The following is a 72089-nucleotide window of genomic DNA, read 5'->3' as shown; positions in this document are numbered from 1 at the left end:
CCTGAGGCAGAAGAGAATCCAAATGGGAGCTGGAAAGAATCCACTGATTGTTCTTCAAATGGGAACAAATGATGCAGCTAGATTGTCATGGAAAAGTATCAAGCAAGACTATGCCAGGCTGGGAAAGACACTTTAAAAAGTGGAGATGCAGGTGATATTCAGTGGGATTCTACCTGTCCCTAGAGGAGGAGAGTGAAGGTGAGACAAGATTATGATGATCAACAGGTGGCTCAAACAGTAGTGCTATAAGAAGGGCTTTGGTATGTTCAACCACTAGGAGGCATTCATGGACTGTTCCTCATGGGATGGACTCTACCTGAATAGAGAGGGAAATAGACTTCTGGAATGGAGGTTGATACAACTAGGAATTTAGGGGAGACAGGAGATGTTCATATAATCTCCATGCCCAATTTTCCTCCTGCTCAATGTATGAGAGGATACAGCAATGGAGAAAGGAACAACAGAGGATAGGAGAATGGACATCAAGAGAAAGATGGAGCCAATACCAATGACACTAACACTTTGGTAGGTGATACTTTCAGTACAATGACTATACCTAATTAAGCGAGGAATCTGGGAGAAGCAGAACAAAAACAACTAAGATGTCTGTGCACCAATGCAAGGAGTCTGGGTAGCAAAATTGTGGAACTAGAACTACTAGTGCAAAAAGTGAAACCAGATATTATAGGGATAACAGAAACATGGTGGAATAGTAGTCATGAGCATAGCACAGGTATTGAAGGGTATGTGTTCAGGTAAGAAAGAAATAAAGGGAAAGGTGGTGGAGTGGCACTGTATATTAATGATAAGGTAGACTGTAAAAAATGAGAAGTGATTAAATGGATAAAATGGAATCTGTGTCAAAATCACTTTGGAGAAGAAAGTTAACAGAGGCTCCACTGGGACAGTGCTTGGGGTCTTCTACAGACCATCAGGATCTAATTTGGTAATGGAAAGAAACCTCTAATATTTTTAGTGAAATAAATACTATTGGGAATTGTTTGATTATGGAAGACTTTAATTTCCTAGATACAGATTGGAGGACAAGTGCTACTATTAATGGTATTCCTGGATGTGATAGCTGAGACATTTCTTGACCAATAGTCACCAAACCAACAAGCAAGAGGTGATGCCATTTTAGATTTGGTATTGGTGAGTAGTGAGGACAACACTGAAGAACTGGCTGTAGGGGACAGTCTTGGTTCGAGTGTTCATGAGCTATTTCAGTATAAACTAAATGGAAGGATAAACAAAAATAGGTCTGCAACTAGAGTCTTTGAGTTCAAAAGGGCAAACTGAAAAATTAAGGGAGTTAGGGAAGTGGACTGGATTGAAGAACTCAAGGATCTGAATGTGGAGGAGGCTTGGAATTACTTTACTTTAAGTCAAAGTTGCAGAAGATATCTGAAGCCTGCATCTCAAGCAAGGTGGAAAAAGTCATAGGGAAAGGTTGCAGATCAAACTGGTTGAGCAAGCATTGCAGGTTATTGAGAGAAAGCAGAAGGCCTACTAGGAATGGAAGATGGGAAGGAAAGCTACCTCTTGGAGGTCAGAAAGTATAGGGATAAAGTGAGAAAGGGCAAAAACCAACCGGACTGGGACCTTGCAAAGGAAATTAAAACCAATAGTAAAAGGTTCTATAGCCATATAAATAAAAAGAAAACAAGGAAAGAAGAAGTGAGGCCACTAAGCAATGAGGATGCGGTGGAGATTAAAGATAATCTAGGCCTGGCCCAACACCTAAACATATACTTTTCTTCGTGTTTTAATAAGGGTAATGAGAAGCTAAGGGAGCGCTGCTTAGTTAATGAAAACAAGGCTATGGAAGTAGAAATTACCACATCTGAGGTGGAAGTCAATCTCAAATAGTTCAATGGGACCAAACTGGGGATGGGAAGGGTGGATAATCTCCATCCAAGAATGTTAAAGGAATTGGCATATAAAATTGCAAGCCCAATGACAAAGATTATTAATGAATCTGTAAACTCAGGGGTTGTACCTTATGACTGGAGAATTGCTAATACAGCACCTATTTCTAAGAGAAAAAATGTGATCTGGGAAACTACATGCCCATTAGTTTGACTTCAGTTGTATGCAAAGTGTTGGAACAAATTTTGAAAGAGCAAGTAGTTAAGGACATAGAGGTAAATGATAATTGGGATAAAATACAACTTGATTTTACAAAAGGTAGATTGTGCCAGAGCTACCTGATCTTTGCAAAGATAAGTGATTTTTAGATCTAACATACCTGCATTTCAGTAAGGCAGTAGATACTGTTCCACATGGGAAATTCTTAGTGAAATTTAGAGATGATGGGGATTAATATGAGAACTAAAAGGTGCATAGGAATCTGGTTAAAGGGGAGACTACAATGGGTCATAATGAAAGACAAACACCTACAAGATCTTTATCAAGCACTCTTAAAACTACAATACCCACCTGGGGAAGTGCGGAAACAGCTTGACAGGGCTGGGTACAGAGAGTACCCAGAAGTCACCTACTACAGGACAGGCCCAACAAGGAAAATAACAGAATACCACTGGCCATCATGTACAGCTCCCAGCTAAAACCTCTCCAGCACATCATCAACCTATGAAAATGATCCCACATTCTCATAGACCTTGGGAGGCAGTCCTCACTTAGCCCCTCAACCTGAAGCAAATATTTACCAGCAACTACACACCACAGAAACACTAACCCAGGAACCAATCCCTTTAGCCTACTCTGTCCCATATCTAAATATGGAGATATACCTATCTCACAGAGCTGGAAGGGACCTTGAAAGGTCATCAAGTCCAGTCCCCTACCAAGTACCATCCCTGACAGATTTTTGCCCCCAGATCCCTAAATGGCCCCCTTAAGGATTGAATTCACAACTCTGGGTTTAGCAGGCCAATGCTCAAACCACTGAGCTATCCCTCCTTGCTTCTGTAGCAAGCCTATCATGGGACCCAACCACAGCAGCCACACCATCTGGGCTCATTCCCCTGCACATCTACTAATGTTATAAATGCCATCATGTGCCAGCAATGCCCCTCTACCATGTACATTGGCCAAACGGTATAGTCTCTATGTAAAAGAATAAATGGACAAAAATCAGATATCAGAAATGGTGGCCATCCTTCAACAAAAAAAAAACTTCAAAAACAGACTCCAGAGAGAAACTGCAGAGCTGCAATTCATTTGCAAACTTAACACTGTTAATTTGGGTTTGAATAGGAACTGGGAGTGGCTGGCTCACTACAAAAGCAATTTTCCCTCTTTTAGTATTGACACCGCCTCATCAGTTATTGGGAGTGAAACACATCCACCTTGACTGAATTGGCCCTGTCTACACTGGTTCTCCACTTGTGAGGTAACTCCCTTCTCTTCATGTGACAATATATTTATGCCTGTATCTGTAATTTTCACTCCATGCATCTGAAGAAGTGTTTATTGGGGGGGCAGTTTGGCAGTTTGACTGTGTGCTTGATTGTTTGATTGCTCGTTTGACCAGTTTGACTTGGGAGTGCTTTGTTCCAGCTGGGCCTGACTGTTATAAAAAGGCAGTCAGCTGCGAACCAGCTGAGCAGGGAACAGCAGAGAGGCAAACAGAAGGAGTTTGCCTGGGAGTTCGCCTGGAGAGAGCTCTTAGAAGGAAGAGACCATGGATGCTGAGCAATCTGCCGTTGTGACCTGCACAGGATGCACCATGTTTGTCTTCCTTCCACAGGATAGAAGCGACTTTGTCTGTACAAAGTGCAAGCTGATCTCCATCTTGGAAGAGAAGATTCAAGGTCTGGAGAAACGAATAACAACCCTGCGTTCCATAAAAGAAAATGAGGATTTCCTGGATAGACATCAGGATCAGCTTCAGTGGGCACAATGTTCTGAAGATTCAGAGCAGGCTACACAGCGGGGACAGAAGGCCAGTGAGGATAACTGGCGGCATGTGACATCCAGAAGAGGAAAGAGTACCAGAAACGTCCATGTACCAGAAACACAGATACAGGTGAGCAACCGTTTTCGTGTTCTCTCCGCAGGTACTAGTGCAGAGAGTGGAGTGGATGATACATCTGAGGGAACAGAGCAGAAGGAGACTCCACTGATTGGAAGGCATGAGATGCGCCGTCCTAGGGATGGGGGTTCCACGACCACCACTCCCAGGAGGAGGAGGAGGGTGGTGGTGGTCGGGACTCTCCTCAGGGGGACTGAGTCATCTATCTGCCGCCCTGACCGGGAAAACCGAGAGGTGTGCTGCTTGCCAGGGGCTAGGATTCACGATGTGACGGAGAGACTGCCGAGACTCATCAAGCCCTCGGATCGCTACCCCTTCCTGCTTCTCCATGTGGGCACCAATGATACTGCCAAGAATGACCTTGAGCGTATCACTGCAGACTACGTGGCTCTGGGAAGAAGGATAAAGGAGTTTGAGGCGCAAGTGGTGTTCTCATCTATCCTCCCTGTGGCAGGAAAAGGCCAGGGTAGAGACCGTCGAATCGTGGAAATCAACGAATGGCTACGCAGATGGTGTCGGAGAGAAGGGTTTGGATTCTTTGACAATGGGATGGTCTTCCAAGAAGAAGGATTGCTAGGCAGAGACGGGCTCCACCTCATGAAGAGAGGGAAGAGCATCTTTGCAAGCAGGCTGGCTAGCCTAGTGAGGAGGGCTTTAAACTAGGTTCACCGGGGGAAGGAGACCAAAGCCCCGAGGTAAGTGGGGAAGTGGGATACCGAGAGGAAGCACAAGCAGGAGACTGCAAGAGGGGAGGACTCCTGTCTCAGACCGAGAAAGCGGGACAATCAGCGAGTTATCTTAAGTGCCTATACACAAATGCAAGAAGCCTGGGGAACAAGCAGGGAGAACTAGAAGTCCTGGCACAGTCAGGGAATTATGATGTAATTGGAATAATAGAGACTTGGTGGGATAACTCACATGATTGGAGTACTCTCATGGATGGATATAAACTGTTCAGGAAGGACAGGCAGGGCAGAAAAGGTGGGGGAGTTGCGTTGTATGTAAGAGAGCAGTATGACTGCTCAGAGCTCCGGTATGAAACTGCAGAAAAACCTGAGAGTCTCTGGATTAAATTTAGAAGTATGAACAACAAGGGTGATGTTGTGGTGGGAGTCTGCTACAGACCACCAGACCAGGGGGATGAGGTGGACAAGGCTTTCTTCCAGCAACTAACAGAAGTTGTTAGATCACAGGCCCTGGTTCTCATGGGTGACTTTAATCACCCTGATATCTGCTGGGAGAGCAATACAGCGGTGCACAGACAATCCAGGAAGTTTCTGGAAAATGTAGGGGACAATTTCCTGGTGCAAGTGCTGGAGGAACCAACTAGGGGAAAAGCTCTTCTTGACCTGCTGCTCACAAACAGGGAAGAAATAGTAGAGGAAGCAATAGTGGATGGGAACCTGGGAGGCAGTGACCATGAGATGGTCGAGTTCAGGATCCTAACACAAGGAAAAAAGGAAAGCAGTAGAACAGAGACCCTGGACTTCAGAAAAGCAGACTTTGACTCCCTCAGGGAACTGATGGGCAAGGTCCCCTGGGAGAATAACATGACGGGGAAAGGAGTCGAGGAAAGCTGGCTGTATTTTAAAGAAACCTTATTGAGGTTGCAGGAACAAACCATCCCGATGTGTAGGAAGAAAAGTAAATATGGCAGACGACCAGCTTGGCTTAACAGTGAAATCCTTGCTCGTCTTAAACACAAAAAAACAGCTTACAAGAAGTGGAAGATTGGACAAATAACCAGGGAGTATAAAAGTATTGCTCAGGCATGCAGGTGTGAAATTAGGAAGGCCAAATCACACTTGGAGTTGCAGCTAGCCGGAGATGTTAGGAGTAACAAGAAGGGTTTCTTTAGGTATGTTAGCAACAGGAAGAAAGTAAAGGAAAGTGTGGGCCCCTTGCTGAATGAGGGAGGGAACCTAGTGACGGAGGATGTGGAGAAAGCTAGTGTACTCAATGCTTTTTTTGCCTCTGTCTTCACAGACAAGGTCAGCTCCCAGACAGCTGCACTCTGCAGCACGGTATGGGGAGGAGGTGACCAGCTCTCTGTGGAGAAAGAAGTAGTTCAGGACTATTTAGGAAAGCTGGACAAGCACAAGTCCATGGGGCCAAATGCGCTGCATCCGAGGGTGCTAAAGGAGTTGGCCGATGAGATTGCAGAGACATTGGCCATTATCTTTGAAAAATCATGGCGATCAGGGGAGGTTCCGGACGACTGGAAAAAAGTTAATGTAGTGCCCATCTTTAAAAAAGGGAAGAAGGAAGATCCAGGGAACTACAGGCCAGTCAGTCTCACCTCAGTCCCTGGAAAAATCATGGAACAGGTCCTCAAGGAATCAATCCTGAACCACTTAAAGGAGGGGAAAGTGATCAGGAACAGTCAGCATGGATTCACCAAGGGCAAGTCATGCCTGACTAACCTAATTGCCTTCTATGATGAGATAACTGGCTCTGTGGATGAGGGGAAAGCAATGGATGTGCTATTTCTGGACTTTAGCAAAGCTTTTGATACAGTCTCCCACAGTATTCTTGCCAGCAAGTTAAAGAAGTATGGGCTGGATGAATGGACGGTAAGGTGGATAGAAAACTGGCTAGATGGTCGGGCTCAACGGGTAGTGATCAATGGTTCCATGTCTAGTTGGCAGCCGGTATCAAGTGGAATGCCCCAAGGGTCAGTGCTGGGGCCGGTTTTATTCAATATCTTCATTAACGATCTGGAGGATGGTGTGGACTGCACCCTTAGCAAGTTTGCAGATGACACTAAACTGGGAGGAGTGGTTGATACGCTGGAGGGTAGGGATAGGATACAGAGGGACCTAGACAAATTAGAGGATTGGGCCAAAAGAAATATGATGAGGTTCAACAAGGACAAGTGCAGAGTCCTGCACTTAGGACGGAAGAATCCCATGCACTGTTACAGACTAGGGACCGAATGGCTGGGCAGCAGTTCTGCAGAAAAGGACCTAGGGGTTACGGTGGACGAAAAGCTGAATATGAGTCGACAGTGTGCCCTTGTTGCCAAGAAGGCTAATGGCATTTTGGGTTGTATAAGTAGGGGCATTTCCAGCAGATCGAGGGATGTGATCATTCCCCTCTACTCAGCAGTGGTGAGGCCTCATTTGGAGTACTGTGTCCAGTTTTGGGCCCCACACTACAAGAAGGATGTGGATAAATTGGAGAGAGTCCAGCAGAGGGCAACAAAAATGATTATGAGGACATGGACATGGAGCACATGACTTATGAGGAGAGGCTGAGGGAACTGGGATTGTTTAGTCTGCAGAAGAGAAGAATGAGGGGGGATTTGATAGCTGCTTTCAACTACCTGAAAGGGGGTTCCAAAGAGGATGGATCTAGACTGTTCTCAGTGGTAGAAGATGACAGAACAAGGAGCAATGGTCTCAAGTTGCAGAGGGGGAGGTTTAGGTTGGACATTAGGAAAAACTTTTTCACTAGTAGGGTGGTGAAGCAGTGGAATGGGTTACCTAGGGAGGTGATGGAATCTCCTTCCTTAGAGGTTTTTAAGGTCAGGCTTGACAAAGCCCTGGCTGGGATGATTTAGTTGGGTTTGGTCCTGCTTTGAGCAGGGGGTTGGACTAGATGGCCTCCTGAGGTCCCTTCCAACCCTGAGATTCTATGATTCTATGATTTACCCATGAAAGCTTATGCCAAAATTAATCTGTTAGTCTTTAAGGTGCCACCAGACTCCTCGGGTTTTTTTGGAGTAAACGGTGGATTCTCTGTAGCTTGAAGTCTTTCAATAATAATTTGAGGATTTCAGTAACTCAGCCAGAGGTTAGGGTCTATTACAGGAGTGGGTGGTGAGGTAATGTGGCATACAATGTGCAGGAGGTCAGACTAGATTATCACAATGGTCCCTTCAAGTTTATGAGGAGAAAAAACTGCCCTTCTGTGACTTTCAAATCTCACATTAATCCCCATCTTCTCCAAATTTACCTAATAATTTTCCATGTGGAACTGTATCAGCTGCCTTACTGAAACCCAGGTAGATTACATCTACTGCATTTCCTTTGGCTAAAAAGAGTCGGTTGTTGCGGGGGAGGAAGGATGAAGAGCCCTCTTGTGTGTTTCCCAAATAAGGCAGGATTTTGCTGTATGTCTGTAGCATTAGAAGTAAAGGACCGAATCCTGCAGTCCCTATTCAGTTTTCTTAAGGAAAAAAATCTACTGAAAGCCAAGGAGACTTCTCCCAGATGAAAGACGTAGAATTGCAGGACTTAGCCTGAGATTAAACATCCTTATTTGACAGAAGAGAAAAATGGAGTGTAATAGTCTGCTGTTGGGGCCGTGCCCTCTCAGGGGCCGTCGGGAGCCAGGCCGCCTCACTACACAGCCCAAATCAGTCTTCGGGTTCTGAAGGTCTCGGGGTTCCGCCCCCCAGGCAGGGGCTGAACAGAAGGCACACGGTCACTGCAATGAGTCCCAGCCCTCAGTCAGGGCGGGGCAGCAAACACTAGGTCTAGGCTCAGATCCTTCCTGCAGGCTGAGCACCAATAAAGTCAATAAGCCCCGGCCCTCATTCAGGGCGGGGCAGCCACAAGAGTCCAGGGAGCTCAGATCCTTCCTGCAGGCTGAGCAGTAACAAAGTTAACAAGCTAAGCCCAGGCCCTCAGTCAGGGCGGGGCACCAAACACTTAGTACTAGGTTTAGGGCTCCGGTCCTTGCCTCAGGAGCTGAGCAGGAGCAACAGTCTCAGGGCTCAGGTCCTTGCCTCAGGAGCTGAGCAGTAAGGATAGTCTCAGGGCTCAGGTCCTTGTAGCAGGAGCTGAGCTACAGCAATAGTTCAGGAAGCCCAGGCCCTTAGTCAGGGCGGGGCAATAAACAATAGTTCAAGGCTCAGGTCCTTGTAGCAGGAGCTGAGCTACAGCAATAGTTCAGGAAGCCCAGGCCCTTAGTCAGGGCGGGGCAATAAACAATAGTTCAAGGCTCAGGTCCTTGTAGCAGGAGCTGAGCTACAGCAATAGTTCAGGCAAGGCTCAGGTCCTTGTAGCAGGAGCTGAGCTACAGCAATAGTTCAGGAAGCCCAGGTAAGTGCAGGCTTCTCTGCCTGAACGCTGGTAGGAGGGGGAGTCTGCCACCCGTGAGTGGGGTGGCAGGGGGGACACAGGCCCACCCACTCCACTGTGTCCCAGCCTGGGGCCCTAACAGCGGCGTGGACCCGCTGCAGTCAGTGGGGAACCTGGCCGCAACACACTGACCTTGGCACGTCGGTGCCCTCAGCCGGACAGGGGTCGGCTACCCCCGGGCTACATTCCATCTCCCCCTCCTCGGGTACCTGCTCATCGCTGGGCTCGGCAGCGGGCTCCCACACCATGGGCTCCTCGGCATGCTGAGGGCTGTCTCGGTCGGGCTGCTCCTCCGGACTCGGGTCAGGGGGACGCTCGGGCCGCTCCTCGGGGTACCGGGCTCGGGGCAGGCTCGGCCAGTCCACCTCGGGGTACCTGGCTCGAGGGAGGCTCGGTCCGTCCACGTCAGGGTACCTGGCTCGGGGCAGGCTCAGTCCGTCCACGTCAGGGTACCTGGCTCGGGGCAGGCTCGGTGCAGCAGGAGCCCGATCAGGAGCGTCTGTCCTCTCCAGCCGCTGGGCTCCAACTGAGCGCTGGGCCGGGCTTTTATACTTCCTGTCCTGCCCCTTGACTTCCGGGGGGCGGGAACAGGTGGCGGTGGCTCCGCCCACTGAGGTGGCTGTTCCGGTTCCTCTCTCTCAGGGGCCGTCGGGAGCCAGGCCGCCTCACTACATGGAGGCAGAAATGTTAGCTGTGTTGATCATTCTTGATATTCTATTGTAAGTCATGCAATATTTCGTTTGTTTCTTAAGGTTGTGGGTGAGAATTGAAGCTTGCTTTTCTCTTCTTTTTTTTAGAGTACATTTCTAGCCCTCATGGCTGTGGAGAAAAAACTAAAATGTGTGTAATCTAAATGTTCAGAAACCAGTAGCAAAATAGAAAGAACCCAATAGTATTATAACTTTTGGCTCAAAAATCACATGATATTTTTAACTTTCGTGCTTTTTGGAAACTGACTCAAATTTTTTAAATGCTTGGGTCAGCAATATTGGGTTACTTATTTGTAGTGTTCCACAACTCAAATTGAAGTCAATGGGAGGTACAAGTAAAAAGCTCCTATGGAAATTGTCTCCTAAGTGACTCACCAAAGACCACAGGGAAAGTCGATAATAAGTGAAAGATGGTCTTTGTTAAAATAAGACACTTGCATTTTTCATTTGTGCTGTTGATCAAATCCTTTTTCCCCCTCTAACCAAGAGTAAAAAGTGATAGTGAGCAGCTCAATCTTTTTTCCTACAGCGGAGTAATGTGTTTAGTTCTTAGAGGTAGACCAATAATTTTTCAAGGGACAGAAAGCCAAAAGAATTTAATCTTGTAAAATGACACTGTAGTAAATTTTAAAAAAATCACACCTCCTATATCAGGAAGAATATCAGAATGTCTCCCTTCATCCATTTTCTTATAAATTTCTTAGAATCTTAATATATATCTTGAAATTTCTCTCAGCCTGATGCAAAATAATCAAAAAACTTCAGACCCACTTCAGTCTATCTGATGATCTGTGTCTTTCCCAACAGAGAGAAGGACATCAGTATGCAGCAAGGAAGGAACAAATCAATAGATTTCTGTTGGCAGAGAGAATTGGATTATCTGATGGAGTGGTCTGGAAGCATATTAATATTTTATCGGGGGGTAAATAATTTCAAAAGTTAGATAAGCAGCTGTGGAGCTCATTAGACTAATGTACTCACCTTACTCACTGGAGTAGTCCAGCTGAATTCAGTGGGATGTCGTGGGTGAGTAAGACAGTAAGGACAGACTTGGGCCTGCACTAGTTGAGACATCAGTTCTGACATGCACTATTCAGTTAGTTGTTACCTTTTACTGACTTCTTTTAAAGTTGCCTGAGGAAGAGCTGGCCTACACCATGAAAAATTAAGAGCATAACTTTCAGAGATTGGGGTGTCTAATTTATGCATGCAACTACCATGACTAAGGGCATAATCTGTGCCCGCTGCATCTGGTGTCCAAAATAAGTTAGGGGGCTGGAGCTGGTGATTAGAGACCACCCCAAAAAACTTATTTCTGACTATATGCACGCATACTCATTTGTGTTCTCCCAATAAAATTGACCAGCCAATTTAACAATTGGGGGGAGAGGTCCAACAGCAGATATAGTCTGCCTCCAACAGCTATTCTCTGACTCCTCCCCACTGCTCCCTTACGCCTTCCCAGTCCCCCTTCACTCAGCTTTTTATCCCTACACACTTACCAGTCACAATCTCCTCCTTGCAGTCACACACCCAACAGTCCCGTATTATAAGGGATGTCCCTTATTTAAATAAAATATTGCCTGTCCCATTCTAAATCAGCACCGCTCATTTTCTTGGGTGAGGAAGTTGCCAAGGGATGCAGAGCCAGCATATCTGGATCCTACGCCTCCCTCCCTGCAGTCCCTGGAGAAGGGCACTTGCAGAGTCCGGAGTGGCTGGCACATGCTAGCCTATGGCCTTGTGGTTGTGGGGGAGGCCTAAGGACAGCTGGTGCAAGACAAAGCAGCCCCAAGACTGCTTTAACCTGTGTTGCAGAAGATAATCAGCAAATCATAGCTGGTTCTCAGCATCTCCTCCTTTTTCCCCTCTCCTGAGTGGCCAGGCTGGGGAACAGAGCCATTGTTTGCTAGGAGCTACCCTAGACTCAGACAAAGCCAGCTAAGCACCTATCCTGCTCTCACTGGAGAATCATAGAATATCAGGGTTGGAAGGGACCTCAGGAGGTCATCTAGTCCAACCCCCTGCCCAAAGCAGGGCCAGTCCCCAGACAGATTTTTACCCCAGTTCCCTAAATGGCCCCCTCATGGATTGAACTCACAACCCTGGGTTTAGCAGGCCAATGCTCAAACCACTGAACTATCCCTCCCCCATAGGTCAAGAAGGAAGTAGGTAATGGGAGCAATTAAAACTACTTGTTCTTCCCAGCAGGTGCCCAAGGAAGGGTCAGCAGCTGCTCCGAGCATTCCTGGCCCACACCAGGAGCCACTTCTGTGTGCCCAACTAAAACCAGGGGAGGCAGTTGAGGAAGCAGTTTTGGGTAAGTCACATTGGATGTGTCTACACCTCCAGCTCTAACGTTAGTCAAGCTAGTGTACTAAAAATAGCAGTGTAGCCACAGCTGCATGGGCAGAGGGATGGACTAGCTGCTCCAAGTACAATCCCGTCTGAAACTACACCTCAGTGCTAGTGCAGACATACCCTTAGTCTCTGTTTGACTCGGTTTTCTATCTGTAAAACAGGGACAACAGCACTTCTGTACCTCATGGGGGGTTCTGAGGCTAAATACATTAAAGATCACGAGGAATTCAGACACTGTATTAATGCCTAGATTGTAACTAGGGCCACTCACATACCTTGCATGATATTAATGTACTACTCTATATTCCTGATGTGGTTTGGGATAGTTTACTATTAAAAAAAATATGACCCTTACAAAGTCAGGGCCAACTTTTACAATGTGCTGAGTAAGTGTAGTCATCCAAGCTAAAAGTGCAGGTTGGGCAGAAATTACTGTTTAATTATAATTCAAGAGTCATATTTTTCCTATTATTTAAAAAAATGGAACTACTATTAGTATAAGAACAAAAGAGAGCCTTTATAGGTCTCTGGTCATGATTCCAGCCGTTGTTCTAGGATATTTTTCAGCGTGCTGAGTTATGTTTTTAATTTTGTTAATGGGCTGCCCTTTCCTCAGTTTACTTTTTAATATTGTTCAAATAATTATTGAAAAAGTATGAGTTCAAGTGTATTTTCTAATTAAAATTTTCTTTTGTGTGAGCTTACGTGAACTCTGTTTATCACATACTTATTGTAGTTTAGTTTGTTTCTGTATATGAAAACCTCTAAAAACAACCTACCCACTTCCTTCCTGTTTCATTCAGATTGGAAAAGAGCAATTATATCTATAATTATTACTGTGGATTAAATATAAATCTGTATCTTGTAAATCTACTTTACATCTGTGGATTTTGCAAGACAGTTTAATTCAATTCATATTTTCTGCCATCTGTTAATAACCTTTTCTTGTTCTTATTACCCCATTAGAAGGAAAATGCTCTTAACTGTATGCAGAATGTAGGAATGCAACAGTCTCCTCACACAGCTAGCATACAGACATTCTCTTTCCACTGAGAATGGTGCTTCAGGAGCCATCCTGGTCTCACCAGCAGATCCAAAGCATATTGTGGTTTCCCAAGACTTACATGTTCCTCAAGTTCATCAAAGTTGTGTGGAAGAATCCTAGGTTGGTAGCCTTGGATTTGCAAGAAGAATTAATCTGATTCTGCAGCTGATCCAAGCTCAATGGAAGAAATGCAGGGTGACAAGAGCTTTTTCTAAGATCAGACTGGCTCTAGGGACACTACGTGATAAAGTCTACTTACTGCAAGGATCCACATTTTCCTGCATTGCTATTTGTTAGTGCTTATGGCAGAAAACACAGAGTGATGAACTAAGGACTGAATAGTTAAAAGGGGACTGATATGATTTTTAACAATTAAATAATGAAGACCAGCTATTTAAGAATAACAAATGTTGAAGAAGATGTCAGTCATTCCAAGGGTCTGAAGTTTGGGCATGCAAGTTTGGATTTGTGACACCCACAGCAGATTCTTAGAGATCTGAGACCTGGATTCTGCTGTACCCTGCAGTCACTGATGACAGCACTGTAACACTTTAAAGAGCTGGGGTGAAATGCTGGCTCCACTGAATTTCATGTGAGTTTCCCTGGAGAATGGGGGCAGGATTTCATCCCTAGAGTGGTCTAACTTATACTGTTTTAGGAGTCACTATTGTCAGATGGGGGGTGGGTTCCAATAATTAGAGAAGAGGTCCCAGGTCCCAGCCATGCGTCTCTGTACAACAAACCTTCCCTCCTGGTGGGGGTGGGGGTGGGGGTGGAGGTGGGGGGTCACAATTCACTCCTAAAATAAGCACCATGCTTAGCACTTTTATCTAACCTGGCAAAGCCAGGACTAGACCCAGGTCAGGCTCTCTGACAGGAGCTACGTAGGCTCTCATACCCCTTATATGGCATACATCCCCCCTGTGTGGCTAGACACACACACACAGACTCTGTCCTACGCAAGTGCTCTGAAGGATTGTGACTCCCACTGTATCTCATGTGGTTAGAGGCCATCGCTTAGGTACACAGGACCCAAACATTTAAAACGGTCAGATTAACCAACTGATCGGATATCAGAAATTGGCCTCAGGATGGAGGGGAAGGGGCATTTGTCAGAGAACCTATTCCCTCGTGCACAGATCTTGTGAAGCAGCATTCATTATCAAACCTACAAAGGCTACAGGAACTCCACTGGGCATCATGACACAATTAGGTTGGATGTTACAGCTAAGTGTGACTCCCACGGGGCTAATGCTCTGACAACAAACTGCAAAGGGGGAAACTCTAAACTCTGAGGAGGAAGGTTAATGCCAAGCTAAAGGGTAAAACAAACTGAGCCACCCTCCCGACTACATAATACAGATGCTGTATGCGAGGCACAAACTGCCTCATGGCTATGGGTAGGAAAATGAAAGAGGGCAGAGTGAAACATGCACAGCTAAGCAGAAAATTACAGGTATTTGTTAGGGATAAAAGTGCTTTTAAAACACCTGCAAAGCCTGACCAGATGACCCAATGTAGGGGAGCACAGGAGATGCTAGGAAATAAAAAGAGCAAAGAGATGACATGCAAAACGAGTAATGGAAATAATATGCTAAAACGTTATACACATCAAGAAGGACGTATGGCGTACATTCACATTCACACAACACCAAGGAGAGAAGGGCAATTACAGAGATTGGAGGCACAGCAGAAAAGTGTAATGGACTTCTTGGGTCTTTATTGCAGATGGGCCTGGAGAAACGTCTGCTCCATAAGCATTTATTATGATTGTGGCCTAGATGAGAACTGAAGTCTCTAAGGAGGAAGTAATGGAGGAACTTGAGCATCTCAGGTGCAGAAAATCAGCAGGACCACATGGTTTTCATCCAAGGATTCTGAAACAAATGAAGTATGAAATTGCTGAGATACTGGCTAAAGTCCTGCTGCTTTTCACCTACAAAGAGATGCACAGAGCTCTCTAATGCACTGGCCTCCTCATTCCATTAGAAACTTCTAACTCAGCCTTGTTACTTTCACATTTTGTTGATCGTCTGCTCTGGTCTCTGCCACTCCTCTTGCATCAGAAGCTCATTCTCCAGGCTCACCAGGCTACTCGACCCTCCCCTATTCGCAGCCCTCTTTCCTCCTGTCTTTCCCATTTCTCTATCTCCCATCCATCCTTCCGATCACTTTGCTTACTCAAAACTGTCCCTCCTTAACATTCTCCTTCCTCATTAGTGTCCATCCTACAAAGAAAACACACACACAACATTCATGTTGCAGCCCTTTCTCTCACCATTGTGTGTTCGTTTAGACTGTAAGTTCTTAAGGACAAGGACTGTCTCTCTTGCTTTGGGCACTGCCTGATAAAATGCAGCCTCAATACTGGTTGATGCTTAGGGTGCTTCTGTAACATAAATACAAAATAATATTACTACAGTCACGTCCCTTATGGTAGTTCTCAGTTTATCTTGTGTCTTCATGTTGTGGTGTCTTTTTTAGTAGGAATGATTTAGCTCAGCCCCAGCTGAAATGTACAAAGACTCATGGGAATGAAAAATAAATGAAAGTCTTTCATGCTCATTTTTTTAAATAAATATATGAAAACAGTTAACCTCATTTGTTTGAATTTCAGCTAAAATTAGAATCAATCAGAAGAGTGGGCAAAGCTGTGTGGATTTGGAAAGGATTTTTTTTTTAAATCAGACACTTCGCTTATCCTTAATTAAAAAAACCAAGTGCCTCGCCTGCTTCCACCCTTCCTCCTGTCTCATATATATTGGGGGTCACATTCAGAGTCGGTAAGTAGCCTAACAGGAAACCAGTGAAGTGACAGCAGAGTGGGAGTGATAAAACTTGTGAGCCAAAATGTTCTTGACACCATCACAGCCCCTCCAGTGTTTGTTAAATAACATATTAAGAGACAGAGAGCCTGGTAAAAGCTACTCTACACAGAAAATGGTTTAGGAAAGGTTAATGTTGTGACTACTGGCTGAGGTAATGCAGCAGGCTGATTTCATAACACAGAGCTCAGTCACATTTGTGCTTGGAAATTCTGCAGTATTACTTGCCATCCACAGTGCCAATATAATTAGGGTTGTAGGAAGTTGCTCTCTCAGTGTGTAAACTCAGGAGAACAGGTCCACGAAGGCTATTCTTATATGCTGCACCCATCACTGTGGTATCTTGTCAGCTTTATTCCATCTATTTTGCATAGGGACTTGCTCTTGCTGCATCGTTATTATTATTAATTATGAAGATGATGACTTTTAGGATGCCCATAGGGAGTGAAGACACCCCATAAAAGCACCCATGCAGCAAAATATTTAGAGGGGTGTGTGCACAGTTTTTCAAAAATCTAATACTGACCTGTTGTCAGAAACAAAGCATGAACACAGGGGTGCTGCACAAATTGGATAACTGTGTACGTGTGATGGCCTCCCTCTTGGCTGACACTTCAAGTGTTGAACCAGGGACCTCCACAGTTAAAAAACATGAGCTACTATGTAGCTTGAGCTAAGGAACCCAAGCTCTGTAGCTGGGGGCTGTCATAACTCCTGTCCTCTGTGGATTGACCCGAAGGTGGACTTGTAACACTCACTCACGAGTGGGTTATATACACAAACTGGGACTAGCATAATATACCCTTCACTACACAGACTTTAGACCTGCAGGCACACCCCTCACAGCTGTTTTCAGTCACTTGCGAGCACACAATCGAGTGCCCCACCCTTTCTTAAAGGGACAACTCTCATTTCTATGCTTACATGATACTTAATTTCACCAAAAACCAAAATAAATATAATGGTGAGTTCTCCATTACTTGTAAATCAAGGCTCAGTGTCTTTTAAAGGATATAGATTCCAAGACCAGAAGGGACCATGGTGATAATCTAGTTTGATCTCCTGTATAGCACATGCCATACAACTTCCCCAAGATAATTCCTAGAGCAGACCTTTTAGGAAAAAGTTCAATCTTGTTTTAAAAATGGCCAGTGATGGAGAATCCACCACAATCCTCGGTACATTGTTCCAATGGTTAATTACCCTCACTGTTAGAAAATTATGCCTTTTTTCCAGTCTGAATTTGTCTAGCTTCAACTTCCAACCACTGGATCATGTTATATTTTTCTCTGATTGATTGCAGATCCCATCATCAAATATTTGTTCCCCATGTAGAGACTTATAGACCAGAGATAGACAACCTTTGGCACACGGCCCATCAGGGAAATCTGCTGGCTGGCTGGGACGGTTTGTTTACCTGCAGCGTCCGCAGGTTCAGCCGATTGTAGCTCCCACTGGCCGTGGTTCGCCATTCCAGGCCAATGGGGCTGCGGGAAGCAGCGTGGGCTGAGGGATGTGCTGGCTGCCGCTTCCCGCAGCCCCCATTGACCTGGAACGGCAAACCGCGGCCAGTGGGAGCTGCGATCGGCCGAACCTGTGGACGCTGCAGGTAAACAAACTGTCCCAGCTCGCCATCAGATTTCCCTGATGGGCCGCGTGCCAAAGGCTGCCGATCCCTGTTATAGACTGTAATCAGATCACTGTTTAACTTCCTCTTTGTTAAGCTAAATAGACTGAACTCTTTGAGTCTGTCACTATAACACATGTTTTACAATCCTTTAATTATTCTGATGGCTTTTCTTTGAACTTTTTCCAATTTATCAACATCCTTCTTAAATTATGACACCAGCACTGGACACAGTATTCTAAGAGCAGTTACATTAGTGCCAAAAGTAGAAGTAAAATAACTTCTCTACTCCTACTCAAGATTACCCTATTTAGGCATCCTTTTGGGCACAGTGTTACACTGGACGCTTACGTTCAGCTGATTATCCATCATGCTTTAGTTCAACTCAAAGTTATGGGCTTCATGCAGGAATTAGTGGTAAATTCTATGCCCTGCTTTATGCAGGAAATCAGAGCCTAGATGATAATTGTCCTTCTGACCTTTGAATCTATGAACAATAAAATAAATATCTGAACATTCAAATTCACTGCCCACTACAACATTCCACAGTAAAAGACCATTTCAACCACTACATTGAAACAAGGGTGCTCACACACATACACTTTTATGGTGGCAAGACAACCTGTACTTTCTGAAAATGTTCCCTGTGATGCGTTGAGCACAAGGACTGACTGAGGTTTACAGAACAAAAGACCATGCACCTATCAATATATTCCTATAATGAGTATTATTTCTTATTGAGAGTTGGGGTGGAGTAGTTTAAGCCAACCTGAAGTTGGACTATTCAACTATGTCAAATAAAACCAAAATGTGAATGATCTAACCAAACCACTGCAGAGTGCTGTCTGTCCACACTGGGAGGAGGGAGACAGGGTGCCCACTTTAACTATGCCAGCGTAGTTAAAGCAGCAAAGCTTTTAAATATAGGCATGACCTAATTGACTTACCCAAGGTCACACAGCAAGTCTGTGGCAGAACAAGACCCAGATCTCTTGAAGCTCAGGCTTGTACCCTAACCACTGGATCACCCTTCTTCTCCTGGCAAAATAAGAGTTCTGCTGGGAACCCTCCTTCTTTGAAGGCTATTCTTGGGTCTCCCCTTGTCACAGCTACTACCGTCCCTCTCCTCCCAATACAGGCTGCTTCTCTGCCCAGTTCTTAGCTTTACAAGCCCCAGCTCTCAGATGGCTTCTGGACTGTCCTCCCCTCCAGAGTCAACTTCCAGGCTGCTGCTTCTGCTCACAAACAACCTCCAACTGCCTGCTGAACCTGGTCCCTTCTTACCTCAAACCAGCACCTTACTCTAGGGAGCCCTGTGCTGGATGGATGTTGAACAGGGAAGTGACATAGTGCCCAGCAATGGGAACTATGGACGGAATGTAAAGCAGCACATTTAAATTGCTTTTTAAAAAAACAGATTGGGAGTCTGGATCCGCAAGAACATTTTAAGTTTTTTTTTCCCTCTTCACATACAACAATCTATGGGACCTTTCAGAGCCACCTGACATTAATGGGAGTTTTATACAGACTAATACATCAGTTGAGAGATGTGAGAGCAAAATATGATCTAAGAGCCTGATCTGAAGCCCATGGAGGTCAGTGGCAAGATCCCATTGACGTCTGTGAATTTTGAGTCAGGCCCTAAGAGAAGTAAATAAGCAGAGGATCATGGAATTGAAGGCTCCAGTTACCATCTGTAGGTGATTGCTCCACAAGGAGCTCTTCATAAAATAATACCTGCCCCCACACCAGCCAACAATCTAACAAACATTTATTGTCTTTGGGAGACCATTTTAGATCCAACCATAGGCAAACAGCCCTTTTAGACTTCGTCGGGATTTTTGTTTGTTTGTTTTCTTCCTAATCAGATATGAGAGCCTGACAGGTTCTCTTTTCATCACAGATTTATTTTATATTCTCCGACTGAGATCACTCAGGAGCAGAGCACAAAAGAATGACTTTTGATCTTGACTGCAGAGGAAAAGTCGGCATTGAGAAGATAGTCAAACCTAATGTGAAAAGAAGGGAAGAATTGGCCACAGTTTATTTTGTGCACAATGGCCACTGGCTCTGACCTTTGACCATTGAACACACTCGAAAGGAGAATTAAGGCACGCTGCATTGTAAGCTAGCCAGCTTTCTTTTAACCTTTATGACAGTATAATAATATTTTTAGATGAGTCGCCTGCTGCTCTGAGGTTTTTAGGATTAGCGCTGCAGTTCAGGTTAGTTTCTCCCAGTAAACTCCGATGCGGAATGTTCTACCTTCAATTGTCAGAGCTGTCAGTTACAATGTCAGTTTTGATTGCCTCTGTACCAGTCCTGTAGTTGCATGACATGGCTCAAGCCAGCGAGGTTTGGTGACAAACATACCAATCAGCTAGCTGCAACCCTGGCATGCAGTCTGCAATGAGCAGTCCTTAGAAGCTCAAATTACAACCCACTTGCAGAGCCATTTTAAAATCAGCCTCTGTAATTCAAAGTGTGTTTTTTTTTTAAAAAAGGCATTATACATGAAGGGAGACCTGTTGTAAAAAACACACAGTTTTGTTCCTGTAATTCTTAATAATCTTACTGGTAGCTGCACACTAATTAAAGTTTTTTATAACTTTTTTTTCACTCTATTTCTGATGGGGTGTTCAAACCCACACTTGAACGGCAGGGGTTAAAGAGCTACTCTGTGCCTAGACAACACCACTCCACCGCTCCGGCAAAGGCTGCATGGGCTGGAGAAGGAGCTTAAAATGGGGAGCAGAGTAACTCAGTTGAAGGCACAGGAGGTGAGTTGATCAATACTCTGAGCTCTTGTTGCCTCTATAGTGACTGGACCAAGCCTACAAAGAAGGGATTTGTGACTGTTTGAAGGTTAGAGACTTGATCTTTATGTTTAGTTCTTTGCTTTACCCTGGGGGAAGAGAGGCTAGAAGGAAGTGATTCAGGAAGGAAGCTGCACAGCACACCAGGGCGCAGGATTTAACTACTTACCACTGGGCCTTGGATTGGTGCCTAGTGGAGACGGTGGGCCCGGGCTATCCTACACATCCCTGAAGAGGGACAACTATGGAAATCTGTCCCTCACTGGGGAATCTAGTTGGGGGAAGACCCTGAAGCTACAAGGGTCTGGACCATGAGACCCTGACCCAAAAGTGAAGTCCTGAATCCCTTGCCTAATCCTGAAGGTTACCATATTATTGGACTCTGAAAGGGGTGGATTTGAAAATGTGGCCTAGATGGAGGGATCAGTTACTGCATGGATAGACCACCACAGGGTAGAGTGGTACTAAGAAAGAAGAATGCTTGGGAGGTGCACAACCTATCATGCCTCTGTCTTACCGGTAGGTGGCACTGGTGGGGAGTGCCCTTCGCACCATGTGTTCAGTGTTCAAGCATAAAAAGAGCCAGAGCCAGGACAATGCAATTTTCAGGCTTTATTGTTTCCTCCACATGTACTGTCCTCTCTCATCAAGCACTTCCTGAAAGAGTTCTCTAATTTCCTATTCATAATCACATTGTAGTGCCCCCTATTGGGAAGTTCTTTATCGTATGAAGATAAGAACAGCCATACTGGGTCTGACCAAAGGTCCATCTAGCCCAATACCCTGTCTTCCAACACTGGCCAATGCCACGTGTTTTAGAGGGATGAGCAGAACGGGTAATCATCAAGTGATCCATCACCTGTCGCCATTCCCAGCTTCTGGCAAACAGAAGAGACACCATCATAACATCCTTCTTGTCACATTTATCTGAGATCACAAAATTTACCGCTAAAACCATAACTTGCTCACACACTTAGAATTCTAGTATACCCCTGTAAGGGTAGATCATCCTATAGATGGTAACTTAACACCAGCTCCTTTTTTTAAATGAACTAACTCTTAACTTGCTTGGCAAGTCAGGTTTTCCTCTGGGTTTGGGAGGTTTATTCTTTCATGCCTTAGAGCAGTGGTCCCCAACGTGGTGCCCGTGGGCACCATGGCGCCCGCCGGGGCATTTATATGCGCCCGCCTAGTGCCCAGCAGGGGAGAGAAGCTGGGGCCCCGCGCCTGCCGGAGACAGGGAATCTGGGGCTGCAGGCTGCGGGCGCCGGCGTTCTCTGTCCCTGGCAGGCACCGGGCTGCAGCTTCTCTCCGGCTTTGAAGCTGGAGAGAAGCTGCGGCCCCGCCCCTGCCGGGGACACAGAACTCCAGGGCTGCAGGTGCCAATGTTCTCAGTCCCTGGCAGGCGCGGGGCCGCGGCTTAAGCTGGAGAGAAGCTGGGGCCCTGCGCCTGCCGGGGACAGAGAACTCCGGGGCTGCAGGCTTCATTCTATGTTAAAGTAAGAATAAATAAATATATTTGGACCAGCAGTTCAACAATGTTTTACTTTTTTAAAATAAATCAGATGAAAACTGTTTATGATATTTATTTTGTAAAAACTCCTTAATTTTTCTTACAGGTAGATAAAAAAGAGCAAATTCACATAGTAAGGTGAAAGATGGAATAATTTAATTAATACCTTTTACATGTAAAATTACCCTTTTTATCTTATGGATTCATATATTATGTAATATTAAATATGATGTTTTTCGTATTATTTAATGTACGGATACAAAATAAGCCTTGAAAAATTGTTGGCGCCCGCCACACTCTTCTGAAAACGTGAATGTGCTACTGGCCACAAAAAGGTTGGGGACCACTGATTCTACCCTGCACTTTACAGCTCTGCAACTTTCTTGCTCAGGGGAGTGAATAAACACCCGCCTGAGCACTGCAAGTTTCAGTGCTGTAACATGCCATTATAGACAGTGCACCAGCACTGAGAGCCACGCTCCTGGCATTAGGAGCTACCCCCCTCATGGAGGTGGGTTTTTTAGAGCACTGGGAGAGCTCTGTCCCAGCGCTGCACTGCGACCACACAAGCCAGCTTAAAACTTTAACATTGCCAGTGAAGATGTGCCCTTAGTACAGTACAAAGTCTTGTGTATACCTTGCAGGTGGCTTGATGCTGGAGTGAGTGTGAGTCTATCTTGCGAGGACAGAAAAATGTGTTGCACTTGGGTCTTCTGGTGGTGCAGTGTTTTGAGAGTTTGTTCCCTTATCTATCAGTCATTCATTGGCCAATGTTCCTTTTGTGTCCTGCTGATCAAGCCTCAGTGGAGTGTGTAATTTGTCATTCTTCACATCGATGCTTCTGTCTTATGTTCATAGTGGGTAAATTTATTTTGGCTTCAGTGAAATATATGCACATTCACAGCAATCTAATATGTTGAGGTAACCATGCCCATAACACATCTTTGTCCAGGAGTCTCCTCGGGGGTTCACTAACACCTGAGAGGCTTGGAAGAAATTGTCAGAAAACTTGCAAATTCTAATAGACGCTGGATGGATTCAATGTATTTAGGTGTAGGCAGCTGCAGCATTGCTCTTACCTTTTCGTGGGCAAGGCATAGCCCTTGAGAAGTCCGAAAGCGTCCCTTGTACGATATTGCATTCAACTGCAACTTCATCCTGTTCTTATTTAATTTTAGATTTACTTCCTTGTGTGTAGGTGCATGTGGTTTTTTTGTTTTTGGTTTAACAGACAGATGAGGTTGTGGTTGTAATTAGCCACAATGCCCATCATGCTGTCTCCACATCGGTACCTCAGAATGTCATCAGCTCATCTCTGCAAATCCTCTTACTACATCTTTTTGGTGGTGCTGATATTCTTCAACTGCAGGTTTGATCACAAAGGGCATTCCCAGCCATCTCTAGCTACCTGCTGGTGTGAAGAACATGGTGAGGTAGCTGATTTCCTTATTGACTAGCACTTGCCAACGAGTATCTTTGGTATCAAGTAGCAAAAATGATTTTGCTTCTGCCAAGTCAGGTAACATTTCTTCAGCTGTAGGCATTTGCTTTGTTTAAATCACCTGGGTCTATGCACCTGCTCAGCTTGCCTGGCTTCTCAAAGGTTACAGTGTTGCTTATCCAGCTTGTTAGCTCTGACTTTAGCAATGATGCCTTCTTTTTCCATTTGCTTTATTGCTCCCATTATTTTTTAATCTTAACGCAACGGGTGCTGCACAAGGCAGGTGCTTTTCTCTCCAAATCATATTATCTAGCTCCAGATGTAACATGCCTGGAAGACATCCCAGTCCTTCAAAAATAGCACGGTAATTTTTAGCAGCATTACTGCAGGGATGCCACAGTGTGCTATCTGCTTTGTATTATTATCATTATTTTTTTATCTTGCTGGTATGCAACATGAATTGCTTGTCCCAGGTTTAGTGTCATTAGGTTCATGCATGCACTTTTTTTTTTAGCTGAAACGTGCCTTCTGTGTTGTCTGTGCTACTTGAAATTTCAGCCTGTATACATTTATGTGGTATTATGATCATGCCATTGTATAATTTTCATTTGTCTTTGCTAGGTTACAGTTTCACTTTCTTCTTTTGCATAATACTGGAGAAGTCTTTGTAGCTTAGCATGTTAACTAATGCCCCACTGTCTGTTCGGTACTCAATTTCCTGTTTGATTCTGAGCCGCTGTCTTGCAGCTGGCCCTACTCTGGGCTTGATAAACCCCCCATTTGTTTCTGTTTTGCATTGCATTAAAATCATATATATGCAAAGCCTCCTCCTTTGAGTCACTGCCTGTTTCCTTGATAGGATGCTTTGTTTTGTTTTGTTTTTTTGCTCTCCTTCTTGGTAAGCTTTGGCATAATTTCCTCAAGCCATGATTATTGCACATGGCCCCATATGCAGGGCATTTCCCACTATCATGTTTTTCTGTATAGTACTTTCAGGTCTTCCTTTGCATTTTGTTTCCTTTGATTTGTATCTGCGCACTTGATTTTCAACAAATGTTGGTGTATTTTTCCTTGCATTTTCATGCTTTCCTTATGCTACATGGTGAACTGTCTGCGGCTGCTCCACTTGTGATCTCCATGGACGTGAGCTTCTTCACTAGCTTTGCACCTCTCTAGAGCTCTTGGTAGAGCCAGTCTGGCTGTCTGGCTGTGCATTCTCAGTCAAACTCTGTATCTTTCATCCCTTGGTATCATGAATTAGTTCATCTTTTAACAGTTGAGAAATCTCATGAGCCAGTCATTTGGCACAGTTCAGGTAGCTATTAATCTATTGTTTCTCCAGAATCTTGATTACAGTTATTTTAAAGATAACTTTTTGTACATAGCATTTATTTTATTTTATTTATTTTTGGTGGTGGTAGTTTGAACATGCCTCTCGAATACTTCCAGGATTTTCAGGGGTCTTCCTGGTCCATTGCTGATATATCCCTGGGCTGTTGGCACATGTGACAACCTTTGCCCGCTAAAGCTAAATGTGTGGCTGTTTCCACGCCCTCTGGGCATTCCCCCAACACATTCCAGCAGCCCCCAAGACTGACACTTCTCCCAGCCCCTGGCATGCTCCACTCGCCCCCCTGGCCCACTCCTGCTGGCTATCTTGAGCAGCCCCCTCCACCATACTCCCTGCAGAGATCAAATGTTGAGGCTAAGCCACGCTCCCTGGCCATTGCAGGATCAGTCTCAAGCCCTTTTCCTGCAAAGACGGATGCACTGGCTTAAATAATTCTCTGTAGGATCATGGTCTAAGCTAGGGAAGAAACATAAATTGGAAAAGATGGGACAACAGATCAGGGAAAGGCAAGAGAAGTTGTAATGATTTTTAGGAAGGGATCTGCGTCAGTTTGGCAGACAAGAACTGGGTGTGTGTTTCATGCACAAGTGGCAGCAGGATCAAAAGTGCAAAGCCAGGAGCAGGAGAATGAGACATAAGAAGCAGAAAAGTGTGTGTATGTGGGGGTGGGGGGAAGCACAAGAGGACTCAGTTTGAGGAATAACCGTGCATTAGCCAGAGAATGATAAATACATCTTTACATCTCTCATTTCTATCATCAGAAAAACACACCAGTTCTATGAACTGTTACAATATTGTATTTTAATAGCTAGAATATCAGTATCAACACAGTAATTATATTACATGTGTTCTTTGGCCTAAGGTCAGTCCTGGGAGAGAAGATAGCATAGGGAGGTGAATAGCAATGAAATATTGAAGATGCCAGTGACAGAAAACAACGGAATATCTTTGGATTTGAGGAAGAACAATAACTGTTGAGAAACATGACATGTAAAAGGGCAGACAAAACACAGGACAAAGATTTACAAAAGTTAGACGTTAAATAATTGATTGGGGCGGGGGGAGAGCGGATTGAAAATAAGCAAGCCAAACATATAACTGTGTCTGCTTTCTTGATCTGATGCAGGCTTATTTGGTTGCTTATTATTTCATAGGAATCTTTCCTTGCAGTTCATCCATATTATAGAATAGGTTACCAGCAATGTCCATTCGAGCAGCCGACCCCTGTGTTGCTATCCAAGGAGCAACAATGAATTCAGAATGCAGGAGGTAAGTTTCAAAAAGGATGACAAGAAAGAAAGGTGTGAAAAGCACACAAACAAAAGGGGTGAGGGTAGAGTGAGGTTGACAGACAAAGATTTTCTGTTTCCTTGTCTTACTTAATATAAAATGAAAGACGCTCATGAATTCAAATAAAAGTAGGTCAGACTGTAAGATTATATATATGGACATTCAAGATTCATAGAAATAGGAGCTTTAGTCAAAGAGTTCAGATGATCATTGCAAATATAAAGGAAGAAGAAAAGACAAGGCACTGAGACTAAGGAGAAAAGGGACTGTATTCAATATTGTTGGGTGGGATTGTACACAGAAACCCTTCCAAAGCTGTGTGAATATTTAAGCAGCTGTAGAATCATAGAATTCAAGATCAGAAGGGACCATTATGATCATCTAGTCTGACCTCCTGCAAAATGCAGGCCACATAAGCCGATCCACCCACTCCTGAACTAATTCTCTCCCTTGACTCTGCTGTTGAATGCTCCAAATCATTATTTAAAGACTTCAAGTAGCAGATAATCCACTCCAGGGCCACTGCCAATCTACCCTGGAGGAAAATTCCTTCCCGACCCCAAATATGGCGATCAGCTGAACCCCGAGCATGCGGGCAAGACTCTCCAGCCAGACCCTCTGGAAAAGGCTAACAGTATCCCAACATTGACCCTTTATACTAATTACCAGTGTGGCACGTTATTGACCTATTGACTAAACCCGTTATCCTATGTAGAGCAAACCCTGCACAGATGTATAGAAATATGCTAAATTAGGATGGAAGTACATTGCTAGAATAAAAAAGTAAATCAAGTTTTTAAGTGCCTAATACTTTTTGATTAATAGGTTCATAGATAAAGTTAAGATTCTGTCATGGGTATTTTTAGTAAGTCAGGGACAGGTCACGGGCAATAAACAAATCTTCACAGAAGCCCACAACCTGTCCGACTTTTACTAAAAATACCCTGGTGGGGGTGGGGACTGACCTCCAGCAGCTGCTCCAGCCCTGCCTAGGGTGACCAGATGTCCCTATTTTATATGGACAGTCCCGATATTTGGGGCTTTTTCTTCTATAGGCACCTATTCCCCCCCCCGTCCTGATTTTTCACACTTGCTGTCTGGTCACCCTAGCCCCGCCACTGCTCCTGTGGCAGGGGCTGACCCAACCCCAGCCAGCTGCTCCAGCAGCCCTAGGGTGGACCCCTGGCCAGCTGCTCGGGTGGCCCCGGGGCTAACCGCCGGCTGCTGCTCTGGGAACCGCTGCCCCGGCAGACCTGGGACAGATTGCAGAATGCTGCTTCTGCCCCGTGCTGCAGCAGAAGTCACAGAGGCCCAATAAAGTCACAGAATCTGTGACCTCTGTGACAGAAACTTATGCCATAGGCGGCAGGTTTGTATAATTTTTGGTGGGGCCCCCACTCCCGCCCTATAAGCTGATATAAAATGAAGCTACGCATCAGTGCCACAAGATTACAAGGTTGGAGAAGGGGACAAGGAGCAGGGGGTTGGATGGGGCAGAGGTTGGGCAGTCAGGGGACAGGCAGCAATTGGATAGGCATGGGAGTCCAGGGGTTTATCAGGGGACAGGTTGGGGGTGGGGTCCTGGGGGGAAGTTGGGTGGGGTCTCAGGAGGGGGCAGTTGGGGACAAGGAGAAGGAGAAGGGAGGCTTAGATAGGGGCTGGGGTCCCAAGGGCAGTTGTCTCAGGAGGGACAAGGACCAGTGGTGCTTAGATAAGGGTGGGGTCCTGGGGGCAGTTGGGGCAGGGGTCTGGGGAGGGGGCAATCAGCAGCCATGGACTGGGATTCAAAGGGCTCTGAGCTGCTGGGCAGCCCAGAGCCCTCTGATTCCCGGCCGTGGCTGGGATTTAAAGGGCTCTGGCTCCCCGGCAGCGGCGGGCCAGCCCCCTCCCCCCAGCCAGCCGCTGCGAAGTTTAAGGGGGCTCTGGGTGCAGGCAGCCCAGAGCCCTCAACCTAGCTCCAAATATTGGTGGAGCAGAGCCCCTGATTTTGAATATTCCTGGGGCTTTAGCTCCACAAGCCCATATAAGTTGGCGCCCTAACTATTGGTGCCTAAACTATTCATATAGTTTAAGGCCAGAAGGCACCATTAGATCATGTAGCCTGACCTCCTCTGCATAACACAGACCAAAGAATTTCACCCAGTTACTCCTTTACTGTGTTTGACTCTGCTTAAAATTTCAGAGCCCGCTCCAACTCCACTAGAATCAATCGGACTTGCAAGTTTAGGAACATCACTATAAAATCGGCTCATGCCAACAATACTGATCAGATAATATTTGTAACAATACCTCATGTGGTTGAAACACTGGATTGGCTTCTGGGAGTCTTGGTTAAATTCTGTTCTGCCTGAGATTTTCTGTGGGCCAGTTACTTAATGTTAGAGGTGACTGGGAATTTTTCAGTGAAATGTTTTGGGGGGGGTTATGTAGGAAAATGCAGATTTGTTGAAACTAAAACTTTTAATGGAAATGTTGAAATGAGGTAGGGGAACTGCCATCCATTTCCTATTACTTTCTTTACCCAGCAGCAACGCTTCTCTGTTTCCTGCTGCTCCAGGGCTTTTCTACCTGGGAATCAGCAGTACTACTTTCCTGGCTCCCCACTCCCCTGCCTCCTGGTACCCTTGAACACTCTCTCTGCTATAGGGCCATGCATGAAGGCAGGACTCAACGGCAGGGCATGTCTCTCTCCTTAGCCCCAGGACTCTTATATAGAGCTCTGCCCATGTGTCCAGCCCTGAAAATTGCAGGATTGGAGGAGCTGCTCACAGCATCATGACAGCTCTTCCTGCAGGTGCCAAAATCCTGTGATTCATGATCAATTTGCAAAAGTTGGCAGCCTTGCAGCACTGCCTACCCCGGGCTGTTTGGAAGGGACTCCCCTTCCCCAACACTGCCCCCAGGCTGAGGGAGCTGCATTCTATCCCTTCAATCTCCCACCCCTTCACTGTCCTCTGCCCGCCTCGGCCTCCTCACATTCCCTGCCCCCCCAGGCCTGCTCCCCCTAGGGTTACTACCTTTGAAATGCAACGCTCCCCCTGCCAAAAACATGGCACGCCCCACAAGGCAACTCTGCAACCTCCCCATTCAACAGCCACTTATAGTGACTCAAGCCTTCTCTCACACACACGTGCAGTGCACTTGCTTGTTGGTGGGTAGACAGCTGCTGTATTTGCAATAGTTTTGGTCTTTTATCTCTTAAACTGCAGAAGTGGGCACACTGCAGCATCTTTAGCTGGCCACAGACACTTTTAACATTAGATATCCCAGTTTATTGTGATAATTATGGAAATCTTTAAACTCACATAAAAAAACCTGGCAGATTATATTATTTTTCTGGCAACTGGCAAATCCATAAAAAAAATATCCAGGCTGGTCAAATACAAGCCAGGTGGTAACCCTATTTCCCCTCATTCCTCCATCCACCTTTTAGTGTCTCCTCACTGTCTGTGTGTCCTGTCCAGCAACTTGAACCATAGCATGGCAGCCATTTTGCCTATGGGCGTGGCTTCAATCCAACTAAAAACTGGTTGGTGGCAGCCAAGTTTATTAAGGACAGCCTCCCTCCTACCTACAGATAGACTATGGGGAAATGGTGGCCATTTCGAATAATGAAAAAACCTCAAGTTGGTGCCTTTTTCTCGTGTTTTCATATGAGAGGTAAAAAAATCCCCAGATCTCTACAACCATGATAAAATCATGAGAGTTGGCAATAGCGGACATCATATACTGGCCAAACATGACCAGGGATATCAAAAGTCTCAGTGAGCAGTTTTGATACACATGGGGAAATGCAGGCCAAGCACCAAAAATGAGACAATGGCAATACACAGCACCCACAATAGACCTGGGAGTAAAGTCAGATGCACCTTTTCATTGCAAATCTCACAAACTACCTGACTACTTAACAGTACTTTTTGAACTTCTGAGAACTAGATGGACTGTCAGACACTACTGCAGTGGCTATTGTAGACAAAGTAATAAAGCATTTCACTAGGCATAGAATCCCAAAGTATGTACTTTAGGATAATGGACCCCAGTTTACTTGCAGTGCAAGTTAGTACAGTTTATCCAGGGGTCTCTAATCATATCACATCATCACTATACCACAGGAATCAAATGGCAAAGCTGAATCCACAGTTACAATTGCTAAGTCTCTGTTAAAGAAAGCCGCAGAAAGCAAAGAAAATATATGGCAAGCCATTCTTGAATGGAGAAACACTCACAGAGAAGGCCTTAATAGTAGCCCGGTACAGTGCTTCATGTTAAGACCCGGGCATACTTTGGTGCCAAGAGCTCCAGCATTACTACAACTGGCTGTAGTGGAAGGAGTAACAGACAAAAAGGAGAGATACTCAAAGGCCTACTCTGACTAGCGAGCTAGTGATCTCCTGGCACTGAATGTCCTGAGCTCCATGGCTAAGGCTCCCCTCTTGCAGACAAGCAGGCTCTTTGAGGTCAACTGCAGTACCACCACTGGTAACAGCTCTGCCTCTTTGTTGATCATGCTATTCTTCAACATTGAGTCAGAGCTGTTCCCATAGCTGGGGACGGACTGGATTTGTGCAGCTGAGTCTGCTCCTCCTCCTCCCAAGGATCCCGCTGTGGCTCTTCTGATCTTTCCAACCTCCTAGTCTTTTTCTACTTTCCCAGCCCATGCCTTTTTGCAAGAGCAATGGCATTTCTAGCCTCTTTGACTCCCCGGGCAGCTTTGGGCATCCTAAGTTGAAGTATCTCCGATTAACTTTTAGAAGGCTCCAAAGATTCCTCTACTCATCTTGGCTGTTATGTGTGAATCCCTTTGTGATGTTTCAATCCTCCATATTATTACCGGCTTCAGATGGACTAGAAATCATTCAGTGAAGTTAATCCTTTTTGTCAAATTTCTGGGCTGTTATCGCCCTCATCAGTTGTCTAACTTACTAAATAATGTCAATTTGTTGCTGTGTGTGAATCAAGCCAAAACTGTTCCCCAAACAAAGAGTGAAACTTCCTGTCTGAAAACTTGTGAAATGTGGTTTTGAAACCCTGTGGGACAGGCCAGAACTTTGCCAATTCCCACCTGCTGAGAATCTGTCCCGGTAATTTAACTATATAACTTTTCAAACAAACTATTATAAAAATCTGTAAATTCTAATACCTTGAGTCAAAAATATTGGAGTCAGAAGAGAAATATAAGATTTTAAAAGGCCCCTTAAAAGGAAAATGCTGGGGCTGGCTTAACTATGGAAGTAGTATCGTGCCTCTATAATGTGATCTTAAACAGGATAGTATACCCTTTACATATCCATAATTTGGTGGCTTTGAAGAATAGGAAAAAGCATTGATTTCCAGATCCCAACTTCATCTCATGATTGTACCTAACAATCCAATCCTGAGCCTAGAAAAGTTGGTTCACAGTGCAGCAGCTCACCTATTGAGCTATGCATTTCCCAGATACCACAACACTCTGATGCTCCATGTTCTGTACCGTCTCCCCACGGGCGCCTCCAGGCCCCAGCAGGCTAAGCACGTGCTTGGGGCGGCATGCCGCAGGGGGCGCTCTGCCGGTCACCAGGAGGGCGGCAGGCAGCTCCGGTGGACCTCCCGCAGACGTGTCTACGGAGGGTCCGTTGGTCCCGCGGCTTCGGTGGAGCATCCGCAGGCATGCCTGCGGGAGGTCCACTGGAGCCACGGGACCGGCAACTGGTAGAGCGCCCCCCGCGGCGTGCCGTCCTGCTTGGGGCTGCGAAATGGCTAGAGCCGCCCCTGCGTCTCCCTGCTGAATACAAAGTCAAATTCAAGATCTGTCCCAAGTCAAAACCATCTGTGAGATTGACCAACCTATGTGAGAGACTGCACTTCCCCTCTCTGCACGTGATGTTGTGTGCCAGTTACTCGTCTCTCAAACTGAGGTCCTCAATCTTGGGGGGAGGGTGCAGATAGGTGTCAAGAAAACCACCCTATTGCTAAATTCTGGGCTAGATCGGGCGGGTCACGGGTCAGAATGCAGAAGAAGTTCCCCTTCTCTGAAACAATGGGGCTGTTAGCCTCAAGGGTGAGATCCATGAGCGCTGGACATGAGGACCCTTCAGGCGTGAGCTCATGATCTTTACATTTTTAAACATCTCACTTAGCGGGAGGGAGAGCAACAGACTTATTAATATAATTTCTTAGTTCTTTGAAGGTGCTCAGATACCAGAATGATGAGCATGGTATAAAAATTTGGAGCTGGGATTCCCAAAGGAGTTGTGTCCTCAACTTCCATTCAGTTCCAGCTAACTCCCTTAAGCACCTCTAAAAATCCCTGGCTAGAGCCATAGTTTTCACTCTGTTTCTAATCAAGCAAATTTAAAACGTAAAATGGAATTTGCTTGAGAAAAAAGCTGAGTAAATGTCTCTGGATCTAGCCAAGTAGCTATATGTCTAGTTTTAAAGTTTTGGATTAGTTCAATTTTATTATAGTAAAGTAGACCTCAGTAAGGCTCTAAAGTGCTTAATCCAAATTCATGACAAGCAAAAATATTTAAGAAACATACAGTAACATATCTATATGTGCTAATTTGCAGAGATTTTGTATGTGTGTGTGTGCACAGTATTTTTAAACCCTGTATATTGAAAATGTTCTTCAAAAGAAACATAACCTGAAATGCTCTGCTGCAACAAGTTCAATACAGTAAAAAGCTTGTGTCTCTTTAGTATTTCTCCAGTTAACTAAAATGAAACATCAGACAAAAATATTTGCTAAATCACAGCCCTACTCCTTAACAGTGTTTCTGACCAATGTGAGCTTTTTGGCTTTAATTAACAGGGACTAGGACTCTCCATTTGGTCCCATATTATATCTAGTACAAAATCTTGCATGAATTTAGTCCCCACCATGACTGGCACAGTTCAAAGACAAAAATTAATATTTTCAGGGTTTAGCTATACACATGTATCTAGCCTCCTATCTTTTAATCTTGAGATCCACCCGCACTGGAGCTCCATGAGCAAGAGGATTAAGAAAATAGGGCAGGGAATTATTATTACTGTACTTCCTTATGTTTGAAAGTTATCTGAGGTAAAATGATACTATTTTTAACTTCAGCCTGCTTTAGACGGGTGCTGTTAGGGTACGTCCACTCTGCAATTAGATACCTGTGGCCAGCTGACAACTGTTTAATTGCAGTGTAGACATTCAGGCTCAGGCTTGAGCCCAGGTTCTAGGACCCTGCGAGGTGGGAGGATCCCTGAGCTCGGGCTGAAGCCCAACCCCAAATGTCTACACCACAGTTAAACAGCCCCTTGGCCCAAGAGTTGAGAGCCCGAGTCTGCTGGCACTGGCACTGGCCTGCCGCAGGTGTCTAATTGCACTGTAGACGTACCCTTAGAGTTAGGTTTGACTATCACATCAAATGGGGCCAGATTCTCCACCCCTTGTGAACTCCCTGACACCTGTGCGTATTGCATACAATAGGCACTACCATCCTGGCTTCATAACATTCCACATCTACTGTACAAGGAGAATCAGCCCTCATCTGTTTTAAGCATACAGTCTTCTTCGGTTACTCCTCTCCCACTAGTTTTTGATGGGTCATCCCAAAGGGACTATTCATGTAAAGGGTTGGAAGATCAAGCCCACTTTTGCAGATGCCAATATAAATACTGATTCTAATCGGAGCAGAATTTCTCTGGGGAAGATCCTATCCCTTCCTCCTCAGCCACAGATGGCCTCTTGGCAGTGGAAATGGTATATGACGTGTGGAAAGCCAGATGAAGGGGATTACCCAGGTGGTGCATGGTTCATGGGTCTGTGCACCATGCCAGTTGCCTGCATGGCAACATGCAGGGAGTGGAGAGGATGGGCTTGGGTGGACTGTGCAGAGGGGTTGGAGTGGGGCTGGAGCATCAACTTGTTAAGGCAACCCCCCTGTCCTCTCAACACACAGTATAGTCCACGTAAGAGTCTGTGGAGGCTCCATTGGCCTTGTGGAGCTGCTTTGCAGCCACACCACTGCCTCATCATGGATCTGACCGACAACGCCTCCAGCTGCTCAGTAACTGGGCCTTAGGGAATTACTAGCAGGCCTGTTCAATGGCCATTTACAGTTCTGAAAATAAGAAACAGAAATTCCTTTGGGATAGATTTTGACCTAACCTTGTGCATCTACATAGGAGCATATGGGGGAGTCAGACAAACACGTACACACAGAGCCCCACTGCATTGCCTCTGCAGGCGTTGGTGGGAAGGCAGTGTATCCCTTTCTCCTGTGCTGTTAAGCAGGCAGTGAGTAGAGGGAGTGGGAAATGGGCTGAGTCTTCTTTCCACCCTATCAGTGTGCCAACCTGCACTGTGTTTGTATCTGCTAATCTAGTAGCAGATTATCCATGGGCACCCCCAGGGCTCACTCTCTAAGGCATGACTCCTTCCAGATGTGGTGCAGCTCCACAGGGAATGTGTGCCTGTGTGTGATTATTATTGTGTTTGGCATTAGAACTGTAAGAAATGTAACATTACCCCTTTTTCGGTTGAGGCAATGTAGGAAAATGGACAATAATGCTTGTTTGGGGTCAGAAAAATCACCAAAAACTATTTTTACATTCTCATTGTTGTCCATGACATACAGGATGAATTGCATCTCCCTGACTGTGTGGGGAAGAGATCAGAGATTCAAGCTCATTAAATTTAATGGTGTGCTTGCTAAGTAAACTCTCACTACTGTTCTCTTTCAAACTTCTTATTAACTCTGAGTTCTCTTTACTGATTGATTCTTTGATGTTAGTCTTCTACTCTTACGCACATTTATTAGCAAATACGTTATTAAACGTCCAAACTATACAGAAGTCTAAAACCACTTCACTAGGCATTACTACATAAATATAACCTCCCCCACAACAAAATGGAAGGTATAAGTTTTAAGAAGCTAAAAAAGCATCATAGTGTCATTAAAATAATGAAATAGGCAGAATGAAACAGTACCCAGGAGATGGGCAGTGGTTTTTTCCTTTCCATTTTTCAAAAATGCTTTGATTATAGATTCGTGTAAAGCCTAGAAAAGTGCCTAAGAGACTTAGAAGCCTAAGTCAATGGGATTTTTGAAATTTTTACACTAGATCTAATCGAAAAAACACAGGATTATGATAAATCAGATTTTGGATTCTAGTTTTTCATCAAAAAAGAGCATTTCAACCAAAATGAAAAATGTTCACAAAAGTGCTCTTTCTGTTCAAAATGCCATTTTGTCAAAAGTGTTTCAATGAAAAATTTTGACCAGCTGCACTATGCACAAAGTTTATCTAATATTTTTCATCTGTCCTGACACATAAAGTACATGCGCAAAAATAAATTCAGAGTCAAGCGATTCACACTAAGTCTGATTTTTCATCTCCACCTCTAAATTTCCCACAAAGGGGTGTCAACCTCATTCCATTAAAATAAAAAAGCATTTTTTTCTTTACAATTTCATAGCTTGATATGTCAATTGATGATTTTACTGATGAGCCCTTTAAACCCTTTGTTACTTTTTTGTAAATTGAAACAACCCTGTTAATACCAGTATTTCTGTTCACAACTTTTGCTTACTTTTACAATGGGCTGAAATGGATTCTTGTTATTTTGGACAACTTAGAGCCCACAAGACCAATTTACAAGTGTCTCAGCTAAATGAGACTTTCATAATTTTCAGTAATTCTTTTAGGTCCCATAGTCTCCTCTTCTCGAAAGAAAAGAAGATCAAACACACTTAGTCTTTTCTCATTCTTGTTGGATTGGTTCCTTAGATTCTGCATCTCATTTTACTTAATTGTAATGCATCCCTTCCAAAGTAATAATATTCTTCCTGTGGTACTGTGACCATGACTAAATACAGAATACAGAACTAGATGATGTAATGCTTCCTTTTGGCCTTAAAATTTATTCTAAATTATCCAATTTTACACTTATAAAAACTACTACAGGAGTCTTCTAAAATATACATATATAACTTACAAAATACTACACTGTTTTGGACTATTACTGTACATTGCTATAGTATTTGTGTTAGCGTACTACAATAGGACATTTTTCATAAATATATACGACCCAGGATCAAACATGAGATCATGTTCATTACTCCAGGGCTACTGGTCTATTACAGTAATTCAAGTGAGGGAAAAAAATCTTCAACTCATGTTCTTGTGTCACAGACTTCATAATACTTTCCTGTCTCAATAGCTGCGAAATATATCTGGCTCACAGGAACATTCTAAAAACCAATTACAGTAGTATTAAAAGCTGCTCCATATTGTTCCTTATTGTCAAATGATTCACCTTATTTGTTTGTAATAAACCCTGGAAACAATTTACAGTGATTCCTGTAAATAACACTTGCTAGAACCATAGTAGAAAACAAAATTGATACAAGTCAGACATGTTTTAATTTGCCCACTTAAATTTTTGTTCTCATCAGATATAGATGATAAACTCCTCAAGGGTAGCAATTATCTTCATACTGTGCAGTAAGCACATTGTTGATTTAACAAATAATTTCACAAGCTAAGCAAGACCAGGTCAGTTCAGAGCTTAGATACGTGACTTTCACTGAACATCTAACAGTACTGTAGTTGCAGCAAGAGGTGGTGTTATAATTCTGTAGGCAGTAGCCTTTCATTTGAGTCAGTCCTTTGCACTGTGCTGCATCAATAGTTAAAATGCACTATGCTGCTGATGATCAACATTTTTAAAAATAAGTGCCTAAGAGTGGGACATGTGCTCCTAAATCATGTGCTTCTAATTAACTTAGAAGGAGTTTTAAAAATGGGACTTGCCTCCAAAATGGGAATAAACATCAATGGGACGTTGATCATAATCATATAAAATCATATAAAAATTTGGGAAAAGTCCCACTCATAGGCACCTACATTTGGACTTAGGTGTCTAACTTTAGGTTCATTCTTGAAAATTTTGGCCAAAGGGGATATTTTTTCAATGGAGATGTGAAGTTAAGGTGCAGCCTGCTTGTAGTCCTTTAACAGCCTATAGCACTCTTTGCAAAACATCTGAATATTAACCCCAATGTCTAGGTCCAATTCCAACTCTGAGTGTCTAATAATACAGTCTGCACTTTTAGCCGGGCATGATATTCCTTTCCTGTTGCATAGTATTGCTGGGTGCTGTTAACCAGCTGCCATGTTTCACCTCAGATGAGGCTACAGTTACAAACTGGGCCTTGTGGTTGGAGTAGGAGCTGGAGTCAGGAAGCCAGTAACTACAGTCAAGGGTTAGAACCAGAGTCAGGAACCTAAGTCAGAGGTCAGAGTCAGGATACTGGCAGGGAAGCAGGGCTAGAGTAAACTGGGCATGACAGGAGCAAGGCAGGCTCAGGAGAAATCACAGCTGCAGCAGAAGTTTGGAACAGCCAGAGATCCGTTGTTGCTGTTTGGCTTAAGAGCGGGCTTATTTACTTTCTCAGCCAGTCAGGTGGAGTTGTTAATCTGGAGGTTCAGCTGTGAGGCAGAGGAAGTACGTACATGAATGTTGTGGAGAAAGTAAGTGTTATTTACCCCTTCACATAATACAAGAAACAGTTACCCAATTAAATTAATAGGGAGCCAGGTTAAACCAATCATAAGGAAGTACTTCCCAGAATGCACAGTCAGCCTGTGGAACTCATTGCCAGGGGATGTTGTGAAACCACGGGCGACAGGTATTATAGGCTGGGGGAGGCTGTGCCTCCCCAAACAGCCAGGCGTGGCCCTGCTCACGCTCCACCCTCCTCCTGCTTCTGCTTGGTGTGGCTCCAGTCTCCCTGTGGGGTCACCCTGGCTTGGACTGCGCCGCCCGCTCTCCCGATACTCTGGGGCTGGGTGGGGGAAGGCTGGGGACACTTCAGAGCTAGGGGCACTAGCCTGGGCAGGGGCCGACAGCTGCAGTGGGGGGTCTCTGCTGGGGGCATAGAAGGGGTGGGGCCTCGGGCAGAAGGGGCGAGGCTGGGGCCTAGCCTCCCACAGCCGGCAGCTCATGCACAGCCCATCTGTGAACCCAAAATTATAACTTGGTTCAAAAAAGAATTAGATAAATTCATGGAATATAGGCCCACCAATTGCTATTAGCCAAGTCACTCAGGGATGCAACTGATGCTTTGGGTGCTCTCTGACTGCTAGAAGCTGGGAGTGGACAACAGGGATGGATCACATGATAATTGACCTGTTCTGTTCATTCCCTTGGAAGCATCTGGAATTGACCACTGTCAGAAGACAGGATACTTGGTTGGATGGACCATTGGTCTGACCCAGTATGGCCGTTCTTATATTCTTATCAGGCTACTTATATTATGAGGCCCAGTAGCAGCAGAGAAACATCAAACAGTGATGCTGAAGGATGAGCGGCACTGAAGCAGAAAAGAGTCATGTTCTATGAAAAACTTTACCCAAACTGCTGACTTAAGTAAACTGCAAGGAGCAGATTGGTGCCAAAGAGACATTTTTATAGTGATATGCTGCTGATTACTAGATACCTTAACTTGCTCTCGATTCCAGTCCAGTGAACTGTCATAATGGCTCAATGTCTATTTGTGTTCCGTATTGGCTAAGAGAGAATCCCGCAGGACCAAGTTGTCAAACTGAATAACTTAAAGTGAAAAAGCCGTGTAATACTGAGTGGAGAAGTATTTGGATAAAGACATCTTTATAACAGAAATGATCACTCCGTGAGTAAATAGCCTCCATTTCACCTTGTCCATGGCTAAGAAATTAAATTGCCAGAGAAGACTTTTTCTCTAAAAATAAAACATAATAACTTTTGACAAGGAGTCTGTCGCTGATTTCAGAATAGAGCCCCAGGTTTCTGAAACTCCGTTTTGTGCATTATCCATAAGAACAACCTTCCTTTGAACTCTACTACTCTCTCTGACCCCACGGTTCTCTCATCCTTCAAATCCCTCCTATAGCCCCACAGCTACCATGATACCTCCTGGAATTTAGCCAACTAACAATGATATGGTAGCAGACCACTGGAGGGTAAATAAAAGAAAATCCTGATAAGTGCAACTAAGGATCAAATAAATCTTCCAGGTGCAAACCCCATTAGAAAATAAAAAGGGAATCTGATCCCCTCTATTGATGATTGTATTCTCTAGACAAGTAGCATCTCCATCTCATCTGGATTGAGCCTTAGTTGGATAGCTCTCATTGAAACCCCAAACTAAGTCCGTTATTGGAAAAGTGACCATGCTATCACCGGCTGATGACAACGAGATGTAATGCAGAATGTTGTCATTGTATTCGTGGCATTGACGCTCATACTGACTTCACTAGGGAAGTATCTAACCTTATGCCCATTTCTTTAACACTTCATGAACGTTTCGTAGCTGGTTTCAAATAGTGCTATCATAAAACAAGAAACACACCTAACTGCATTCAAACTGCCCCTCTAGGGTCTGCCTTTAACTCCCCAAAGCGATGCAATTCAGGGTTCCAATTTCAGCTTCGTCCTTAACTCACCCAATGAGATGCAAGGGCTCCTCGCTGCAGGTTTTATGGACTGTGATATTAACACAGTCGAAAGAAGCAGAGGTGTATGAATTGCTATGTAGGTTCAAGTCAACTTCTAATGCTACTTGGTCCTATTTTTTTATGCTCAAGTGAGTTACTGTTTTAATATTCCATTTGATCCTTGCTTGCAATATGTTGTTATGGAAACCTGAGTCATTCCAGTCATTAACAACTTTTTTTCACACAGGGATTTGAGTGTAATATTATTCTTCCTGAAAGAATTGAATTACCAATTATTCACCTGACAATAACATCAAAGAAGACTAAGCAGATATGCTGCATAAGTGATTTGTTAATCTCACGTAAATCTTATTCAATAAATAGACACGTGTCACATGAAACTGACACATGCAGCACCTCTGCGATGTTAAGCATTGGAAATTAAGGATTAACTTTTATCTTAGTAATAAGAGGTTTGAAGATATTTTAAATATTGGTATAATTTTATGTTTATAAATACTTTAACACCATATATTAAAAGAGAAGGCATACAGTAATCAATTGGCCTAATTTGGGATAGCTGAATTAGTTTACATAAAACAAGAGCATCCATTCATTGCTGAACCTAACTATATCAAAACTTTTTAAAGAAAAATATTTAAAAATTGCATGCTCCTGCATTTCCTGGTCTCAGCTACTTGACGGATGGTGAAAATGTCAAGAAAAGAGCCAACTTGTCCAAGCAAGTAAATACTGGAGATTTAAAGGGGAAATCCTGTTTTTGTAAGTATTGGTACACAGTTTAAATCCAAAAGGTTCAGACAACTTTCAGATTAACATCTGAGCTTCTGGCTGGTTATCACACTGAACTTCTGATTCTTTCTGAGATTTATCTATCAGTATTGGGGCTGATCCAAAATTTTCCATTGAAATGATATATTTCTATGAAAATTGGGAGTTTTAAATGAACTCTTTTTTTGCTAGAAGTGTCACCTTTTCATGGAAATTTTAAAATTTTCATTATAAAAAAGGTAACACACAAAACCTGAACACTTTCAGTTGAATACTGAATATAGGTATTGGCTGAAAACCAAAATATTTGATTTAGAAATGCTGCCACAGTGCCTTAAGGGAGTTGTGCTTTGAGAGCCTCAGGCCCCCATTCCCTCTCTAGGCTGGGCTCTCTAACCAGACTACATCTGCCATGATGAACTGAAGCAGTTCAGCAAAAATCGGATACTATGGACCATTTACAGAAGGCAAGTAGCCTGGCCTAGAGAGGAGAATGGGGAAATGAGGTACCCAAACTATGATTCCCATCAGGTGGAGGCATTTCCATATTTTGTGTGTGTTCATTCTATGATTTTTCACTAAAAAGTCAAAATTTTCCATGGGTGGACAAATATTTTCTGACTAGTTCTCACTATTATTGTAACTTTTAATCCAACTGGTCTAGCAGACACGGCAGTGCCTGGTGAGTAAGAGAGGCTGGATTCCATTCCTGGCTTTGCCACTGACCTTGGGTGTGATCTTGGGCATGTCACTTCACCTCTGTGCCTTGTTTCCCCTTCCACTGTTTGTCTGTTTAGGTTGCAAACTCTTAGGGATCGGACTTTCTCTATATATATTCATGTACAAAGAGACCCCAATATCACTTCATAGAACCATTGATTGTAAAACCAGAGGAACCTTTATGGTCATCTAGTCTGATGGCCTGCATAAAACAGGCCATAGAATTTCACTAAGTGGTCCCTACGTTAAGCCCATAGCATCTAACCGAGCTAGAACATATTGTTACAAACTGGGTTAAATCTTATTATGGGTTGAATTAAAACCTCATTAATACATGAGACAGTGAAGGGGTCACACCTGAAACAAAGCCTATTAAAGTCTGTCCAGAAACTAGCACCATATAGGGAGAGGGTTCTTATGGGCATTGTTCTGACCAGGTGGGTGGTGGTGTCTATGTGTAGAAAAAAGCTGGAGTGCAGATAAGAAATGGAGAGAGCAGAGAAAGCCAGGCCACAGCCTGCAATTATAGTGTGACCTTGGGAGAAGCCTACAGAGAGGTTTTGGGTTTTGTGCTGGTTAAAGAGGAGTGGAGCTGTAAGCAGAGAAGCTATCCCCTGGTTTTGGTTCCTCCTGAGATCAGAGAAGCGGGGCTTTGTACTTCCTTTGTAAATCAACAAGACTGCGTCAAAGAAATTACCAGACTACATCATCAGTTGCTCCTCCCAGCTGAAGCATGCTCAGAGCCCTGACCTTTATCTAACCACTTAGCTCAAAAAGAGGTAACAATATGTTATAAGAAGACATCTAATCTCAATTTAAAGACCGTAAATGATGAAGAAGCCACCACATCAATAGGTAGATTATTCTAATGTTTAATTGGAATGGTTATTGGTAAAACATTGCCTTATTTTTAGACTAATTTTGCCTAGCTTCAGCTTCTAAGCTCTGGATCTTTTTGAGTATTTTTTCTCCTAGATTAGAGAGCCCTCTTCTATAAGAAATCTCCTCTCTATGTAGGCACTTATAGCCTCTAATCAAGTCACCTTTTTGCTAAGCTAAATAGATTGCATTTAAGTCTCTCACTGTAAGGCAGGTTTTCCAGACCTCAAATCCTGTCGGTCTTTTCTGAATTCTCCAATTTTGTCAGCATCAGAACTGTGCCCAGTGTTCCCATAATGGTCTCACAAGTTGGGGGTTACTGTAGTACAAATAAATAATAAATGGACACCTACTTTGTTAAATAATATCAAAGTTTAAGAGAACAGGGCAGTAGAGTTAGTTAAACTTTGATATTATTTAACAAAGTGGTTGCCCATTTATTATTTATTTCTAGCCCCCAACCAATATTGGGGGCCCCTTAGTACATACATAGGAAGAGATAGTCCCCACTCAAGGTGCTTTGTAAATAAATAATTGCCTAATACATAAGAGATCTATGGGCCAGAGATTAGAGCAGAAAACTTGAGAGTCAGAATTCCTGAGACCTCTTCCTTGCTCCGCCATGGGTTTGCTCTGCTGTTTTCTACAAATCAATACTCCTGCCTCACTTTCCCCATCTGTAAAATGTACCTATGACACTAACAGGGATGTTGTAGAATCTGAATTGATGGGCCTGATTGATTAATGAGGAAACTCAGGCTATATCTCCTACGGAGATGAGTGTCTTTCACTGTGAGCCATTCTTTCTTTTTGGTGGATAATACTGATCCAGTCCATTCCTTAGTTTTGCCTCCAACACCGTTGTTAAGTACAATGCCAGGCCTCAGAACCTCCTTTCCTTGGCCAGAGCGGCAATGGGAGCGGTAGCAGCTCTGGAACAACCCTCCCCTGGCTAAAAGAAGCCTGGCACGGGTTCGTACATGGTACCTGTCAGCGGCGTTTGTGGCTGTGCATGCCTACAACCTTGGTACCCTCAGGTAAAGAAGAGTGGCTAGTTTGATAGCTATAGCTATAACTATGGACTTTATCTACCAAAGGGTCTGGCACCTTCTTTATTTCTCTTCTTCCCTGGTATTCTGCAGAAGGGTATAACCAACGCCAGTAGCAAGCAGAGTGTTATCAGGTTATTAGGAAAAGCCAAGTGGCCTTGCATTAACAGTGTATCTACAAATAGACACAGAATACAAAAGAAAAAAAAACTTGCACATACATAGAGGAACCCTCATGCTCCATTGTAAAAGCTTCCCAAACACCCCCAGCATCTTTTCACTTCACACACAGCCCCTAGTGGAAAAAATTACGTCACAAACAACCATGTTTCTGCCACCAGGGCCTAGGAATGGTTGTTATTAACAGGTATTATTTAGATGTGGATTTTACCCTCGTCATTCCAGGTTTTATTGTGCATTTCACCCACCCTCAGTTCTGTCACTTTTTTCTTCTTATCAGAAGCAAATGTAATAAAAAAAAATCTAATATTTGCCCCTGGCAGAAATCATAGGCAGGTCGCAACTCACTTGGAAATTTTAAATGTGAGTCTTTGACAAGTTTGTTATAGGGATGGTTAAAGGCTTAGCCTAGAAACAGCTGTCATGACTAAGTGCATCAGCTCTTCATTCAATCCCTATTGTTGTTCCTCCCATCCAAACAGAGAAATCATTCTAGGCACCATGAATTTTAATTGCAAACAGTAGTTTGCCCTGGTACATGTTCTAATTCCTTTTGCGTCTTTACATGCTGGATGGATTTACTGTTCTGGGGTCGGTCTGGCCCTTTCCGGCCTACACTGTCTAGGGAGATAGCTCAGTGTGTAGTGTGAGGACAAACACGAAGAGCTGTGCTCCAGACCTCTCTAACCACTCCATACAGTCCACCTTCCTCCCTACGGTACAGGCCATTTAGGATATGTCTACACTGTAATAAAATATCCGCAGCTGGCCCGTGTCAGTTGACTTGGGCTCATGGGTCTTGGACTGTGGGGCCATAAAATTGCAGAGTAGACTACCAGGCTCTGGTACCCCGTGAGTGGGGAGGAAGAGCCTGGATGCCTACACTGTGTTAGGATATAGGTATTCAAGCCTGTCTGCAAAAGCCTATACTTTAAGAATGTAGGTGTATTCTTATCACTTAGCTAGTTATAGAGGTATAAAAGAAAGAATCAAAATCATTGTCTATCTGTGTAAGGGCCTGCTCTCACTGTGACAGTCTAAGGCCCTGTTTAGTCATATTGAAATAAGGTAATTTGGGGCTGTTAGGAAAGTGATCCGATCTATCACCTCCAGAGAAAGGGAAGAGTCTAGAACAGGGGTAGGCAACCTATGGCACGTGTGCCAAAGGCGGCATGCGAGCTGATTTTCAGTGGCACTCCCACCGCCTGGGTCCTGGGGGCTCTGCATTTTAATTTAATTTTAAATGAAGCTTCTTAAACATTTTAACAACCTTATTTACTTTACATACAACAATAGTTTAGTTTTATATATTAAAGACTTATGGAAAGAGACCTTCTAAAAACATTAAAATGTATTACCGGCAGGCGAAACCTTAAATTAGCATGAATAAATGAAGACTCGGCACAGCACTTCTGAAAGGTTGCCGACCCCTGGCCTAGAACATGTAAAAGGAAATTTAGTTTGATAGTTTTCTGTCTGGTAAGAACTCACTTACCAACAGACACAGTTGGAAAACCCTTATGTCTGTATAGATGTAGTTGTGAAATCCTCACTTCTGTATTGTTTTGTATGTTTATTTGCATGGTCTCTGTCTGGTTCTGTGATTGTTTCTGTCCGCTGTATAATTAATTTTGCTGGGCGTAAACTAATTAAGGTGATGGGATATAATCGGTTAGCTAATCGTGTTACAATATGTTGGGATTGGTTAGGTAAATTTTAGTAGAATGATTGGTTAAGGTATAGCTAAGAATATTACTATATAAATTAGGGGCAAACAGGAAGTAAGTTGGGATTCAAAAATAAGGAAAAAGGAACTTGGATTTAAGCTTGCTAGAAGTTCACCCCAATAAACATCGAATTGTTTGCACCTTCGGACTTCGGGTATTGTTGCTCTCTATTCATGCGAGAAGGACCAGGGAAGTGGGAGAGTGAAGGAATAAGCTCTCTAACACACTGTGGGTACGTCTACACTAGGGGATTATTCCGAATTTACATAAACCGGTTTAGCAAAACAGATTGTATAAAATCGAGTGCGCGCGGCCGCACTAAACACATTAAATCGGTGGTGTGCGTCCACGGTCCGAGGCTAGCGTCTATTTCTGGACTGTTGCACTGTGGGTAGCTATTCCGTAGCTATCCCATAGTTCCCGCAGCCTCCCCTGCCCCTTGGAATTTCCGGGTTGAAATCCCAGTGCCTGATGGGGCAAAAATCATTGTCGTGGGTGGTTCTGGGTAAATGTCGTCAGTCACTCCTTCCTCTGGGAAAGCAACAGCAGACAAGCATTTCGCGCCTTTTTTCCCTGGATTGCCCTGGCAGATGCCATAGCATGGCAATCATGGAGCCTGTTTTGCCTTTTGTGACTGTCACCGTATGTGTACTAGATGCCGCTCACAGAGGCGATTCAGCAGCGCTACACAGCAGCATGCTTTTGCATGACAGCAGAGATGGTTACCAGCCATACTGTACCATCTACCATACCATAAATTGGTAATAAGATGATCATGGTTACCAGTCCTTTTGCACTGCACCATTTGTTATAGAACCAGAGAGCACAGCTGCTCTGTGTCAGATCCCGCAGAAATTATGAGCTGTATGCTATTCACAGGGGGTGCTCCTGCAACAACCCCACCTGTTGATTCCGTTCTTCCCCCAGCCTTCCTGGGCTACCGTAGCATTGTCCCCCCACTTGTGTGATGAAGTAATAAAGAATGCAGGAATAAGACACAGTGACTTGTTAGTGAGAAATGAGTGGAAGGCAGCCTCCAGCTGCTATGATAGTCCAGACAGGACAGTAAGGAATGTGGAGGAGAGGAGCCCAGCATCCTGCTGCTAGTCCAGGGGCAATTGAATCTTTTCTTTACACATGAAGGGTGGGGGCTGATGGAGCTCAGCCCCCTGTTGCTATGATGAGGACGGTTACCAGCCACACTGCACCATCTACCAGGAAAAATTAGGGCCAGGCGCCCTTGATCGACCTCACGGTTGCTAGTCATCATGGTTACCAGTCCTTTTGCACTGCCCCATGTGCCAATAGGCTGATGATGACGATGGATATCAGCCATATTGCACCATCAGCCACCCATGGCCGGGGGGGAGCAAGGATGTTGGTGATGAGTGCTGCAGCATCACGTCTATCTGCAGCATTCAGTAAAGATAGGGTGACATGTAAAAGAGTCAAGAGAGGATTGTTTTCCCTTTCACTTCTGGGGGTGGGTGGGGGAGTGCGTAAATTGCCGAGCTATGCTCTGACCCACCACAGACACTGTGTTTGACCCTAGAAGCATTTGGAGCTCAGCCAAGAATGCAAATGCTTTTCAGAGACTGCAGGAACTGTGGGATAGCTTGAATCCTCCAGTCCATGAGCGTCCATTTGATTCTTTGGCTTTCCGTTACGCTTGTCACGCAGCAGTGCGCTGAGTCCCTGCTATGGCATCTGTCTGGAGATTTTTTAAAAATGATTTTGAATTTCGTCTTCTGTAACGGAGCGCTGATAGAACAGATTTGCCTGCCCTTACAGCAATCACATCCGCATGGTCCATGCTGGAGCTCTTTCTTTATTTTGATTTTTAACTGCATCGCCACATGTGCTGATCGGAGCTCCACGCTGGGCAAACAGGAAATATTCAAAAGTTCGTGGGGCTTTTCCTGTCTACCTGGCCACTGCATCTGAGTTCAGATTGCTGTCCAGAGCGGTCAGTGGTGCACTGTGGGATACCACCCGGAGGCCAATACCGTCGATCTGCGGCCACACTAACCCTAATCCGATATGGTAATTCCTATACTAGCGCTACTCCTCTCGTTAGGGAGGAGTACAGAAACCGGTTTAAAGAGCCCTTTATATCGATATAAAGGGCCTCTCAGTGTGGACGGGTGTGGCGTTAAATCAGTTTTACGCTCCTAAAACCGGTTTAAACGCCTAGTGTAGACCAGGCCTGCAATTTTATAGCCTCACACCTGAAGCCCTATGAGCCCAAGTCAGCTGACACAGGCCAGTCGCAGATGCTTGATTGCAGTGTAGACATACCCTTAAGAGCCAGGGGGAATTGCTGTCCTTGCATGCAGAGAGCACAGTACTCTCTCTGCCCACTCCTCCATGGTTGTCCAACAAGAGTGAGAAGTCCTCGCCCCCGAAATATATACTAGTCTGTGGGGACTGACAGAAGCATGCTGAGATGGGACTGACAACAGCATACACCATGAGCATAGTAGCAGTGTGCGCGCACACACACACACACACACAGACCCCGGCACAGCAAGGTGTACAGGAAAGCAGAATCCTTCCCTTTGCTCCCCTTAGCGAGGTGCAGCTCTACCTCACCCCTTCTTCTGGGCTGTGCCAAAAAGGCATGTCCAGCCCTTCCTTTGAAAGTGAATCCAGCGTTCATGAAAGATTTGCTGGGATATTGAGATCAGCTGTTTATCCAGTAAACTATGAGCAGCAGCAGCAGCTTCCCCATCCTGACACACCTCTGCACCTCAGCCTTGGGCTGGAGAGGTTCCTTCAAGGGATTCACCATTCACATACACACGTGTAGGCCTTTGCCTCTCTGCCAGGATTGTCCACAAGGATCTCAACTACCACTGGACTGAGACCATCAAGTCCTCTTACAAAGGACACTCAACAGCTTCCTGATGGCAGTTATTACTGAGCTTTATTGGATTTGAGATTTGGCCCCCCATATCATGGACACAGCCAAAAGTGAAAAGTGCATGAAATGTTGTATCTACAGTAATGTGATCCTTCTATCCTCTGGCATGGATAGTAAAAATACTGCCTGATATAAGGGTGGCTTTTTACCACAAACATTGTGTCTATATAACAATGTTACATGCAAAACAAAGAATTACATAGCTGTGGAAATCCCCACAGCTTTCTCATGAACAGCACAGAAACTACAGAGCATTGAACACTCAGACAGTGCAGCCAGTAGCAATAACAGACCAAGAATCATAGGACTGGAAGGGACCTCAAGAGGTCATCTAGTCCAGTCCCCTGCACTCATGTCAGGACTAAGTATTATCTAGACCATCCCTGACAGGTGTTTGTCTAACCTGCTCTTAAAAATCTCCAATGATGGAGATTCCACAACCTCCCTAGGCAATTTATTCCAGTGCTTAACCACCCTGAAAATTAAGAAGTTTTTCCTAATGTCCAACCTAAACCTTCCTTGCTGCAATTTAAGCCCATTGCTTCTTGTCCTATCTTCAGAGGTTAACAAGAATAGTTTTTCTCCCTCCTAGTTGTAACAACCTTTTATGTACTTGAAATCTGTTATCATGTCCCCTCTCAGTCTTCTCTTCTCCAAACTAAACAAAACCAGTTTTTTCAGTCTTCCCTCGTAGGTCATGTTTTCTAGACCTTTAATCATTTTTGTTGCTCTTCTCAGGACTCTCCCAAATTTGTCCACATCTTTCCTGAAATGTGGTGCTCAGAACAGGAAACAATATTGCAGTTGAGACCTAATCAGCGTGGAGTAGAGCAGAAGAATGACTTCTCATGTCTTGCTCATAGGGTTGCCAAACCTCCCGTTTTCACCGGAAGTCTCCCGGATTCAGGCTCTATCTCCCTGAGGCTACTGACGCCAAACCAGGAGAATTTAGCCTGCTAAAAGTCTGGTGGCACAGCAGGGCTAAGGCAGGTTCCCTGCTTGCCCTGGCCCCACACCACTCCCAGAAGCAGCCAGCACATCCCTGCCCCAGCCCAGAGTCCCCTCCTGCACCTAAACTCCCTCCCAGAGCCTGCACCCCTCCTGCCCCACAACCCCTTGCCCCAGACTGGACCCTCCCACCAACACCCAAACTCCCACCCCAGTCCCCTGCCCCAGCCCTGAGCCCCCTCCAGCACCCAAACTCCCTCCCAGAGCTTGCACCCTAAACCCACTCCTGCACTCTAACCCCCTGCCTCAGGCTCAGCCTGAAGCCAACTCCAGCACTCTGAACCCCTCAGCTCAGCCCACACCCCTCCTGCAGCCCAACTCCCTGTCCCAGCCCAGTGAAAGTGAGTGAGGGTGGGTGGGTTGTGAGGGGCGGGACCCCAGGTCAGGGAGTGGGGCAAGTGTCTTTGGGTCCGTGTGATTAGACAGTTGGCAACACTACTTGCTTACAACTCTCCTGCTAATACATCCCTGAATGATGTTCACTTTTTTTGCAACAGCGTTACACTGTTGACTCATATTTTGCTTGTGGTCCAGTATGACCCCCAGATCCGTTTCCACAGTACTTCTACCTAGGCAGTCATTTCCCATTTTGTATGTGTGCAGCTGATTGTTCCTTCCTAAGTGGAGTTGTCCTCACTGAATTTCATCCTATTTACTTCAGACCATTTCTCTAGTTTGTCCAGATCATTTTGAATTATAATCCTGTCCTCCAAAGCACTTACAACCCCTCCCCACTTGGTATCATCCATAAACTTTCTAAGTGTACTCTCTATGCCATTATCTAAAATATTGTTGAAGATATTGAATAGAACCAAACTCAGAACCGATCCCTGCAGGATCCCAATTGATATGCCCTTCCAGCATAACTGTGAACCACTGATAACTACTGTCTGGGAACTACTCTCACCCACCTTATAGTAGCTTCATCTAGGTTGCATTCCCTAGTTTGTTTATGAGGTCATGCAAGACAGCATCAAAAGCCTTATTAAAGACAATGTCTACCACTTCCAATGTCTACCACTTTCATGTCTACCACTTCTGCCTATCTACAAGGCTTGTTACCATGTCAAAGAAAGCTATCAGATTGGTTTGACATGATTTGTTCTTGACAAATCCATGCTGACCATTACTTATCACCTTATTATCTTCTAGATGTTTGCAAATCGATTGCTTAATTACTTGCTCCATTATCTTTCTGGGTACAGAAGTTAAGCTGGCTGGTCTGTAATTCCCCGGGTTGTCCTTATTTTCCTTTTATATAGATTGGCACTATATTTGCCCTTTTCCAGTCTTCTGGAATCTCTCCCATCTTCCATAACTTTTCAAACATAATCGCTAATGGCTCTGATATCTCCTCAGTCAACCTCTTGAATATTCTAGGATTCATTTACATCAGGCCCTGGTGACTTGAATGCAATGCAAATTGCATGTCTTGCAACTCGCAGTATACTCCAACACGTGCTTTGAACTTGTTTTATTGGAAATATTATTTGTCATCTTCCTACTTGTTGCTGTGTTCTCAGCCTTTCCAGACCACCACTGCCAGGACCTGCATCGTATTTAGCAGTATGGGAAGGGCACGGCGGTCATGACTCCCTGACACCTGTTGTTGCTTCAAGCATTTTATTGAAATTTTATTATCTAAATATTTGTATTTAAAGTTGGACTTTCTGTGATGTTTCCCAACAGTATCAGGATTGTGAGGTGCCTTGCTCCCACCTGCCCTTAACATGAGGAAACCTTATCTGTGCCTGCCAGGGGTCAGCTCCCCAGCACCACCAGCCTCTGGCAACACGAGCACTCCCCTCTAGGCCTCTGCAGGCCCTGATCTCTCTACAGGTTAATGATAGGCATACCCCAAGCCCCTCCAAGTGTCCCCCCGGAGTGTCCAGCCTTTAGACACTCAGAATTCACAGATCCACTACTCCCAAAGGAATAGTACACACCAGCTTATCAGTTACACCTCAGGACCACTGTTTTCCTTAGCTCACAGCACTTAGATATGTTGATAGTAAAAACCAGAAAGCATGTATTTAACAAGAACAGAGACTCAAGAAGACGCAAGTAGAAATAATGGAAACAAATGATTATACATAAAATAAAATCATAACATGCTTAACTAACCATTGTCAGCTTCTACAGAGTAAAAGATCACTCAGCTGTGATCTTGAGTTCATGAGACAAGTCATGCCGTCCTCTTACCTTCTCAGTGGAAAGATCCTGTGACTTTTTGCAATCCTCAATATAGCAAAGCAGTCCTTGGATCTTTATTTACAAACAGGACCCCCCCTGCTGATTGTTTTTCCTCTGTCATCAACCTTGCAATCTTTTAATTAGCATCTGGCTCTGCCTGCAGATAGGCTTACCTTGTGAGACACACAATGCACAACACACACTTAAACCAAACAAAGAGAGAAAAGCACCTCCTATCCTCTGCCTGAACAGACTGTCCAAGATCAGTCACCTCTTGGTGACCTGCTTTTAACTTCCAGGCTTTCAGAGCATATTTTCCACTGTAGATATATAACTTCTTAAATATTATCTGCATATACATTTTGCAATGATTAATATGACCAGTGTGTTACTGGCTGTTGGTAGAGATCTCACATGCCACCCTGTGGTGCACTATTATGTAGATAGACCCAGAGGATAAAGCTCTATGCCTCCCTGTGTCCTCTGCCAGTTGGCAACAAGAGGTTTCTGGGTCACCCTTTGGATAATTACAAATTCTTAGAGGTGTAGAAAAAATGGAAAGGAAGAAAGATTGGTTAAGTTAGGGCTTTCTGCAGTGTGCATTCGTCATAACTCATCCTCTAAAGTATGATGTGTGGCAAGGATGCAGACTTGAACTTAATATTTTTTTGACATCAACCTTTCACCTTTTCTCAGGCCCAGCCTAACTACACTTGTCTTAGGCCTACTCTAAGCTAGGAAATGTTGCCATTTTAACTATACTGCTATAGTGAAACTGATAAAACCCTCCTAGCGCAGAAGCAGTTATATCAGTATAAAAGTGTATAGCTGTATAGCTGAACCTGTATAGCTTTTGCTGGCTCCCTGCTCTGTATAATGACTTTTGTACGAATATAATGCTTATACATTCTATCAGCACAGCTACGACACCAAAAAATCATACCCCTATAGGCACAGCTATGCCAGGAAAACTTCCTAGTGTGGACCTACCCTTAGCAGGAATATACTCTCTATAGGTACTCTATAGCTAATATTACTTCACCTCAAACTGTCAAAAGCTGTACATTTTACTGATCTGCATAACAATGCTGCATGTCCTGACTTTCTTTCAAAACGAATAGAGGAGTCATCCTCTGCTTCATATTAAGCAACAGACAGATAGTGAGATCCCTTGAGAAAAAAAAAATGAAAACCTCCTTTTGAGAATGGAACAAGGAAAGGAACATTGCTGAGGCAGTATAGAGTACTTATCCCCTCAGATCGAGTCATATTACTCTTTAGAATAAGAACATGGAACAAAGATAGAAACCAGGAACTAAAAGATGCAGCCCATAATGGAACCTGGTTTACTTATCAAAATGTTCCACTGCAGCATAAGAATGGCATGGTCTTCTCAGAGTACTGGAAACTCCTGAATTATAATTCTGGCTCTGCAAACAACTCCTCTGTTGTTGGGGAGCCTTAAGCTCTGTGTTCCAGTTCTCCACATCTGTAAAATGAGATTTGGGCAAAACCACAATAAATTGCTTAAGTCCCTCCCTGAAGCTCCTGGTGCAGGGAATACAATTACTTTGTAGAAATGAGAGGAACTCTTCATCCAATCAATAAATCTGAACAGTCTGATTTTTCTAGGAATGTTGCTTTGGCCATGCCTTCATGATTGTAAAGGAAAAGGTTTTCTATGTTCTAAAGTTCCCTAATGCCAATAATCTACCACCTCTTTCTAAACTACTGCTACTCCTTGAGAGTCCCAGAGACTCACTCAAACCTTCCTCTTCTATACAACAGCTATGCAAACCCTGGATCACCATGTGACTTAAGTGTCCAATCACAACATAATCTCACCAAAGTTAAATGATCTGTGAAAAGGCGATAGCAGCCATTGTGGCTGACACATCAGGGATTGAACTGGGGAACTTCCAGAGCTAAAAAGCATGAGCCAAAGAGCCAGCTTGGGTCATAATAGACTCATATCCTCTGTAGATCAGGCACCGAGGAGAACTGTTACAGGCTCACCAATGGGTTACAAAAGGATATTGTAAACCAGCTTCAGAATAAGAGGCCTGTTTCTCCTATACGCTAATGGCTCCCTTTACACCACTCTGGCAGTATAAAGAGCTCTTAAAACTCGTAGAACTGTAATTTACGTCTAACTTTAAGGTCCCATTACACAGCCAGAATGGTGTAAGGGGACCATAGTGTAAACAAAAGTCAGGACCAAGAGCTATATGAAAAGTATGCTGCAAATTAGATACAACATAACCAAACTATGTATATATCTGGCAACAGAGCAGAGGGGATTTCAAAAGGTTCAAACCCCAGATAGGGTTTGGGCAATGCCCTCTGAATTTTGAGCCTTGCCAGAGCTCGTCTAGCTCTGGTCATAACCTAGAGCAGCCCTGGCTGTCCATACCTCCATGGCGTCTGGTCTTCTCCTAGCCATCCCATGGCAAACTGCCAGGGCATGATTCTCCTCTACCTCGCACCTTGTATAGTCATTTATAACTGGGGGGGAAATGCTACCATCCTGCAATGATGTCTTTTTACACCCACTTGGCACTCACATTGTATTGTCATTTAACCCCAGTGCAAAGTGCCAGGCAGTGGGGGAATCAGCAGCCACAGCTGAGGATCACATCTTGTTTTCTAGAAGGGTGTGAACATTCCGGAAGCTCTGTCTTTTTGAGGGAGGGTTAGTCCAGTCTGATTTCCCTTGCTTCCGCCTCCCCACATTTGCCTTTTTTCCCCTCCAAATTGTTCCCTCCAGCCTTTATGAGACACCGAGGACACAGGACACAATGTGTTTTTTTTTCCTTTCCCTGTTTAATGGGATCTGACTTTTTCACATGAATAGGTTTTCAGTCCCTGTCTTAAAAAGATAAAAGGAAAGCAAAATAATAAAATAATTAATAAAAACCTCATTCTCATACTCACAGAGAGAAAAATGTACCAAAGTTTCCAAAGACAAAGACCTTACTGCCTCTGCCTAACCAACCAAATCTCAACTAAAGGCGGCTTTTATCTAATGAGTAATAGGCATGCTCACTAGCCATTCCTATCTAAGGTCAAATTCTGTTTCCTGATACACCAGTATAAATCAGGTAAAATTCCAACGGAGTGAAAGGAGTCACTGCAGATTTACACCTGTGTAAATGAGACAGAATTTAGCATTTAATGAATTTAAGTTGCCCCATTTTATATTTAGGCTCCATTAAATATTTTAAAGGGTTAATATATTTGTAATAAAATGTGTCCATAAATAGTTAACTGAATATGTTTAAGTCCAATAGGCCAAAAGTTTGCTTACAACCAAAACTTATCATTATCTCTAATGCATTCCTTGTGATGTGGTAACAACATCTATCCCACATGCTACTTGTGTGTAATAAGCTTATAACACTAGTAATCATTTGTTAACCCTCTATAAAAGGAACTTGAATAGAAAGTGTGACCATTACGACAATGCAGGTGATACACATTAGCCTTGTACAGCTATCAGCCTAAAACTCATTTCCCATTTATTCCACACATCCCCACTCCAGTATTGATCCTGCAGTTCCTATTCTGGAAAAACTCCCTCTGACTTCAGTGGGACTTTTGCCTAAGGCTAGGTCTACACTGGGGGCGGGGGAGGTTTGACCTAAGATACACAACTTCAGCTACGCGAATAGCATAGCTGAAGTCAGCGTCTCTTAGGTCGATTTACCTGCCCGTGAGGATGGCAGCGAGTGGACTGCTGCCGCTCCCCTGTCGACTCCGCTTCTGCCTCTCACCGTGGTGGAGTTCTGGAGTCGACGGCACAGCGATCAGGGATCGATTTTATCGCGTCTACACTAGACACGATAAATCGATCCCTGATAGCTTGATCACTACCCGCCATCCAGCGGGTAGTGTAGACGTACCCTAAGTAAAGATTATAGGATGGGTTCTTCATGGGTAAACCAGCCAGCAAGTTTCCTGGGTCCATCTAAGTAGGTGTAGAAGGGAGCTCTTTCACCTTTTATCAGTGACAACACAGAAATTCTAGGGTCAAATCCTGTCCCCATGGAAGTTAATAGGACTTTTGCCATTCATTTCAATGAGGTCAAGATTTCTCCCTTGTAGTTTTAAAAACTGTTGCAACTTCCCACAGAAAAGAAGAACCCCTAGGGTTTTTGGTTTGGTTTGATTTCTTATTGTTTTTGCTTTGTTTTGTTTTTTTACAGAACTGATGTGTTAGGGCTTTTCCCTCGCCCTTCCCTTGGTTCTTGTCATGTAGACAGAAAGCAGAAGACTATAGTTCGAAGTGCAGGCAATGCGATGTTTATTGGGTTAATTAAGCAAGCATATCCATAGCTCTGTATGCTGCAGAACTTTTCTGTCCCCTTTTTACCCTGACCTCCTCCTTCTTACCAGGCTTAATTATACCTGATCCCACCACTTACAATTTATAGTCATGTTCCACTTTGGAGGGTTGTGGATCTGCAGGCTCTTTTGTACCCCATATGAGGGGTAAGGAGTGAGGTTATGTTTTGGTCAGGGACAGGCATTTCTTTGGCTTTTTAATATTTCTTATGCCTCGCTCCCCATCTTCCTTTGTCCTTCCCGACTGGTTGCTTTACCTTATCTCAGGAGAGGAGAGGAGGCAGGATTGTCCTTCAAGTGTAGGCTCATATATTAAACTCCCACTCTACCCAACAACACTTTAGCTCTCTCTCTTATCTCTTTTCACCTCATCTGCTTGTGGGCAGATGTAACACACACACCGTGTCTTTGCTTCTCTCCCCCCCCAAAGGTATTAGTAAGAATATAAAAATATCAAAAGTCAAATGGGCAAACAAGACTCAAACTTCTATCTCAGGCAAACTTACAGGCCTGAATACTACATCATCATGGATTATGATGTTGTTAAAATTGCAAACCGCTTTAACCACCACAGTTTACTGGAAAATAATGGCAGTGGAGTCGCAGTGTTGTATTCAGAAATGTGATCAAAGTGGAATATCAAAGCTGAGCCCCCTTTAACTTTGAGAACCTGGGATCTGGATATGAATTTGTACCGGGTCCCATCTCTCTTTGCATTGTACTGTGCTTTGTAAAGGGCTGGGTACATTTACATAGCTATAGAACCAGTAATAGTGATAACAGCTGGATGGTATTGTAAGAAAAGACTTATAAGAAGGCTAAGATTAAAAGGACTTGGGCCTTTGATTGTGAGTATATTTTCCATTACGCTCACATTTTCTGTCACTTCCTTTTCAATAGCAGGAGAAACATAGCATGACCAGGAGCAGCTTAGCAGTAGGAGATAATGGGGCTAAGCCCCACCAATAAAGTCATCTGGATAGTGGGTCTGGTCATGTAATGTAAGGTTCAATACCATGTGCTGCCACTGGGGGCTCCTGGTCACACTGGAGTTGAGTCAACCCCTGGAGGCTGCAGTTCACAGAACTGCCACCAGTAGGATTTGTTCAGTAGTGATAAGGGCGAGTCTGCATAATGTATTTTTGCACCTATCTAGCTACACCAACATAGCTGCACTAGTGCAAAGTGCAATAAATGATCTGGACTGGTGCAATATGGGGCTTGCACAGGTGGGACTCACCGCAGGGTAAATCATGTTTGTGCACATTGCTACCTGCAGTTCCACCACTTATTTTGGGCATCAGCTACCACTGGAAACAATCTTCTCCTCCCCTGCCCCGCCAAGTCTTTCATCATTTTCATCCGACTGATACTTTACCTTTGTTTCTGATGGAGCACAAACAAAGGGCCTGATCGTATGGTCATACTCAGCCAAAACTCCAATGGGTTCTTGACTTTGCGAGAGACAGTTTACTTCCTCCTGTTTTATCGCCACCATAAATGATAGCATGAACCAGAACTGGGATAAAGTTTTTTTTTTCCTGCTAGCTGAATTACTATTATTTGTTGTTTTATTATTTCTTAGGTGCTGATTTGCTCAGCCATGTACGAGACAGAAGAAGACACTCTTCTTCCCCAAGGATCTCACAATCAATACAGCAACATCCGAGTAGCAAAGCAAAACACATTATAAGGTCATACAAAAATTATAGCTAATTATTTAAGAAGAGTTTCAGAGCAGCAGCCATGTTAGTCTGTATCTGCAAAAAGAACAGGAGTACTTGTGGCACCTTAGAGACTAACAAATTTATTTCAGCATAAGCTTTCGTGATGCATCCAAAAAAGTGAGCTATAGCCCACGAAAGCTTATGCTGAAATAAATTTGTTAGTCTCTAAGGTGCCACAAGTACTCCTGTTCTATTTAAGAAGAGTAATTTCTAAGTAAAAAAGTAGCAAATATTAAAAATAGATAATGTAAAATCTGCAGGACATTCCCTGCTACAGCATATCTGTTTTATGGTATGTTAAATTGTAGCACTGAACTACATAACAATGCTGCTTTAATGTTATCAATTTGTCTTGTTTTAATATTAAAGGAGAGTGAAATTTTAGCCAGAGGTAAATGAAGAACAGTTTCAGGTCTAAAAAGTTTGGTGCTAACAAAGAAAATTATGTTTAAAGAAATAAATGATTGCAAGCTATATTTTTCAGTTGCACTTTAGTAAAGAGTGGACAAGTATTTCACTTTCATTTCCTCTTAGAAACAATAAATAGGAGATTGGAAGTAACTGAAGGACACCTGGTCATTGGTGCAAATATGGCTCGGGTCAGGAGCAACCAAAAGCTGGTATGGCTGGTTAAGCGTGTGTGTGTATGTGTGTGTATATATATATATATATATAATATATATAAATGCAGTTAGTGTTTAACTACATAGGGTGAAATCCTGGCCCTATTGAAGTCAATGGCAAAAAGACTTCAAGGAGGCCAAGAGTTCAACCTATCAATCTGTTTTAGGTACTTGTATATCCCCCATTTTATAATTCCCCCATATTTGAGCTCTTCAACATCTTTAATGTATTTAGCCTCACAACACCCCTATGAAGTACTATTATCCATATTTTACAGATAGGGAATCCAAGCAACTTGTCTGTGGACACACAGGAAGTCTGTGGTGGGTCAAGGAATTGAACCCTGGTCTCTGGCTCATACCCTAACCACCTAATCATCCTTCCACTCTTAGTGCTGGAAGACATTAAAAATTCTATCCGTGGTTGATGGTCCCCTTCTAGTAATGGATAAGAACTAGGTGTTCATACAGATTCTAGTTGCTCTATTAGTATCTTTTGAAACTACTGACCACAAGGCATTGCTGAGTTGCCTTCAAGAATTTGTGAGAAGGGAATGGAGTGATGGGATTGCGCTTTCCTTTCAGACAGGCCCTAGGGGGTAGTGCTAGGTACCTGGCTCTCCTTTGTTAAGACCCGAACACAGACAGTTCCATGGGTTTCCCCTCTTGTTAAATGTGTCAATGAAGCCATGAAGGAAGGTGGTGCAACATTTGCAGCTGCAGTGCCATCCGTGAGCTGATGGTAGTTTGCTACATTTCATCAAGCCCAAATTTTACAGTCTGATTACATTCCTAGTGTCTGGCAGAAGTAGGGCTCTGGGTGAAAGCGAATGGACTGTGACTCAGCCTGGATAAAATAAAAGCACAACTTGTTGGTAGGGAGAAGCATTTGGATGAGTTGGTAGAAGTTGTGTGTACCTCTGGCTCCTACAGAATCAATCATTTCTTTGGAATGACTAGATAGCAGCAATGGCCTGCAGTGCTTTTCAACATCCACAGCCTGGAGACTACAGCCATTTCTCTCAGACATGGGCTTCACAATGGACATCTTTGTGTTGGTTAACTCTCAGCTGAACCATCAGATTGTGAGAGGTTTAGAGCTACCTCTGAACCCCACCTAGAAACTTCAGCTATTGGGGAATGCAGCTGCCTATTTCCTGAGAGTGGGATTTTTGAAAGATTTTCAAAAGCGGCTAAGTGAGTTAGACCCCTAAAGTCCATTGACTTTGGTGTGGCCCAATGTGAATAAGAAATAAGGCAAAAATTTTAAGTGAGGGTAATTAACAATTGGAGCTACTTACTCACTGAACATTTTAAAACCAAAACTAGTTATTTTTCTAATTCAAACAGGAATTAATTCAGGGAAGTCCTATGACCTGTGTTATACAGGAGATTTAGATTATCACAATGACCCCTCTGGCTTTATGATCTATGAACCAATGTTGTAGACTTTCACATTTTCATTTTGTATTTTAATCATTGTAACTGAGCTGTCCAGCTGCCCTGGCAACAAACTGCATAGGCATCTAAAAATAATAATAATAATAATTAATAATTAATTACCAGTCCCCTAAATCTTCCTGTCTCCCAATTTAATTGGTATTTAATAACATATGTTCAGTATCGCAAACACTCACTAAAACACGTTCCTAAAGGCATCTCATTTAAAGTGCATTTTCAAGTTATTTCCATTTTCACACAAGAAAATGAAGTCTATAAAGTTTAAAATATCTGGAAAGTGCTTGATGTCTGCAAATGTTCTCACAATGAGTTAGAATAGGGAAATAAAAATAGAAGCTATCTTATTTTTCCAAATGCTTTTACGGCGCTGCACAGAACAAATTTAATGCTGAACAGCCCCACCTACTGGGGCAAAAGTTATGGCAATCTGAAAATAGCAAAACGTCTGCTACGTACACACATTCTCTAGCAGCTTCAGCCTACATAATAACAATATATATATTACTTAAACTTGTGAATACTTGTTCTGTAGCATACTTGGAGATGTTGGTTTTATTCTTATGCTGAATCCCCTCATTTTCCTCATAGTTTTATTTATAGCATATAAATTGGTTCTCTCTCGATATGTATCATTTCTCATCTGTATATTAGTGAATCATAAAAAACACAGGACCAGCTGAAAAGGGCAAAACTACATTCTTTGTAGATGAGCTTCCCTGTAGGCACATCCACAACTGGAGAGCAAGGAGGAAGAAAAATCCATTAAGGATTCAGGGGAGTTTCCTCAGAATTCTTCCTTCTGTGAACAAAGTTTTCCTCCAGGGGAAGAATCAAGGAGTTTAGCCCTGAAAGCATGCAGATACCCCAAGATCTGCAGGGATTTCAGGGGATTATTTAAAGTTAGAAGACCATCCAAATGCCCAGGAGTCAGATTACATCTGCCCTCAGCCAGTATTTTCCCCTGGTGGTTGCACCTCAAGCTCCCTAAACTAAACTTTCATTTAAAAAAGGTTCATCTCTACCTCTGAGGGTTGTGCAGGTAACTTCCAAAATGTAGCTCTTGAAACTGTTAACCACACGTATTGCTGACTTGCCTCCAGATGTGGACTTGTGAACCAGATGTAAACCCAATGCAGGAAGGTCTGCTAGGGCGGAGACTGCTGGCAGTCTGAGAGGTGTGAAGTGCCCCTATTTGTTTCATGGGAGTGTTCACCAGTAAATGTAATGATGATCATTACAATGTCAGCTATTTAATTGCTAATCCAATCCCACAAGAAAGAAATGAGAGTCATATTATTAAGCTCTGCATAATCTCTTGTAAGTGGCTTCTCATGAGTAACAAGACTTGAGTTGTGAAAAGACTTTGTAGAGTGTTTCACTTATTTCTCTAGTTTGACCTCTGCTAGTGCCTCTGTGCAGTCCTCAAGCTTTCCAGCTCTTTACCTCCAGCTTTCTGTCAGCCCAACCCCAACAGAGGGATTCCTATGACAGCAAGCAGCCATGGAGCACCTTAATGAAGGGTCTCTTCTTACACTGAATTCTCTCTTGAACAGCTGTCCTGTGGAATAGCAGGGGACACAATGCAGATCCCTCATAGTCCTACATGTGGCCCTCTTGATTTAGAATCATCCATGGGTCCAGGGACAGACAGTGTCAAGAGTTTGTCTTGAGTAGGTTTAAAGGTGTGTTAGCAGAACCTGTTAACTAACACCTTTTAAAACTCTGGTAGAGACAAGGCAAATTGTGTTTTAGCATATGCTAGTTGGTCAAGTTGAAACCTAGGAAGGACCCTTGTTTTCAATTCATCCAGTTCACCGACCTGTCTGTGCTAGAATGCTAAAATTCTAATAAAACAACTTTAAATCCTAGTCAAAACAAACCCGGAGGCTATTGACCCCTCTTCCCTACCCACACATTTGCATGCAATGTAATGCATGCCCATATCTAGGAGGGGACATAAGGCCCTGAGATCAAAATTCACCCCAACAAATCATTATTCCATTGACAAAATTACCGATGCACTCTGTTAGGTCAGGATCTATTGATTAATTTCTAGGTGGTTGTATAAATCAATTGTGGGGGGTTTGTTTTGGTACAGAGAGTAAAAGAGAGAAAAAAGGCACCTGTGCCAGAAATCAACTAAAAATACAATGGGCCAGGAGATACAAGGATTCCATGGGGCCACTTTTTGTAATTAACAAATTAAGAAACTTTGCAAGTGCCATTTATTTCCTCAGGCTTTTCGTTGGGGATGACTTGAGGGTTGTAAGCTGTTTTTCATCCCTTTTTAGATTGTATGGAGAGTTCTTTATTATTTGAAATTTATTTTAGTTCAATTGATGATAAAATATATTTGTTTGGATGGTGGCTTGTGCATGAACCTAGTGGCCATGACAAGCACATCATTATCAACTGGAAAAATAAATGAAATAATTGGGGATCATCAATGGAATTTGGGGGTTGATTCTACCAGGTTCTGAGCACTCTGTAGCTGGATCCAACAAAACACTTTGGCACATGCTCAGGTGTTTTCCTATTTCAGCCCCTTGCAGAATCAAACCCATAAGGCACTTTACCTTGCTGACACCCTCATGCACAGGTTGAATAATCAAGAATGAGGTCACTAGATCAAATTCAGCCCAGATCACTGTTTGCCAAAAGTTATTATTATCTGATGACTGTTTGGTAATAAAAATGACTGAGAAGCTCATTCAGTTCCCGATGGACAGGTGGCTACCACATACACAAAAAATCTAACACCAGCGTTCACCATCATTGACAGCTTCAGCAAAGAGACCCAGGACTGTATGGGTATAGATAGGGTCCTACCAAATTCACAGTCCACTTAGATCAATTTCACAGCCAGAGGGTTTTTAAAATAGTCAATTTCACGTTTTCAGCTGTTTACATCTGAAATTTCACAGTGTTGTAACCCTGGGAGTCCCAACCCAAAAGGTACCCGGAAATGGGTCTGATCGTCCTCTCTCCTCCCCAGAGCTGCTATGAAAGGAAGGAAAAGTCCTGTCTCTCTCCAGCCTAGCAGGGACTCATAGCTAAGAGCTCCCTGGCTGGGGTGCTCCCAGGAGCAGGGGGTTAACCGACCCACTTCCCACATTTCTTCCAGCTACAGGAACCTCCAGGCTGGAGCTTCCTGCCACAGGGGTGAGGCAAGTACTCCCAGGTGGGTCTGATCTCCCCCTGAGAGCAAGAGGGATCATGCAGGGAAGGATAAGTCCTCTCCCTCCGCAGGCCAGCTGGAACTTGCAGCTAGGAGCCCCCAGACTGGGGCACACCCAGCAGCAAGGAGGAGATCAGATTTCACAGCGAAGGACTTATTTCACAGTCTGTGACACATTTTTCACAGCCGTGAAATTGGTAGGGCCCTCGGTATAGAGAATGAATGATGTAACTTCCCTTCTCTCATTGGGCTATTGTGCAGCTGCTTCTGCCCATGTTGTGTGGACTCAGGGGGGGACTTATTTTTTCTGGGCTGTCAGTGAAGCTCCTTTCATGAGCACTAAGTTCACATAAAACACTTAAAACAATAACTGATGGGAAATATGGCAGCCATTACAATGGTAATTGCAACTTTACATAACATTTTAAGGACCGAAGGGGAATACTTTGTCCAATTAAAGCAATAGAAAATTTAAGGAAAAGAATGTAATTACAAAAATGGCTAATATGTTATAGAACATCTAGACTATAGCTGGGAGAGTGATTTATAAAGAATAATGTATGCAAACAATGTCACCTCTATTTCTTTTCTCAGTGTGTCCAAATAGTGAAATTCTCACATGTATCTGTTATTCAAAATCATTCATGACTTCTTATATATGAAGTTGTTTAGCAAATAATTCTTGGTCTGCAAATAGTTCATGCATGGCCCATTGTAGAAAATACAAATCTATGCAGTGTTGGATAGTTACATAAGACACATTGAAATCATTAGCCCCATTGGAGTCAATGGCAAGTCAGTGGCAATGCTCCCACTGAAGCTAGGATATCACCTATGGTGTTTCTGTGCCTTGCTTGAATGACTTACATAACTAACCAACAATCCCATGAATTTCAAATTGTATCGTCAAATGAGAATTTTGAGATTCATTTTTAAATGTGCACTGCTGTTGGCCGATTGTGCAATTTGAAATTTAACTTTGGCAAGTATTCAAGCTTAAAATTCACCTTTTGTAAATATTAGGGCTAACCAAGCTTGATCATGACAATATTCATAGAAAGGAAACACAACACAAATTTAAAACCATAGCTGTGGGAGAGGCAGTATGGTCCAGTGGTTAAAGCACTGGCTTGGCAGCCAGAAAAACTGAGTTTTAGTCCCAGCACTGCCACTGATCTCCTATGCCACCTTTAGCAAGTTATGTCTCCTTTCCATGCCTCTACAGTCATGGATTTGTAGACCCAAGGCCAGAAGTCTCACCTCATCTATAACACAGGCCATAGAACTTCCGCTTCTTAGAGCAGATCTTTTAGAAAAACATCCAGTCTTGATTTACAACTTGTCAATGATGGAGAATCCATCATGACCCTTAGTAAATTGTTCCACGGTTAATTACTCTCATCATTAAAAACGTATGCCTTAGTTCCAGGTTGAATTTGTCTAATCTCAAACCTGCAACCCTTTGTTTGTCTTGCACTTGTGCAGTGCCTAGCACAATGGGCTAGAAGCTCAATAGCAGCCTCTAGCCATTATGGCAATATAAATAATGAATGCTAATAGTCACATTTATTGGTGGGAAATATTTTGCAGTAATCACTCAATTTTAATCAAGAAATGTCACAGGAAGTTCTAAAAGATTTACAAAATTCCAAATATGGATCTAATGAGGAGGACTGTGCTTTGCACATCTGCAGTAACTGATTGGCATGAGTTACTAAATCAATGGGAGTTTTGCCATTGATTACAATGGGTGCAAGGATCAGGTGTTGAATTTTCAGCATTCACCAGCTTTTGAGTCACGCAGACTTCTTCCCTAGCCTCCTTTCTTAAGTTCCTTAACAATCATTCTAGAGTGACTCACTGTGAAAAATAACACCAGTCAAAAGTAAGAAACACATTTCAGTGGTTTTAAGCACACCGGCTGTGTTGAATGCAAATTCCATCCTCATTTCAGAACTGGACCAATATATTTCTCCGATGTGCAAAGTGCTTTGGATAAAATATTTTCCCTTCATTCCTCCCTATCCCAAACTGAACTATTGTCAAGGCTTGCAAAGTTTGCTAACATTTTTTTCCATTGTTTTCGCCTTCCCTAACTTGACGTTTCTTGGTTAGAACGGGCACTGGAAATGGAAGCATCTTTGTCTTGTAGGATTTCCATCTCAATTGTCCTGAGACATTTAGTTTCAATTATAGTTCAAATTATGAACCTGAAGATTTGGCAGCTTATCAGAACCAAATTGCTGAATCCTTCACTAATGGCCCAGATCCAGCAAGCACTTATGCATGTGTGTAACTTTACTCATGATTAGTAGTTGAAGTCAATGGAAATATAGTGTATAAAGATAAGCACATGCCTGTTTGTAGGCTCATAGCCTTTAATTGTTTGTCTTGGCTGTGCTATGACTAGAGACACATGCATCAGTAGAGGAACCCACGGTCAGGAGTTTAAGTACTGGAATGGGAGCCAGAAGATAAGTGTTCTATTAATGCTCCGCTACACCATTTCTATTATGACCCTGGGGAAGCCATTTAAATTCTCTGTGCTTCGCTTTCCCATCTTCACAAGTGGAAAACTAATAAGACCTAATTCGTTAATGCCCACAAAGCACTTTGAGGTCCTTGGATGGGAGTTGTTATAGAAGTGCAATGCATATTATTATTAAGTCACCTGTCATATTCTTCCAAAAGCCCCGTGAGATCACAAAACAAATCACGTGGGGAAAACAGTTGTTTGTTTTCACATTGACCCTAATTACAGCAGCCAAATGATTTCCAATTTCTACTAAAGCAGTTTAATTTTAAAGAAAAGGAGGGTGGACATTTGGGGTAAAAATGAAAATCAATGGGATTTAGGCTCCCAAGTCATCTAGGTGCTTTTGAAAATTTGACCCGTAAAGATTCGCATTATAAAATGAAAGCGCATACTGGGGCTCACAGATGGAGGCAGATTGTGAGATGGAGGGAAATTAATCCACGTAGGGATATGAAAAGCTAAAGCAAAACAAATGGAATAAAAATAGAGTTTGTGTAACAGTCAAAACTGCAACATTCATTTCCTGCATGCCACCTATTCCCCTATCCCCACTGGGTAGTGGAATACTACTGATGTAATTTACGAGGCACTAAGAAAAACAGTGAGGAGTCCGGTAGCACCTTAAAGACTAACAGATTGATTTGGGCATAAGCTTTCATGGGTAAAAAACCCACTTCAGATGCATGGAGTGCACGAACGCTTATGCCCAAATCAATCTGTTAATCTTTAAGGTGCCACCGGACTCCTCGTTGTTTTTGCGGATACAGACTAACACGGCTACCCCTCTGATACGAGTAGAATTCCTGTGTGCTGGCTCTCTGGACAGGGGTAACTTTCACTCGAAGAGGGAGAATTCCCAAAATTAAGCCTTTTCCTTTGCCTCCTGCTCTAGCACTTTTTTAAAAATCCTGGCTTTCTTCCTATAGTTTTACAGCTTCCTCAAGTTAATTTCAAACTCTTCTTCCTCTTTTGCTGAGCTCCTGAGAAACTTCCCTTTCGCAAACAACTCTATTAGAACAAATTCTTGTTCCACTGACTGTGTCTGAAAGCTGCAGTCTTGTGAAGCAGTTGCTTGCTGCTGATGAGGTTGTTAAAGGTGCTTGCCAGTCTCTTTACATCTTACTTGGATTCTGGTTCATTATTCTTATCTGGGAAAATAAATCTAATCAAACTATTAAGACTCTTTCGTCCTTTTTTGTTTTTTTTTGGCCTTTGCAGAAAAAAAAAATTATAGCTGCCTTGAAACATTCTTTGCAATATTCATGCCATCCGAAACAGTCTACCATCCCTGCCTGCTAGTTACTCTCAAACTTTAAAGAAGGCAGCTGGTATTCCTGCAGAATTATTGAGAGCAATCTCTCTTATTCTAATTTATCTTTGCTTTTCATCCTCCGCCAGTCTTTCCTTCTTTTGTTGCCTATCTGTAAGGAAAGTAATCATGAAGGTAGGACCTGCAGGGAAGTAGCCCAGCACACAAGCATTTCAGCATGAGAGGATCAAAGATCTTAAGCAGGATATTTCCCCCACCCCCATCTGTAAATCCTATCTTTTAAACTTCCAGTTAACGTTCCGCTGCTATCTACGGTCTTATTATTATTTAAAAGATGCTGAAGAGATTTGAGGGAGAAGAGTGGTGGTTATAAATATTAAAAAAGAACAGCCTGAAGATGATCATTTCTGAACTTCTCTATAAAATGTGTCAAAATGGGAAAGATAGATTTCAATAAATGCACAGGCTTTTTGAACAGTTAACAGAAATGGCCCAAGTTCCAGAGAGGAGTCGTGCAATATCATTCACTGTATGGCAGAACATGTTTTCTCACTAAGAGGAAAGAATAGCTCCTTGCAGATGTCACAGGCTGTCTATAAATGTGCAGACGCTCCCAGACATAGGTAGCTGCCTGCCTCTATATTATTATTATTGATCTGTATTACGGCAGATGTTAATGGGATGAGAGTTGAGAGGAAAACCTGTGGGAGCCACGGCTGTGGAAGCCAGATTTCAGCGGCACAAAGAATCATTATGGCTGGGGGACTTCCTTAGCTGCCGTAAGTGACCCAGACATCTTCTGTGCCTTGTCATGTTCTCTATGCCTCACAGCATGCTGCTGAACCGCCTTCATGGCTGTTGAATCACAAATTGATTTCCTCCGCCCAGTCCACTGGAACAGTCTTCGCATGCTAGAGAAAGGCAGTTTCCCTTTCTCACCTAGGGTAAAAGACCCATCGGCTACCCACACCTGGTTTGGCCTGCTTGTCGAGGGGGTGTCCCGGGGTGTGGCCTCTGTCACATGCAAACAGCTACTTGGAGCCACAGGTGAGAGCTGGGTGTAGGTGGGGACCAAAGCGGTAGAATTACTCCCAAAGAAGCATGACGTGTTCCTCCAACACAGGTGCCACCCCTTCCTAGTCCCCTATACAGCCCAGATCTTGTAGGGGGAGCTGAGTTAGGGCAAAATAAAGACAGGTTATCTGTATAAGCACTTCAAAGATAATCTGAAGAGCAGCCTCCAGTGGGCTGGCGTCAGTTCCAAAGACCTTGAGAAAATGGCTCAGAAGAGGACTCACTGGTGGACTCTGACAAGATCAGCATGTGACAAGTTTGAGTGGAATCAACAAAATTCTCTCCAGGCTGCATGTGAAAGGCGCCACAGAGCTGCATCATCAAACATCATAGATACAGTCTTCCCATGCCCTCGGTGCAGCCGACTCCATGCATCAGGATTTCATAGAATCATAGAATGTCAGGGTTGGAAGGGACCTCAGGAGGTCATCTAGTCCAACCCCCTGCTCAAAGCAGGACCAAACCCAACTAAACCATCCCAGCCAGGGCTTTGTCAAGCCTGACCTTAAAAACCTCTAAGGAAGGAGATTCCACCACCTCCCTAGGTAACCCATTCTAGTGTTTCACCACCCTTCTAGTGAAAAAGTTTTTCCTAATATCCAACCTAAACCTCCCCCACTGCAACTTGAGACCTTTACTCCTTGTTCTGTCATCAGATACCACTGAGAACAGTCTAGATCCATCCTCTTTGGAACCCCCTTTCAGATAGTTGAAAGCAGCTATCAAATCCCTCCTCAGTCTTCTCTTGTGCAGACTAAACAATCCCAGTTCCCTCAGCCTCTCCTCATAAGTCATGTACTCCAGCCCCCTAATCATTTTTGTTGCCCTCCACTGGATTCTTTCCAATTTTTCCACATCCTTCTTGTAGTGTGGGGCCCCAAACTGGACACAGTACTCCAGATGAGGCCTCACCAGTGTCGAATACAGGGGAATGATCACATCCCTCAATCTGCTGGCAATGCCCCTACTTATACAGCCCCAAATGCTTTTAGCCTTCTTGGCAACAAGGGCACACTGTTGACTCATATCCATCTTCTTGTCCACTGTAACTCCTAGGTCCTTTTCTGCAGAACTGCTTCCTAGCCATTCGGTCCCTAGTCTGTAACAGTGAATGGGATTCTTCCATCCTAAGTGCGGGACTCTGCACTTGTCCTTGTTGATTTGGACTGTGCAGTCATGTGTGTAGCCATATGTGAGAACTGCGACAGTATCGTCATCATCATTAGCAATGGACGACTGAAATATAGATGTATTATGGCAACACCTTGAAGTCCTGGTCCCACAAGCTAGACATTGTACACAATTATAACACACAGCTGGTCTCTGCCCTGAAGAGTTTAGCATATGAACACAAGATGGGAGGGATGATGAGGTGTCTAGGTCACTAGCCAAGCACTATGGAGCCCTGGGTTTAAATCCCTACTCTGCCACAAGCTTCCTGTGTGACCTTAGGCAGGTCCATGCTGCAATGTAAGCCAAGATTGGTGGGACTTGAACCTACAGGCTCAGTGTTTGTGATCCCATGTTTGGGCACCCACACAAAGAACTCACCCTGCATTTACAGTTTCTGAACCTGGGTCTCATACGCACGCGCCCGCTGCATTGTGCCTCAGTTCCCTTTCAGGAAAACTGGGATAATTGCACTTCTCATGTCATGCTCTCTGGAGCGGCTCAAAACCCTGAGTGCCTACCTTAGGGCAGACTGTCAGAAAATGGGGCAGACACCCCAAACTGGTGGTGTGGTCTATAATTAGATTTCACCACGCCAGTATCAAATGTGAACTTCTGCATCATTATATCAGTCTTACCACGGAGAGACAGACCGTTCCCTTAGCTGCTCCAGTCTTTCTCACCACCCAGACATACTGGATTTAGTGAGAAATGGTTACTTACACCAAAGATCACATCAAATTTAGGTTGCTATCAATCCCAAGAGACCCCTTCACTTACCCCAGAACAATTCAAAGACAACACTGGCAGCCAGTTCTATAGTAAACTAACAATATATTTATTAGTTAAGAAAAGGATACGAGAGTAAGGCCTGGTCTACACTTTTTTTTGGGGGGGGGGGAATCGATCTAAGTTTTGAACTTCAGTTATGTGAATACCGTAGCTGAAATCGACGTACTTAGATCTACTTACCGCGGTGTCTTCACTGCAGTAAGTCAACGGTTGACGCTCTCCCATCAACTCCGCCTGTGCCTCTAGCCCTGGTGGAGTACCGGAGTTGACGGGAGAGCGCTCAGCGGTCGATTTATCACATCTAGACTAGCAGATAATGTAGACAAGCCCTTAGTGAGAGGTAAAATATATGTACAGGTGAGTCACAGTCTATAATTCCAATCGGTAGCAGAGATGTAGTAATCTGCCAGTTTCCCAAGAGTCTCTCAGGGCTACCCAGAATAACTCTGGGGATCTCCACCTTCGCGTTCAGTTATTCTTCCCTGTTAGAATCCAAACAGTCCAGAGATGACGGATCTTTTCTTGAACCCATTCTTATAGCTTCTTCTCTCAGAAAGCAAGCTGACAGTGTCATTACTCACATGGACTTTTCCTTTGGTGACAGAGAGTGAGGAATGCATTTAGAGACTTTTACCTCCAATCATCATACACAATGACCACTTGCTTTGAAATTAGCACTTTTCTGTTAAAGTTCTTCGTTTGTATTCCACAAGGCTTCTTTTTGCTTTGATGGGTTATTTAGTTACAGGGGTATAGATATCTAAATGTTTGCTATTGCATGAGAACAGGATATAGATAAGTGAAAACAATGCATGTAACATCCCATTAGTTTTCATGAAGTTCAAGCACCAAATACACTCTAACACATTTAACAATTACTATGAGCTATACTAATACACAAGTGAATTGGCCTGGGGCTTAGGCATGAGTTGGCACCTGCTTTGCCAGAGTCACATCTCTAGCTCACAGGGGTTCTGTGAGGTCTTCCAATACTGTGGTAATGGGAGCCATATAATTACCTAAAATAGATTAACACGTATGTATATCAAATATCTGGTGGGAGCGCAAGCTAACAGTGAGAGGATTATGATGAATATGATAAGCACCAGTCACAGCACAGCAGCTGCCTACCGGTTATTTCATTGTCAGTGGGCATCACAGCAGATGAGCATTCTAGGATTTAAAATTTACCTATAGGCAGGATGTATATTTATTCTACAAGCTCTGCTTTGTTATTCCATGGAGAGTAATATTGTTCCTATCTCTCTGAATATGTTTTAGTGACAGAAAAGTCTACATTGCTCTTAACCCCACCACATTTTTATGTTACACAGCAGGGCCTGCAAATGCTTCTTAACTACATTATTAGACAGAAAATCCAGAGTTTTCTTTAGCAAAATACAATTTCTCATATTCTTTATGGCAGCTTTAAATGGTCATTTACCTAAATAGCTTTGTAGGGGCCATCGACCTTGCTCGTGCTCCAGAGCCACATCCCACCCAACAGGAAGGAGACCCGTCTTCCAGATATCAATGAAACCCAAGTCCTTTATTATCCATTAACCCCATGCAATTACTGCCCAAGGACATATAAGAAGGCTATGGCAAAGCCAAGAGTTGAACCCAAATGAATGTAGAGTAAAAATCCAATAACTCAAACACAAGCCCTTCCTTTCTCTCATCTAAATATCTCCTGTTTAGCCACTTGAATTATTCCAGTGTTTTAACCTGGGAACTGTTCAGGCTTTGTTAAAATGTATCTTTTCTTTCCGTGTTTCCTCTCTCTCTCAACAAATATTCTTGCATAAAGAAGGCAAGTAATTAATATTGAGTTGAAAACCTTTGGGGAATTTAATAAAATCCTAGAACCAAGGGCTTTAGCTGTTTGACTAACTATGCCTCGAGCAAGATTGCTGCCTCTGTAAAAGCTCTGCAGTCATTCGAATCCACCAAGCATAAGCCTTATTTTGCACCGCTAGCCCTCATTTGTGTTACATGTTCTAAAAGCATTTGATAGCATTTCACTTTGAGACAGCATAAGTAATGATGGTTAGATAGGTGGCCACCACACAGGGATAACAGGATCAAAGTCTGGTCCTGATTTGTGAAAATTCCACATTAATAATGGGCTAGTGAGTCCATTGTAGAGGATAATTACTGGCAATGGAGCACAGAGCTCTGTGCATCAGCAGGGTGTCTGTGAGATTCTGTGGATAAAATTCTGCTCTCACTTACACTTGGGACTGAGAAAGGTGAGAACAATGCAGACTGGCACCAGACACAGAAGAGACCAAGGAGGATAAACAAAGCAGGAGGATTTTTCTTTTAATTGTTTGTCCTTTGGTGAAAAAAAAACAACAACCCTCTCTAAATAAGGAAATTAAATACAAAGGAATTGTTTAGGAACAAATAAGAAACATCACAGAACTAAGAGACATCATAGATCTCCCCAAATAAATATTTTTGAGTGGCTCAGGGACTTGTGTGTGTGTGTGTGTGTGTGTGTGTGTGCGCACACACAATATGTATAAAGCCTACCACCTTTTTTTTTTGTTTTTTTGGCAGATGAACTGCCATGACTACACCAATATTGCATTGTGTCATTCAAGTACGTGGGTCGATTTGTTCTAGCACATCTTTGCTACACACTCTACTTAAACCGGGGGCACTGGTGCATTATGCTCCCACAGTGACATGAGGAAATTAGCTCCAGTCATATGTTCTGTCTCTTTCTTTGAATGAAATTCTGTTGCAGTGCACGTGTCAAATGTTGATGTTGGGTGAGTTTTGGAGGTGGGGGTGGGTAGGAGGGGGCTTGTTCCCGTTTTCTTTTTGTTACTGAACAGACATAGACTTACAGGCAGAAGGAGAATTCATACTGCAGTGCAGTAAAACCTAAAAAGCTATTAGAATGCATTTGTGACAGCATGAGAACACAGCATTACACAC

General features: G+C 43.6%; 1 long non-coding RNA gene across 1 annotated transcript; it reads right to left on the bottom strand.

The window, feature by feature from the left end:
• Positions 1-14921: 14921 nt before the first annotated feature.
• LOC120398489 lies at positions 14922-38545 on the bottom strand. Its single transcript, XR_005594474.1, has 3 exons — positions 38519-38545; positions 15479-15589; positions 14922-15077 (listed from the first exon to the last, which is right to left on the bottom strand). It is a non-coding gene; the product is annotated as an uncharacterized LOC120398489 (long non-coding RNA).
• Between the last annotated feature and the right edge of the window lie 33544 nt (positions 38546-72089).

The sequence above is a fragment of the Mauremys reevesii genome, linkage group 2, assembly GCF_016161935.1.
Source record: "Mauremys reevesii isolate NIE-2019 linkage group 2, ASM1616193v1, whole genome shotgun sequence".
Lineage (NCBI taxonomy): Eukaryota > Metazoa > Chordata > Testudines > Geoemydidae > Mauremys > Mauremys reevesii.
The sequence above is the reverse complement of the archived record's forward strand: the minus strand, read 5'-3'. Positions and strand labels throughout refer to the sequence as shown.